We start from the raw sequence: 53,616 nt of genomic DNA on the forward strand, positions 1-53,616 counted from the left end.
GGGATTCTCCTGCCTCAGCCTCCCGAGTAGCTGAGGCTACAAGCGTGCCTTGGCCTCCTAAGTGCTGGGATTACAGGCGTGAGCCACTGTGCCCAGCCAAAAGGAATGTATTATTTTTTAATAGCTAACATTTATTGAACATCCGACACGTGCAAGGTACTATTTTTAATATTCTATAGATAATAACCAATACTTTCAACAACGCTACCTAGGTGCTGTGATTTTTCAAACAGCTTTATTAAGATACAATGCATATGCCATGGAACTCACCCCTTAAAGCATACAATTTGATGTCTTTTAGTGTATTCAAAGTCATGCAACCATCACCACAGTCAACTTTAGACCACTTTCATCACCCCAAAAAAGAAACCCTGCAGGCTTTAGCTATCACTCCCCAGTGCCCTCCCTCCCAGCACCTGGTGGCCACTCCCCTCTGTTCTGTCTCTGTGGATTTGCCTACTCTGGGCATTTCACATATAGAATTCTATAGATGTGGTCTTTCAAACTTAGCATCTGGGCCAGGCGCGGTGCCTCATGCCTGTAATCCCAGCACTTCGGAAGGCTGAGGTGGGAGAATCATCTGAGGTCAGGAGTTCAAGACCAGCCTGGCCAACATGGCAAAACCCCATCTCTACTAAACTACAAAATTTAGTAGGGCACAGTGGTGGGTGCCTATAATCCCAGCTACTCCGGAGGCTGAGGCAGGAGAATTGCTTGAACCAGGAAGGCAGAGGTTGCAATGAGCCAAGATCACGCCACAGCACTCCAGCCTGGGTAACAGAGCGAGACTCCATCTCAAAATAAATAAATAAATAAAAATAAGAAAACAAACTTAGTATCTAATATTTTCAGGGTCCATCCATGTTGCAGGCTATGTTGGACCCCAGTCTGTTTCATAGTTGAATAATATTCCATTGTGGCTACACCGCCTTCTGTTTACCCAACCATCCATTGATGAATATCAGGGCAGTTTCCACTTTTTGACTATTACAAGCAATGCCACTGTGGCAATTCACACACAAGTTCTTGTGTGGACACATGTCACCATTTCTCTTGGGTATACACCCAGGAGTGGAATTGCTGGGTCACATGATAAGTCTATATTTAAGCATATGAGCTGCCTGGTTTTTAATTTTGAGACAGGGTCTCACTCTGTCACCCAGGCTGAAGTGTAGTGGCATGATCTCGGCTCACTTTAGCCTCGATCTCCTGGGCTCAAGCGATCCTTCTGCCTCAGCTTCCTAAGTACTGGGAATGCAGGAGTGCACCACTACATCTGGCTAACTTTTTGTATTTTACAGACAGATTATTGCTCTGTCACCCAGGCTGGAGTGCAGTGGCATGATCTCAGCTCACTGCAACCTCTGCCTCCCGGGTTCAAGCGATTCTCCTGTCTCAGCCTCCTGAGTAGCTGGGATTACAGGTTCGTGCCACCACGCCCAGCTAATTTTTGTATTTTTAGTAGAGACTCGATTTCACCATATGGGCCAGGCTGGTCTTGAACTCCTGACCTCAGGTGATCTGCCTGCTTCTGCCTCCCTAAGTGCTGGGCTTACAGGCATGAGCCACCACACCCAGCCAAACTGCCTGTTTTAAAAGGAATTTATTTTAAAGATAAAAGAAAGGAGACGTAGAAACAGAAAAGAGAAATAAGAAGTTCTGTTTTCTTCCTGTCTTGAAGGCAAGCGCTGGCTTGGACTGGGACCCTGTGACTTGCCTGAGCAAGGGGGCTTCCAGAGGAGACCCCCAGCCGTGGCTATGGGCTCCCCCTGGCCCCTGGGCCGGGACTTCCCTCTCGCCCAGCTCAGGGCCTCAGTTCTGCCCAGGGAGGTGGAAACTCAGCACTTCAGCCTTTGCCACTAAGTCATGCTTTTCCAATCTCTCTGTAACAATGTCTCCCAAAAAGTGTAATTTTTTCCTCCACGCTGTCTAAGACAGCAGTAACAGCCCGTTAAACAGAATAATGGGAGGAATAAAACCCGCTGAGATGCGGGAACTCCAGACCCACCTGGCACACAAATCTTGAGATTAGAGAGCCTGGAGTCGAGAGGTTTTTGGTGGATCAAAGTGCCAGGCGGGAGACATCGGGCTGGGAGAGCGGGTGGCCCAGGGTGGCCCCGTCCCTACAGCCTGGAGCTTCCAGCACTGCCCGTGGCACCTGCTGCCACCATTTCGGGGGTCGTCTTCCATCTCTCTGATCGGTAGGAGCCTCCTGGCAGCCTCCCAGGCTGCACTATTGTGCTCTTGGGGTCTGAGCCCCGTGCACCTGCTCTGAAGGGTTACAGAAATGGCCCCAGTCACGCCTGGGATTCTCTCCAGCCCAGGCTGGGCTTCCTGAACTCCTCAGCCCACCGCAGAGGCTCAGCTGCCTCTCTGGCATCCCTTGCCTGTGTCCTGAAGACCTAGGCCTGCCTAAAGCCCCCAGCCCTGCTCCCCACCCCTCTCCCAGCCCGAATCCCAACTGAGAGCTCACCCTCTCCCTTCCGGTTGGGGCACTCTTGGTCTCTACGGGAGCTGCGTGGCAGGGGCAGCCAACAAACCACTGCCACGACGTCCCTGTACACCGCTCTCTCGACACCTTCCCCACCAGGACCAGGGGCTTCTGTGGCCCCTCCTCAACCCGGACACGCCTCTGTGAGGTCTCAATGGAGAGAGTAAGGCCAAAGAGAGGTCATACCAGCTTCCCAGGATTACCAGAACAAACCCCACAGACCAGGCGGCATGGCCACAGCCGTTCATTAATTTCCCACGTCCTGGAGGCTGAAGTCTGAGATCAAGGCGTGGGCAGGGCTGGCTCCTCCTGAGGCCCCTCCTCTTAATTTGCAGACATGTCTTCCCCTGGGTCCTCACAGAAGACCTGTATGCGTGTCTGTGTCCTGATCTCTTCTTCATATAAGACCACCTGTCAGACTGGATTAGGGTCCACCCATATGACTTCACTTTATTTATTTATTTATTTTAGACAGGGTCTTCCTCTGTCACCCAGGCTGGAGTGTAGTGTCACCATCACAGCTCCCTGCAGGCTTAAGAATTCCTAGGCTCAAGCCATCCTCCCACCTCAGCCCCCAAGTAACTGGGACCACAGGTGCAAAACCATGCCCAGCTAATTTTTTTTTTCGGTGGAGACAAGGTCTTGCTATGCCGCCCAGGCTGGTCTCAAACTCCTGGGCTCCAGCGATTCTCCTGGCTTGGGCTCCCAAAGGTCTGGGATTACAAGTGGGAGCCACTTTGTCCAGCATTTTTTGTGTCTTTCTCTTCTTGTAGAGATGGGGTCTTTCTCTGTTCAGCGTAGGATGGTCTCGAGCTCCTGGACTCAAGTGATCCTCCCACCTTGGCCTCTCAAAGTGTTTGGACCACAGGCATGAGTTGCCGCTCCCTGTCTTTAAACTTCACCCTCTCCTTCAAAGCCTTGGCTCCAAATACAGTCTCATTCTGAGGTCCTGTGGGTTAAGACTTCACCATTATGAATTTAAGGGTGACAAAATTAAACCTATAACGGATGCTATCTGACCTCCAACGCTGGGTCCTAAAAGCCAACACACTTGCCCTCGGAGCCCAGGTGCAGGGCTGAGGGGTCCCAGGCCATGTGGACAGGAACCAGGGCCTTTGGTCCTCGGTGCTGGCTGAAATCTCAGCCAAGAACCAGCCCTATTTCCAGCAGCCCCCTGAGGTAGGGACACCATGATCCCCATTCCACAGAGGAAAAAACAGAGGCCCAGAGAGGGCAGGTCACTGACTCCTTCCAGGAGAAGGCACGTGGGGGATTTGGACACACACATGCCTTAACCACCCTTGGGCCAAGCTCTTCATCATGATGCTTCAGCCTGGGCTGTCCTGCCTGATCCGAGGCTGCACCTGGAATGATCAAGGCACAGCGCCAGCAGCCAGTAAGCATCCTCTAGGAGCAGCCAGAAGCAAGGACAAAAGGCACTGAAGTGATACAGACAACAAGAGCCCCGGGCGACGGGTTCAGTCCTGCCTGGTCTGCTGATCTGCCCGACTGGTGGTGAGGAGGCTGAGACCCAGACAGAGGCCAGGGCATCCAGGCTGGCTCAGATAGCCCCACAGCGCCAAGGTGCATCCAGAGGACTTTAAAGAATCTTGGCGCCAGGAGGGCTGAGGCTGGAGGGGGAGCTAAGTCCCAGGACCCCCACCCCCATGGGAACTTCCAGGGTCTAGTGGGTGGCAGCCGGTGGTGACACTGTGTGGGTCTGGGTGTGTGTTCACCCAGCTTCTCTCTGTGTCTGCTTCTTACTTCACTCTTCCCTCCCGACTGCCTCCCTGATCCCTTCTCTCCTTCTTTTTTTTTTTGAGACAGAGTCTTGCTCTGTTGCCCAGGCTGGAGTGCAGCGGTGCAATCTTGGCTCACTGCAACCTCTGCCTCCTGGATTCAAGCGACTCTCCTGTCTCAGCCTCCTGAGTAGCTGGGATTACAGGCTTGCACCACTACTACCCAGCTAATTTTTGTATATTTAGTAGAGACGCAATTTCACCATATTGACCAGGCTGGTCTTGAACTCCTGACCTCAGGTGATCTGCCCACCTTGCCTCCCAAAGTGGTGGGATTACAGGCGTGAGCGACTGCACCTGGCCTCTTCTCTCCTTTCTCTGAAAACCAGACTTTAGACCTCCCACACAATGGGAAATAAAGCTACCCCACGGCCAACTGCAGGGACAACCACTGTCCCCAACTCCCCCAAATAACTGAGAAAGATGATCTGACTGTTTCTGCTTTGGCCCTGGTATATGGGGCAGGGTTCCCCTGGATAGCAGCAGAACCCCAGAACCCTACTCTGGACTGGTAGGTTCATCCTAAAACTGCCAGCCCCCATCACTGCCAATTCCATTGCGCCCACCAGATTTAACCTCCTGCTGGCTGCTTCTCCTGCCCTGTCCCCCACAGTCCTGGCCATAGCACTCCTCAAACAGAGGCTACTCCCAGAGACACCCAGGTGGGCTGACAGGTACCTTGGAACCTCTGCATGAACGTGACCTTCACCGCCTTGCTGGGTACAGCATCCAGAAGTGGGAAAGTAATAGGAATCCCGGCTGGTCTGCTGGAAAAAGGAGCATCGTGCTGGTGCCAAATCCTCCACTTTAGGGACACTGGAAAACCAGACTATTCCCAGGGACCAAGGTGGGCTGGACCCAGACATCAGCACACGCATGCGTGCTTAAAGAATCAGAGGTGGTCAGCAGCAGATGAGACAGCCACTTCCATGAGGACAAGGACCAGAGATTATTTTGTGTGTCTTCAGAGGGCAGAAAAGAATCAGCAAAAGCAGATTTGACCTAACCCCAGAAAGACCTTCTCACAGTCAAACCCAACCAACATCAGACTTGGCCACTCCTAGAGGTAGTGAGCTCTCCGTCACTGGAGGCATTCAAACAGAGACAGGACAGCTATGGGTCAGGGACATCATGCAAGGTGAGCACTTCGCCTTCAGGCTCCCTCGGGTTCTCTGGTTGCTGCCATCCTGGGCTGGCTCTAGGGAGAGAGCATGGTCCTCTCTGTCTAAACATGAATGCTTGCTTCTCTTCATTTCTGTCATGTTCCCCCTACAGTAACAGCTGTTAAGAAATCACATTTGTACCTTTTCAGGAGCTCTCTTGAACTTGGAGTGCAAATTAACTTCATGTGATCTGAAATATAAAAGGTCGCCTCTGCCACAAATTAAAAATCTGGGAGATGCTTGCCAAGCTCATGAGCAGATCAGTTTCTGTGGATATGTCAGCCACGGTCTGATCCAGTCACCATGTCCCCGGTAGCGGCCTCTTCACCCCCCTCCACCAGCATTGAGAGGGCATCCATCCTCCTCTGGGCTCTCCAGGCTTCCAAATGCCCTGAACACCCAGGACTCTGAGGAGCTCGCCTTCTTGGCTTCCAGCCAGAAACCCTCATGTCAGAAGCAGGTGGGCATTGCCCAGGGCCTCACCAGGGGAGGCCCTGCCAGGCCCTGTTCTACCCACTCACAGGTGTCCCAGCACCCAGCCCCTCGGATCACAGTCCTGAAGTTCGGGGGAAACCCTGGCTTCTTCCAGCTACCAGAGCCGGGCTCCCCTCTCCTGTACCCCCTCCCGGTTCTCTCAGGCCCACACCAGTCACAAGTCCCACACCAGTCACAAGTCCCACACATCTGGGATGTCATCAGCTGGGCCCAGCCCTGGGGAAGCTAAATGGGAGCTGAAGGGGTTGACAAGGACACAGCCCAGAGAGGCCAAGCGACTTCTGTGTGGCTGCTCAGCCCCTCTGAAGCCTTGCCTGTTGGGAGCCAGCTCTCCTGGGCCCCGCACCCTGAGCGCCACTGTAGCTGAGCCTCTGAATCCCAGTTCCAGAGCAGCCTCTGACCACATCTACTTTTCCACAATCCTCCCAGTGTCGCTCCAGGGACAGGCCACCCCTCCTCCCCGCCGATGAGCATTTTCGGAAGCCCACCCCCACAGACGCTGCCTCCCACCATAAACTGTGGCCGTCACAGGCAGGCTGGGGTCCACCAGAACCCCTCTCTGGGGTTCCACATCACTGCAGCCCCACCCTCGTATCCTATGCAACACCCATGGCCTGGGACTTCCGCTCAGCTGGGTACACTCCTATCTTGCTGCAGACCAGAAGTCTGACCCACCTGGCAGGGCAGCCCACCCCTGCACACCTGCCAGGTCAGGCTTAGCCTGGAGGGCTCCAACCTGGCCCGGTCCAGCTCCCAGGGGTCTTCGAAACACTGGCCTTCTGTGTCTGTGGAGGCTCCACACCTGTGCACACACATACATCTATTGAGATGGTTTGGCTGTGTCCCCACCCAAATATCATTTTGAGCTGTAGTTTCCATAACTACGTATCATGGGAGGGACCCAATGGGAGGTAATTGAATCATGGGGCGGTTACTCCATGCTGTTCTCGTGATAGTGCGTGAGGTCTCACATAATCTGAGAGTCTGATAGTTTCCCTGCTCCACACTGCACTTCCCCTTGCTGCCGCCATGTGAAGAAGAATGTGTTTGGTTCCTTTTCCACCACGACTGTAAGTTTCCTGAGGCCTCCCCAGCCATGCTGAACTGTGAGCCAGTTAAACTTTTTTTTTTGGTTCACAGCCAAATAAACTTCTTTCCTGTAAAAATTACCCAGTCTTGAGCATGTCTATTAGCAGCATGAGAACAGACTAACACACCTGTCCCCATATACACACCTGTCCACGTACACACACCTGTGCACATATACCTCTGCACATACATGTCTACATACACACACCTGTGCACATACACACACCTGTCCACATACACCTGTGCACATACACACACCTGTGCACACACACACCTGTCCACATACACACACCTATGCACATACACCTGTCCACATACACCTCTGCACATACACACATCCGTGCACATACACCTGCCCACATACACACACCTGTGCACATACACACACCTGTGTGCACACACACACACCTGTGCACAACCTGTGCACACATCTGCCAACATATTGGTCCCCACACCTGCGCACCTAATGCCTCCCTCTGACACATCTTCCCTTTGCAGCTGACGGGAACTGAGCCTATTCTGGCCAATCCCAAGGAAGGCCAACAGCCCGGCCCCCACTTTCCAAAAGCTGCTTATCTGACATCACAGCTCCCACGGGGGAAGAGAAGCCCAGCGAACATAATGAATCCAGAGAAGCTTCATCATTATTTCAACCTTTTAGCTGAGGCCGTGTTTACACCAGAGAGCAGGCCTGGAAGGCAATCGTGGGTGGGAAGCTTCTCAGATTTTAGGAAAAATCACAGGCACAAAGGCGCACCAGACCGCGTAATTGATGCAGAAAGGCATCCCAGAGGGAGCAGGGGCTGGCTCAGCGTCACACAGCGCATGCCTTGCACTGGCCCCTGAACTGGCCTCGGCCTTCTCAACCCCCCCATGCCCCTCTCCCTGCCCAGGAGGTATCAGAATCCAGCTGGTGCAGCCCCTCAAGAATGATGAATACTTTTATGTTTTTAACAAGTGTAATTTAAAACCTTAATGTGACATCCTGTCCAGCCACAGGCCTCGGGATGCACTTAACCCTCCTGCTGGCCCTTCTGCCCAGCCAGGACTGGGATCCCATGCACAAGCCGGGGCTGTCACGACCCACACATCCCACAGCCCCCCACCCCATTTCCCCTTCTTCCTCTATCACTGCTCCATTTTCCCAAAGGCCTCAGGAGTTCTGGTTTCTCCATTTTCCCCTCAACGAAGTGGGAGAGGCCCTGTCCCCCGCAGAATCCCTGGAAGCTCTGAGAACCATCCTGTCTTCCCTGTGCCCGCATCCAGGCCCCTGCAAACCCCACAGCAGCCGCCAGCTGGGCCCTTAACACAGCCAACCTCGTACCGGGGCCAACGGGCCTTATGGAGCCTGGCCCCGTTATGCCTCCTTCATCATCTCTCACTGTGAGCCTCACGGGTCACCATTGAGACCACATGCTGTCCTCCCTGGGGTGAATGGGGACCCCAAAAAGATATGCCTGAGCGCTGACCCCTGAAATCTGTGAATGGGACCCTTCACCCTGTGATGGTCTTAGGGGATGTAATTAATGAAAGATATCAAGATGAGGTCATCCTGGATTCAGGATGGGCCCTAACTCCAATGACAGATGTCCTTGTAGGAACAGAGAAGGACACAAAGACTCAGAGCCCATGTGACGAGACTATTAGGTGAACAGCGACAGAGATCGGAGCGTCGGAGTGATGTGTTGTTGGCAACAGATGCTTGGTGAGCAAAGAAAAATCAGCACTGAGACAAAGGATCTTTCAGCAATGCAACTTTTACTTCCTGGACTGCAGGAAGGGTACTCTCACTAGCCATCTTGTCATGAGCGTACAGTGAACAAAGGAAAGCAGGCATATTTATCCCTTACACATTTGGGGTTGTCCTTGCTGCTGCATCTGATCTCTGTTGGCTGGAGCCAGACCTCACAATCTAAACTAAAACCCAATTGGCTAACAACTTAAAACTTTTCTAAATAGGTAAAAGCAGTGGAGAGCTGGGACATGCCTGTGAGCATGTCCAGCACAAAGGACATAGAATGTACTAAGTGCCTGTAAGCATGGCATGTCTAACAGCTACATAGGATAGGGCTTAACAAAGAGTTATTAGCACACTTATTCTTTAACAAAAAAGGAATCTTTAAAAAGGAACTTTTCTACTTTTCATGTGTCTACAAGCCAAGGGCCACTATGAGCTGCCGGCGGCTGCCACAAGCAGGGGAGGGGCCTGGAATCCATTCCCCAGCAGGACCCTCAAGAAGGAACCAGCCCTACTGACTCTGACTTCCTTGTTCCCTCCTGACCTATGGGACAGTAACTTTCTGTTGTTTTAAGCCCCACAGTTTGCAACACCTCATCACTGTCGTCAAAGGAAGCTGCCTCCCTTTGAGTCCCCAAAACATTTGGGTCCTTCTCTGCCTCTGAGCCATTTTAGGTGCTGTTCCCTCTACCCAAAATGCTTTTCCCTCTACCTCCACCTGCCTGCCTTCTGCTCAGCATCCAAACCTCAACCAAAACATCACCTCCTCAGGTGCTCTTCCTCAGACCACCCCGCAGCATGATCGCGCCCCTCCAAGTTGGTGTCCTCATGGCACTTATCCCTGGAAATGGCCTCATGAACCGATAAGCCTATTCCTTTTCCTGTCTGTCCAACCTCCTGGACGTGGCAATCAGCTCTTTTGACCCCTGAGATGACCCAGGGTCAGCACAGCTTATGTAGGTTGACCTGAATGGATCATCCATCCCTCCATCCATCCTCCCATCAATCCATCCTCCTTCCATTCACCCTCCCATTCAACCTCCCTCCATCCATTCTCCCTCCATCCACCCTCCATCCATCCTCCCTCCATCCATCCTCCCATCCATCCACCCTCAATCCATCCTCCCTCCATGCATCCTCCCTCCACCCATCCTACCTCCATCCATCCTCTCATCCATCCTCCCTCCATCCATCCGCCCATCCATCCTCCTATCCATTCTCCCTCCATCCACCTTCCCATCCATCCTCCCTCCATCCATCCTCCCTCCACCCATCCTCCCTCCGCCTATCCTCCCTCTGCCCATCCTCCCTCCGCCCATCCTCCCTCCACCCATCCTCCCATTCATCCTCCCATTTATCCTCCCTCCATCCATCCTCCCTTCATCCATCCTCTCATCCATCCACCCTCCCACCCATCCAAGCAGTCTCTGCTTGTCCAGAACAGTAGGAGCTGTGTCAGGCTCCCAGCACAGGGTTGGTAAACGAGCATGGAGTCAGTGGCTCCAGCAGAAGGACCATGGGGAGAATAATCGGCCGACCTGGGGGGAGAAAAAGCAGCAAGTACCTTGGGAACCATGTGTTTTACCTGCGTGCACTGTTGCCACCCTCTGCAATGGCAGGAGAGAGACTATTGGGTTTTAAATCTCCAGGAAGCTGATAAATGCATTTGGCTCCTCATGGCCAGGGTGCACCCCCCACCACCCACACATAGCCATTAGAGCCCTGGGAACAGGGCATGGAGCCTGGAACATATCGGACCCCATGAGTGCCAGGCCATCACTCCATCTCCCCAAATATCTCATTTCTGTCATGCAGGATTGTAAACTGTCCCCACGCACAGGGCATCTAAGATAGTATCAGGGGCTGAGTGGCTTCTGCTCCTCCAAGATCTCATAGATAAACATGGCTGGTTTTCTCTTGGCTGACACCAGAGGGGAATATTGCAGCGTGAGGCACTGAGAGAGTAAAATGTTTAATTAATTTTTAATAATCAGTCTTTGCAGGGCCCCTGTGCAGATGAAAGGCATTGTCGCCACCAAGGTGTGGTTTCACTAATGAAATCATAATCCGTACAGTGGGTTAAAAAGACACAAATAAAGCCCCAGTCCCTAAGCGTTTGCCTGGGAAACTAAGGAGATGGCTCCCTGTCGAGTAATGAGGGGAGATAGCTTGAGGAATTGGAAAATGATTTGGGGAGAAGGGTTTATCAAGTCAGGGGAGGGAGGGTGCAAAGATAACATAGAGGAGAGAGGGATGGAGGGAGGAGGGAAAAAAGGAGGAGGAAGGAAAGGGGAGAGAAAAGGGGAAGGGAGGAGGGAAGGAGGGAGGAAGGAGGACAGACTAGCGCCCTTGGCCTGGGGCTGTGACCCTTTCTAGGGAGTGACCCTGGGACCATCTCAGAAAGGCAGGGAACCTGAGGCACCATCAGCAGAGGAGCTTCTGGGATCGGGGGTCTCCTCTGGGGCCTCCAGTCTGCCCTGCCTGGACAGCAGCTTCCCAAAGGCCCAAGGTGCCAGGGCTGGGCTCTAGCGTCTCTTCCCATCTCCAGAGGCCTCCTTTCTCCCCCTTGGCAGAAGGGGCCTCACAGGGAGATCCTGTGGGTGTCCTACTAACTCCCTGCACAGCCTCTGTGAGCACTGTCTTGAGCCAAGGTGGGTCAGGCTGTCCTGAGGCCTGGGAGCCTCCTGGCCTGGTCACATACAGGCATCCTGTACTCAGTCTGCCCCAGGCCTCCCTCCCCCAAGCCTTTGTCCATGCCATGCCCCTGGCCAGGATGCCATCCCCAATGCCACCATCCACCTGGACTCCCAGAGAGCGTGCCTCCTCTGTACCCACAGCAAAGCTCGGGAATAGAGCCTGACCGAGCCTGGCTTGTTCTAGCTTGTGTGATAGCTTCCTACTCACACAGTTTATCTTTCAAGCCTAATTGAAATCCCAGAGTCGGGTTGTCATCTCACGGCACTCTTGCCCCATCCGGGTGCCCTGGGGCCCACCGCGTGCCTTCTGAGCCTTGGTTTTTTGGGGTTATGATGGGGAGCACAGGGGTGTGCAAAGCTTCAGAGTGCAGATTGTCACAGAGGTGCAGAAATCATGGGACATGATGAGATAGGCTGGTTGCCGTCTCCTTCCTGGGAAAAAGCTCTGAGCCTCAGACTCCAGAGCCCTGGCAAGGACAGATGGTCGGATGGGTGGATAGCAGTGAGCCCTGCCTTCCCTTCAGGTGAGAACGCAGCCACCTCGGCCCTGCTGTTTCCAGGTAAACAGTTCTGTGAATTCGATGGAGGAGCCTGGCCCCCCCGCCCACCCACACATGGTGTCGGACAGCGTTCGGGACAGCGCACTCCCCAGCCGCCCTGCCTGCTACGTCCTGTCCTCCGAACAACAGAGGCAGTGGAGGACGAGGTATTTGAGGAGTTCGGGGAGTTGCAAGAGAGTTAGCAGATTTCTGAGAACCCCAGGTGCAGCTTAACCTACAAATGGAAAATTATGATGATGAGAAAGAGGATATTTGATGAGGCAGAGTCTTGAGGGAATCGGATTTTGGCTGATGAGCAAGGGAAAGGCAGGCTGGGCAGGGAGGCAGGAAGAGGCAGGTGGCCCTGCTGGGAGAGGGGGTGGTGGAGGTGGGAAGTGAGTCCTGAGCAGATATGGGTGGGGGCGAACCATGGGAAGTAACCCCCAAGGCCTCAAGGACCACAGGATCTTCACTGCCAGCCGCCAGCCATGGGGACCACTGAAGAGAGCTCGGACCCTCCTGGCTGACCATTTACATCTCACCCATCATGCAATAAGCATGCACCTTCTGGGCACCCCAGCAACTCCTGGTGCCACCAAGGCACATCCACTGAGTGCGTGTCTGTCCCCACACCCCCGGCAGACTGGGCTGCTCCTGCCCACCCAGCCCCACCACCCACTCCCACTGTCGCCCAGCCTCATGTAGCTAGATGCCAGCTGGCCCGTCTCTCGGTGGCCACCATGGCTCTTCCCATCCTTCGCACCTCATTTTTCCTCCCAGTCATGAGTAAAGTGGATTTCCTCTTCCCTGACGGGGATGTATCAACTTTGGAAGCATGATCTCAGGAAGCCCCCAGCCTCTGCTCAGACCCTGAGATGGCCAAGGAGGAAACCAGCTTCCCAAGAGCCTGAGGAGCCAGAGTTGGGCTCTAGCTTCTCTCCCCATCTCCAGAGGCCTCCTTCCTTCCCCTTGGCCATCCTCCCCAGACCCAGCCTCATTTCTCCAGACCCCAGGCCCCTATCTCCCCTTTCCTCTGCCATTTGGCAGATTTGCTATGTGGCTCTGGGAAGAGAGTCTTCAGCAACCTGTGTCTAGCACAATGCAGGGGGTTAAAGGTGACTCATGCCTGTAATCCCAACAACTTTGGGAGGACTAGATGGGAGGATCACTTGAGCCCAGGAGTTTAAGACCAGCCTGGGCAACAACTCCAGACCCCAATCGCAGTCCAGCCTCCAGCAGCCCTGTGAGGAAAGCAAGGGACCCCGGCACCTGGGACCACCAAGCCGGATGCTGGAGAGAAGGGAGCCCCCCAGCCCCCACCAGCCCACAGCCTCGAAATGGAGGTGGGCTGCCGACAGGGGACGCTGAGGCCTCCCAGACAGCTCTGGTTCAGGCTGGGCCCCTGGGAAGTGCACACAGATTAGTCAGGGTTCTCCAGAGAAACAGAGTCAGAGGAAAAACGAGTGTGACTATATGTGCGTGTGTGTACATGGAGGCAGAAAGAGAGACAGACAGAGAGATTCATACGGGAATCAGCTCACAGAATCATAGAGGCTGAGCAGTCCCACCATCTGCTGTCTGTAAGCTGGAGGCCCATGGAAGTCAGTGGTGTGATTCAGTCTGAGTTTGAAGGCCTGAGAACAGGGGCTCGACTGACACCCACGGGCAGGAGGAGATGGACGCCCCCGAATAGGAAGAGAGATAATTCTCTCCTCCCCTGCCTTTGTCCCAGGGGGCCCTCAGTGGTTTGCGTGACACCTGCTCACACTGGGGAGGATGGACTTGTCCACTTGGTGTACTGATTCAAATGCTGATCCCCTCTGGAAATGGGAGAATCAGATTTTGGCTGACGTGCAAGGAAAATGCAGGCTGGGCTGGGAGGCAGGAAGAGGCAGGTGGTCCTGCAGGGAGAGGGGGCGGTGGAGGTGGGAAGCTCGTCCTGAGCAGATTCGGGTGGGGGGGAATAACAGGAGGTGCCCCCAAGGCCTCGGGGACCACAGGATCTGCACTGCCAGCCCCCAGCCGTGGCGACCACCGAAGAGAGCTCAGACCCGCCTAGCTGGCCATCACGGCCTTACAGGCATGCCCAGAAGTGATGTTTCACCAGCCCTCTGGGCATCCCTTACCCAGTCAAGCTGACTCCTAAAATTAACATCACAGCCAGGTCAGAGGTACCTGCAGACTTTCCCACTGAATTCCCTCAATGACCTTTGAAGGAGGTCCTATTATTATTCTCATTTTATAAGAGAGAATGTTTGAGAGTTTTAGTGATGGCTCCTGGCCACACAGCTCAGGGGCAGTGAAGCCCAGATGCACACCCAAGGCTTCAGCCTTCATTCCTGGGCTCTCAAATTCTCCCCAGCCCAGTTTACTTTAAACCCAACCCAAGCCTCTCCAGACCTGAGGGATGATATATGCCCACCCCTGACTGGAAGCCTCCACCCCCACCCTCTCCTTCCACTTCTCCCAGCTGTGTCTCCCGGCCATGCTGCCTCTGACTCATCCTCCCTAGACCCAGCCTTATTTCTCCAGACCCCAGGCCCCATCTCCCCTTTCCTGTGCCACTCAGCAGATTTGCTACGTGGCCCTGGGAAGAGAGTCTTCAGCAACTTTTGTTTACCCCAGTGCGGGGGATTAAAGGTGACTCACACCTGTAATCCCAACAACTTTGGGAGGCTGAGGTGGGAGGATCACTTGAGCCCAGGAGTTTGAGACCAGCCTGGGCAACACCTCCAGACCCCATTGCTACAAAAAATGAAAATTAGCCAGGCTTGATGGCACGCACCTGTAGTCCCAACTACTCTGGAGGCTAAAGTGGGAGGGTTGCTTGAACCCAGGAGGTTGAGGCTGCAGTGAGCTATGATGGTGCCACTGTACTAGTCTGGGTGACAGAGCAAGATCTTGTCTACAAACAAACAAACAAACACACAGAAAAAGACTGCAAATTCTTTGCCCTCCTCCCATTGAGAGGAGGCCATTCCCCCTCCCATCGAATCTGTGGGCTCCAGTCTCCATCAAGAGCACATAGGGCTCAGTCACTTGCTCACTGTGTTCACAGCAGCACTGTCCCCAACAGCCAAAAGAAGAAAGCAGCCCAAGTGTCATGGACTGATGAATGGATACACAAAATGTGGTCCTTCCACACAGCAGAGCATTACTCAGCCTTAAAAGGGAATGAAGGCTGGGTGTGGTGGCTCACGCCTGTAATCACACCCAGCATGTCAGGAGGCCAAAGCAGGTGGATCACCTGAGGACAGGAGTTCAATACCAGCCTGGCCAACATGGTGAAAGCTTGTCTCTACTGAAAATACAAAAATTAGTCAGGCGTGGTGGTGGGCACCTGTATTCTCAGCTATTCGGGAGGTTAAGGCAGAAGAATTGCTTGAACCCGGGAGGCGGAGGTTACAGTGGGCTGAGATCATGCCACTGCACTCCAGCCTGTGTGACAGAGCAAGACTCCATCTCGGAAAGGAAAAAAAGAGAGATAGAGACAGAGAGAGAACGAAGCCTGGGTGTGGTGGCTCATCCCTGCAATCCCACACTTTGGGAGGCCTAGGCAGATGGATTGCCTGAGGTCAGCAGTTCCAGACCAGCTGGCCAACATGGTGAAACACTGTCTCTACTAAGAATACAAAAGTCAGCCAGGCATGATGGTGGGCGCCTGTAATCCCAGCTACTCAGGAGGCTGAGGCAGGAGAATTGCTTGAACCTGGGAGGCGGACGTTGCAGTGAGCAGAGACTGTACCACTGTACTCCAGCCTGGGCGACAGAGTGAGACTCTGTCTCAAAAATAAATAAATAAATAAATAAATTTTAAAAAGGGAATGAAGTCCTGTCATGTGCTACAGTGTGAAAAAAACTAAAGGACATTATGTAAAGTGAAATAAGCCAGTCACCAAAAAACTGATACTGTATGATTCTGCTTATGTGAAGTGTCCAGAATAGCCTTGTCCATAGAAGTAGAAAGCAAAATGGTGGGTACCAGGGGCGGGAGGAACAGAAGGATGGGGAGTTATAATTTAATGCATACAGAGTTTTTATTGCAGATGATGAAAAAGTTTTAGGTATCGACACTGGCAATGGTTATAAACATTATCAATGTATTTAATGCCACTTACAAAGGATTAAAATGATAAATGTTATGTTTATTTCATCACTACCAAAAGGTTGTGGGTGCAGCAGTGCTGGTTTCTGGTCCTAGCCTGAGAGACTGGCAGCTTCCACCTCCTGTCTCTTGGGACAGTGTCTCTGGGAGTTTTGAGCTGTCATGCAAGAAGTCCAGCTACTTTGAAAGGCCACAGGGAGGAGCTCCATGGACAGTCCTAGCTGAATCTTGCCTTCCAGCTGTCCCTGCCAAGATGTCAGGCATGTGAGTAAAGCCATCATGGACCCTCTAGACCAGACTTCCCACCAGCACAGGACCATCTGGCAGCCACATGGAGCAGAAGAACCATCCAGCTGAGCTACTTCCAAATTCTTGACCTACTAAGTCATAATCCACAATGAGCCCATCATAGGGATGGTTTGCTTTGCAGTGTGGATAACAAGGACATCATGTGAGGGACAGCTGAGGTACTGACCCAGAATGTGACTGATGCTCCCCATGTACCCAGAGCTCACTGGGAGCTGGCGACCTTCAGGTGCATCAGAAACATGCCCTACCTCTGTGAAGCTCACAACCCAGTGGGGGCACATCAAGTCACCAGGGAGTTATCACCACAAGGTCATTGGGGCATCGATGGTAGAGACATGGGGCAGCACAGCAGCTTCGGGGTGGGGAGGGGGGCTGATACAACTGGAAAAAAACAGGGAGGGCTTCCTGGCATGGAGGCTCTTGGCTCTAACCCCATCAAGACTCTCAGGATCCCAGTTTCTCCATTTATGAAATGAGGACCATAGGACATCATGAGGATGAGTGGCTGTGATCCAGGAGTGTGGACATTCAGCAATGCCCAATAGAACTGGAGTATAAATACCCCAGCTCCCTCTCCCTCAGGGATGACTTTGAGGTATGTGCTACAGCAGCTGCCCACAGCAGTGGCAGGCATGGAGACACATCCATTTTGAAACATCTTCCCTTCCCTACCTCACTCCCTGGGATGGTTAATTTTATGTGTCACTTAAGTGCACTGTGGGGTGTCTAGATTACACCTTGTGTCTGTGAAAGTGTTTCTGAATTAGATTTGCATTTGAATTGTGGACTCAGGAAGGTGGTCTGCCGTCCCCAAGTGGGTAGGCAACTTCCAGTTCCTCAAGGGGCTGAACAGATGGCAGAGGGAGGAGGACTCACCCCTCATTTCCTGCCTAGCCGCTGGAGCTGGGACATCTCATCCTCTCTTGCTCTGGGACTGGATGTCCGCCATCGGCTGCCCTGGTTCTCAGGCCTTTGGACTTGAGTTGAGTTTCAATCACACCTCAGGCTTCCCTGGGTTTCCAGCTTGCAACGCAGATGGTGGGACTTCTCAGCCCCAAGAGTCACAGAAACCAAATTCCTCACCCTAAATCTCTGTGTATTGGTTCTGTTTCTCCGGAGAGCCTTACTAATATGCTCCCTCACTGTCCCTTGCAATTCCTGAGACTGCCTCCCAAAGAGCGCATGCATTCTCACTCCTTCCTTCAGGATCTGCTTCTAGGAAACCCAATCCAAGACAGCTGGGATTGACTAGCCCCAAGGCTTCTGAAGGCCACTACCCTGCTTTCACTTGGAGGGCCAGGGCTCTGGGTAGGAGGGTAGGAGCAGATGGCTCAGGAGGGGAGAGCACAGGGGCACCTCGAACTGTAGATCCACAAAGGAGCAGCAGTGTGGCCTGGGAGAAGTCGATTAACCTCTCTGAGTCTCCATTTCCTCACCCTTGAAAAGGGGCAATGGGCCAGGCACAGTGCCTCACACCTATAACCCCAGCACTTTGGGAGGCTGAGTTGGGCAGATCATGAGGTCAGGAGTTCAAGCCTGGCCAACATGGTGAAACCCTGCCTCTACTGAAAATACGAAAAATTATCCAGGTGTGGTGGCACACGCCTGTAGTCCCAGCTACCTGGGAGGCTGAGGCCAGAGAATCACTTGAACCCAGGAGGCAGAGGTTGCAGTGAGCTGAGACTGCACCATTGCACTCCAGCCTGGGTGACGGAAGGAAGGGAGGAAGGAAGGAAGGAGGGAGGGAGGGAGGGAGGGAGGGAGGGAAGGAGGGAAGGCGGGAAGAGGGAAGGAGGGAGGGAGGGAGGGAAGGATGGAGGCAGGGAGGGAAGGAGGGAGTGAGTGAGGGAGGGAAGGAGGGAGGGAGGGAAGGAGGCCTCCGGGGCGCCTGGGCTACTCCTTGGGGGCACTTGCCATCCCTCCCTTGTCTCCCACAGTCTTGGTTGCTACGGCCTCCAGCCTGGGACCTCTGTGTCACCCCAGGACTCCTGAGTCTCCGCAGCCCGTTCCGCCCATTGATGGTCAGAGTGGACAGGGACAGGCAGGTAGCTGAGGACAGGGACACAGGGGCAAGCTTCCCCGCTCCAGACGCCACCACAGGATAGGAGGACATGGGACCTGGAAAGGGATACCCACCAGGGCGTCTGATCCCAAGGCAGGAAAGGGGCAGGCTGCCAAGTCACACGCATCCCAGGTGGCGTCAACATGCAATCCATCATCTGCGGCTGCCAGAGAAGGATCCCGGCTCCTCACAGGAGCTCTGCCCACCTGGCCAACCCAGCTGCCCACTCTTCGATCTCCATGTCCTTCTGCACCAGTCACCGCGCAGGGTGGGGGCTGGAGCTCACCCACCCAGCTACAAAGCCCAGCCTAGGAGGCTGCAGGAGGTCAGGGTGTCGTTCCCAATGTGTGGATGGGAACACTGAGGTGGGATGGAGGAAACATCCTTAGGTCCCGTTGAGAGAGGGGACGGGTCCCAGGAAGCAGATAATTCAGCCTGGGTTAGGATGGGTCACGTGACAGAGGGAACTGCCCGGTGTCAGCGCCAGAGTGCTGTGCTCTGGCATCAGTGCTCAGGCATCCCCCTGCATCCCGCCTCCCAGGGCTCCAGCCTCCCAAGGCTGCCTCGTACTCCCTCAGCCTGGAGCAGACAGGAGGGGGCGGATCCGGCAGGAGTGGCAGTGGCCCTCACCCTAAGGAAGCCATCTCGCCACCATAATAAAGACCTCATGTACCTCCAATGACACTTAGCAAATCCGGGCACAAATAAATAACCCAAGTCCAATTGAATTAACCTTCAGCTGATCAGCACAGCTAAACAAATTACCCTGCGGCCCGAACGAGATTAAAAGACCCAGCACAGACTGGGATCATTCGGCAGGAGGGTTCACTGGGTTTAATGAGTTTAAGCCAAATCCCCCAGCGTTCTTTTCTCTGGTTTCAGGCCACTCCGCTCCCAGAGTGCAGCCTTTCTGGGGGCCACAGCTCCCCCAGGGAGTGGCAGGGAGAAGTCAGACGTGTGGCAGAGAGGGTGAGGCCAAGGGAGTGGTGGTGGAGGAGGGAGACCCCTGCCTGTGCAGGGGAGGAGAACCGCAGGCCACGGCAGACGGTGTCCCCAGGGGCACAGCCAAAGCTGGTTTCCAAGAAACAGTGGGTGCTGGTCCTCCTAGCTCACCCCTTGACACCCGATGGCACCCCCTTCACGCCCAGCTGCATTTAGACCTAAGCTGACCCCCAGGAGGAACCTGCTTTGTAAGGTCTGATCCCAGAGTCATGCTTCTCCCACCCTGACCCCAGGCTCTCCCAGAGCCCATGCAGAGGGTAGGGGCTGGAAGCTCCTTGTGGTTGGACAGAGACGTCCCCTGAGTGGGAGACCGCAGTGATGCAAGGCCATAATGACAGATCAAATCACCACCCCGCCAGCTGCCGGAGATACATGGGTCAACATGACTTTTAGAAGAACTAAGACTGCTGGGCAAGGTGGCTCACGACTATAATCCCAACACTTTGGGAGGCTGAGGTGGGTGGATCACGAAGTCGGGAGTTCAGGATCAGCCTGACCAACATGGTGAAACCCTGTCTCTACTAAAAATACAAAAATTAGCCAGGCGTGGTGGTACGCACCTGTAATCCCAGCTACTCAGAAGGCTGAGGCAGGAGAATCTCTTCGACCCGGGAGGCGGAGGTTGCAGTGAGCTGATATTCCACCACTGCACTCCAGCCTGGGCAACAGAGTGGGACTGTGTATCAAAAAAAAAAAAAAAAAAAGAAGAAGAAGAAGAAGGAGAAGAACAGAGACCATTCAGGAGGGTTTCTCTGCCCTCTAGGGCTGCCAGCCTTTCTTGGCAAAAGGGCCTGCGCTCAGCTGGGATGCTGCAGCCAGGGATGCTGGGCCCCAGAGGGAAGCAGAAACCTCACAGTGCCTGAGGAACCATTGCCCAGAGCATTCAGTCTTCTTCCTGCTCCAGGGTGGAGCACTCAGGCAGCCTGGAGAGGCCACACGCCTGAGGGCTGCTCCCAACCGAGTGACCCAACTAGAAACACGAGAGCTGTCTACCCAGGCTGCAGTGGATCCACTGAGACAAGGCCCTAGAACTTACACAGAGAGAGAGGACTCAGAAGACAGTGCTCCCCGAAAGTTCTAGAGCCAAGTGAGGTGTGGCTTCCCAAAGCAGGGGTACAGGAGGCTGTGGACTTCTCCCCTAAGGGATTTTCTTGTAGCCCAGGAGACTCAAAGGGAACCTTAACCTCATGGACGTCAAAAAACCCTGTTGCATGAGTCAGCCCAGGAGCTGGTGGCTGGGGAGGGCTTCCTAGCAGGTCTGATTTTCGTGGTCGTGCCATCCACAGTGGAACTCTGGAGCTCTGAGTCGGGAGGGAGGTTGGGGCAGCTGTGCTCACGGGGGGAGCCGTGCAGACACCATGGAGGGGGCGCCACTCTGGGGGAGGTTCGGGTCCCAGTGCCACAGATGAATTTCCAGGTGTCACTCTGTGGGTCTTTTTTTTTTTTTTTTTTTATGAAATGGAGTTTCACTGTCACCAGGCTGGAGTGCAGAGGCACAATCTCAGCTCACTGCAGCCTCCACCTCCCAGGTTCAAGCAATAATCCTGCCTCAGCCTCCCGAGTAGCTGGGACTACAGGTGCGAACCACCATGCCCAGCTAATATTTTTTGTATTTTTAATAGAGATGGGGTTTCACTGTGTTGGCCAAGATGGTCTCCATCTCCTGACCCAGGTGATCTGCCTGCCTTCACCTCCCAAAGTGCTGGGATTAAGGCGTGAGCCATGGCACCCAGCCCTCCTCTGTGGGTCTTTAGAGAAGTCATGACAGCAGCACCCAGAGTGGTGCTAGGGGGCAGCCTGTGCCCTTGTTTTGGGGTTCACTATTAGGTTATGTTGGTAGGAGCCACCTGAGAATAGGATGGGGATGGGAGAGAGAGACTGCATAAGCCTTTAACTCCCAAGGGAGCTCAGCCCTGCAGTGGGGGCATGCAGAATGGGATGACGGATACAGGAGGTGCGATGGCCACCAGCAGATACTGTGAGTCAGCAACACAAGAGCAGCACAGCCCCAAATTATCCAGGCTTCGCCAGCACAGACCCCGGCCTGGGTGCTGTGGGGGTGCATGGATGCTCCCCACCTTGTCCCTGAACACAAGAAGGCACCGTCCAGCTGGGACCAAAAGCCAGAGAACAGTAAAACCAAAACACAGCAGTTCAGAATGGGAGATGTTCTGGGCCCCAGGTGATAAAGGCCCAGCTGGTTATAGATGCCCAGAGCTGGGAAGGCTTCCTGAAGGAAGAGGCTTGAGTGGGGCCTAGAGCCAGCCAGGGAGCACCTCGGAGGTCCTTCCAGGGGTGGAACGGAACCCAAGGCAGAAGGGAAAAGCAAACCCTATCAGCCGCTGTGCTTCCTCCCTCTGGGCTGTGTGCTGGGGTCACTCCAACACTGCAGCTCCATGTTTACCCAGTGAGTGTCTCTTTCAGGAGGTGGAGGTTCTGGTCCCAATGCCACAGCTGGAAGGGGTGCACACCCCTCTCTTGCCTACTGGTGGGTCCCAGCATCCAGTAGCTGGGAATGATCTGTCTCTACTAAAAATACAAAAACAAAAAAAAATTAGCTACTCAGGAGGCTGAGGCAGGAAAATCACTTGAACCCGGGAGGCAGAGGTTGCAGTGAGCTAAGATTGCACCATTGCACTCCAGCCTGGGCAACAAGAGGGACTCCATCTAAAAAAAAAAAAAAAAAAAAAAAAAAAAAAGGAATAACTTCTTCTTCTTGTTTTTGAGACAGAGCCTCACTCTGTCTCCCCAGCTAGAGTGCAATGGTGTGATATTGGCTCACTGCCTCCTGGGTTCAAGAGATCCTCCTGCCTCAGCCTCCCTAGCAGCTGGGATGACAGGCGCCCGCCACCATGCCCGGCTAATTTTTTTTTTTTTTTTTTTTTGTATTTTTAGTAGAGACAGGGTTTCGCCATGTTGGCCAGGCTAGTCTCAAACTCCTGGCCTCAAGTGATCCTCACACCCTTGGCCTCTCAATGTGCTGGGATTACAGGCATGAGCCACCATGCCTGGCCCCCACCCAAAAGGATTGAAAGCAGGATCTGAGAGAGGCAGGTGCCCTCCCACATTCCCAGAGGCGTTACTCACAGAGTTGAGATGAGAGCTGCCCACGTGTCCACTGACAGGCGAGTGAATGGGCACCAAGCGCTCCATCCATACATCCAGAAACTGTTCAGCCAAACAGAGGAAGGGGCGTCTGACACCTGCCACAGCGTGGATGGACCCCGATGGCGTCAGGTTCCGTGAAATCAGCCAGTCATGAAAGGGCCAGTACCGTATGCCTCCACACACATGGGGTCCCTACAGCACTCAAATCTGCAGAGGCAGAAAACAGAACAATGCGTGCCGGGGGGGTGCAGGGTGGGGGGGATGGAGAGTGAGGGTTTCGTGAGACATGAGAGAGTTCTGGAGACAGGTGCAGAGGGGCGCACAACAACATGACTGTGTTTAATGCCACTGGCCTCTGCATTGGAACGTGGTTATCATGGTGATTTTCTAGGATGTGCATTTTACTACAATCAAAAATTAAAATAGGACAGGCGTGGTGGCTCATGCCTGTAATCCCAGCACTTTGAGAGACCAAGGCAGGCAGATCACTTGAGGTCAGGAGTTCAAGACTAGCCTGGTCTCGAACATAGCAAAATGCTGTCTCTACTAAAAATACAAAAATTAGCCAGGCATGGTGGTGCATGCCTGTAATCCCAGCTACTCAGGAGGCTGATTGAGGCAAGAGAATCACTTGAACCTGAGAAGCGGAGGTTGCAGTGAGCCGAGATCGAGCCACTGTACCCCAGCCTGGGAGACAGAGAATCTGTCTTTAAGAAAAACTAAGATAAAAAGGGTTTGGCTGTGGACCAAGAGAGACAGTCAGGAAGACGGACAATGGGGTGGGCTTCCCTCGGGAACAGAGGCAGAAGCAGGGAGACTGAGGGAGGAGCTGAGACTGCATGGGTACGTGAACGCAGTGACCAGGTGGGCATGGAGGGGCCAGAGAGAGATGGACAGAGCTGGTCCCAGCCACACAGTGGCGAGTCCTCAGGTCCCACAGCCCTCCACAAACACACAAGCCTCCATGCATGCACAGGTTTTCGTGCTCACATCTGCACATGCTTACACATACGTGCTTGTAATACACATGTACAGCTCACCCTCATCAAAGCGCAGCTGGTACTTGATGTACAATCTCATGTGGGCAACATTCTGGAGACAAGGCAGGGAGTGGGTCAGGGCTTAGTGGGCACAGAGCTGACAGCAAAGGCTGGTGAGGGAATTTGGGGAGGACGGTGTTGGTTTGTGTCTTTTTTTTTTTTGAGATGGAGTCTCGCTCTGTCGCCCAGGCTGGAGTGCAGTGGTACAATCTCGGCTCACTGCAACCTCCACTTCCCAGGTTCAAGCGATTCTCCTGCCTCAGCCTCCCAAGTAGCTGGGATTACAGGCACCTGCCACCACACCCAACTAATTTTTGTATTTTTAGTAGTGACAGGGCTTCACCATGTTGGCCAGGCTGGTCTCGATCATGATCATATCTGTAAGATGGTCAGCATTTGTCAAAACTCATAGAACAAAACACCAAACGGGTGAATTTTACCATATGCAAAATATATCTCCTTTTTTATTTTTATTTTTTCAAGAGACAGAGTCTGGCTCTGTTACCCAGGCTGGAGTGCAGTGGTATTATAATGGCTGACTGCAGCCTCCACTTCCTGGGCCCAAGCAATTCTCATGCCTCAGCCTCCCGAGTAGCTGGGACTACCGGGGCATGCCACCACACCAGGCTAATTTTTTTTTATTTGTTGTAGAGACAGGGTCTTGCTATGCTGCCAGGCGGTCTTGATCTCCTAGGCTCAAACAATCTGCCCACCATGGCCTCCCAAAGCATTGAGATTCCAGTCATGAGTCCCCACACTCAGTGCTTATATCATTTTTTAAGTTAAAAATAGAAGAAAACAAAACACAAGCCCAGCCAGGAGCCCTGTTCTTAGCTCCCTAGACCTGGCCCTGGGGAAGGCGGGGTCCCTGGGCCACCCCCATCCTATGGCCCTGTCCTTTGCAGCTACGTTCCAGGGGAAGAGAGTGAGCCTGTCACATATATGCCAGACAGAGAGTGCCCACACACTGCCCTGACTCTGGGAAGCCCTGGAGAGCACTGCAGGGCTGTGAGCAGCTCAGAGTGTGTAGCTTTTGCTGAGCAGCCAGTAGGTTCCTTGCCCAGGACAGTGAGTCAGGAACCTGGCTGCCCGATCTTGTTCCCCTTTTCTTTAGGGCTACCAGGAAGGTCAGAGCTGAGGCTGAGGCCCAATAACAGCAACTGCAGAGGACCCAGCACCAGCACACACATGCTCTGTGCTTCTGTTACGGCCTTGACAGTCTATTCCAGCATTTCTCTCCCCAGGTCCAATTCTGGAATTCATGCCCTTGTCTGATTTATAACCTTCTACCTGTGTGTGCCCTGCCGTATCCCCAAACGACTGCGGGCTGGGACTGTCTCCTGGCTACCTCTGCAGAGCCAGCACGGGGTCAGGCTCAGCAGGTGCCTGTGACGTCAATTACAGATGCCAACACCTTCCAAAGACAAAGTGCTTTGTCATCAGGTGACTGGATGGGGAGCGAGGGACCCAGATAAGAGAAAGATGGACAGACGGAGAGAGAGAGAAAGGGAGACAGAGACAGAGACAGAGACAGATGGACAGACCAAGGGAGACAGAAAGAAACAGGCAGACAGACAGACAGACAGAGAAACAGATAGAGACAGACCAGGAGAGAAAGAGAGACACACAGACAGACAGGAATGGCAGAGAAAGAGACAGACCAAGAGAGACAGAGATAGACAAAGAGACAGAAGACAGAGACAGACAGACCGTGAGAGACAAAAGGAGACAGGCAGACAGATAGAAAGAGTCAGAGAGAAAGAGACAGAGAGAGACACACAGACAGACAGACAGGCTGATAAAGAGAGAGAGATAGTCAGACAGACAGACCAAGAAAAAGAGAGACTGACACAGACACAGACAGACAGATAGGCTGAGAAAGAGAGACAGATAGACCAAGAGAGACAGAAATGAAAGAGAGAAAGAGACAGAGATAGACCAAGAGAAAGACAGAGACAGACACAGACAGACATGCAGAGACAAACAGATAGACAGACAGACAGAAGACAGTGCCAGACCATGGGAGACAGAAAGAGACAGGCACAGACAGAGAGAGAGGAGAGAGACGGAGACAGAAAGTGGCACACAGACAGAGAGGCAGGTAGAGAAAGAGAAGAGAAAGACCAAGACAGAAACAGACAGACAGAGACAGTCAGACAGACAAAGAGAAACAGACAAAGAGAGACGACCGAGAGAGACAGAGACCAAGAGAGACAGCAACAGAGAGACAGACAGAAAGACAGCGAGGGACAGAGACAGAGAGACAGACAGAGAGAGGGATGCAGTGGCCCTCGGCCTCCCAGGAACATGCAGAATTTCTCAGAAGAGGAGGAGGAGGACCTCCCTCCCCCAAGCAGGGAGTGAGGAGAATAAGAGGAGAATAAGACACCTCCGTCCCTCCACCCACCCTAGACCCAGCCGCAACCCAGTCCCAGCACTGCACCGGAGGGTTCTGTGGCCTCGGCTGTCCCCTAGAGGTGCTTTCTGGCAACACATGCACTCCCAACCCGGCTTCCCAGTGGCTCAGTTTGCTGGAAGCTGGTCCAAGGACCCCCCTACTCCCAGAGGGAGTGGACAGAGGCAGTCCAGGTGTTCATCCTTACCGCCCTCATCCCTGCCAGGCTGGGCTCAAATCCCCTCCCAGGACTCATGTACCTGGGGCTAGTGGGTGCTTCTGTGCCATGCCAGCCTCCCTGGCTACACCTACTGCAAGTATTTTTCCTTCTTTTCCCTTTTGATTTCTTTTGTGGTTGTAAAAGGAAAATGTTAGCTATAGCCGGGTGCAGTGGCTCACACCTATAATACCAACACTTTGGGAATCTGAGGTAGGAAGATTTCTTGAGCCTGAGAGGTCGAGGCTGCAGTGAGCAGAGCTCGTGCCCCTGCACTCCAGACGGCGCAACAGAGCGAGACTGTTGAAAACAAACCAAAATAACAAAACAACAAAAACCTCAACTATAAAAAATTCATATAAAATATGTGTGGACATGGAAGCACAAGTCCCACCTAATTCTGCCCCACCACCCCAGTCAAGCTTGGTGACATGGCATCACTGCTGGCCTTCTCAACCAGGCGGAGGTCCTGTATTTCCAGGAGCTCTTTGCTTATGGGCCCCTCTCATTCTTTTTCACAGCTGTCTTGCTAGGGGAGCATTTTCTCCTTCCTTTCAAATCCCTTTGAAATGACTTCCTGTTCCACTTGTTGGCAGTAGGGTCATTTCTGCTTTTCCTGTCTCTGACTTGACCTGCAGCCCTTTGCCTATTGTTTATCTTATGGAGGGGGTAGGGGGGTCCTTGGACCAGCTTCCAGCAAAAATGCTCATCGAGTGAATGACCAAGCAAATATTTATCTTATGGATGGATGGATCAGCAGATGAATGGGTGGGTGGAGATGCATGAATGAGTGGTTGGATGGATGAGTGAATTCATGTGTGGCTGGGTGGATGAGTGAATTCATGGGTGGGTGGATGGATGAATGGATGGATGGATGGATGGATGGATGGATGGATGGATGAGTGGATGGTTAAGTGAATGGATGGGTGGATGAGTGGGTGGATGAGTGGATGGATGGATGAGTGGATGGATGGGTGGTTGGATGGGTGGATGAGTGGGTGGATGGGTGGGTAGATGGATGGAAGGGTGAATGCATGGATGGATCAATGGATGGATGAGTGAATTCATAGGTGAGTAGATGAGTGAATGCATAAATGGATGAACAGATGGATAGATGAGTGAATGGATGAGTGGGCGGATGAATGGGTTGGTGGATGAATGGATGAATGGATGGGTGGATGGGTGGGTGGATGAATAAGTGGATAGATGGGTGGTTGGATAGATGGATGAATGGGTGGGTGGATGGATGGATGAGTGAATGCATGGATGGATGGATGAGTGAATTTATGAGTGGGTGGATGGATGGGTTAGTGAATGCATGGGTGGGTGAATGGATGAATGAGTGGATTAGTGAATGCATGATTGGGTGGGTGAATGGATGAGTGAATGGAATGGGTGGGTGGATGAGTAGATGGATGGATGGATGGATGGATGGGTGAGTGGGTGGATGGATGGGTGGATAGATAGATGTCTGTTCAGCAGGAATAGAGAGCAACTGAGATGTGCTTGCAATGCTGGAGAAAATGCCACAATGGTGCACACACATTGGAGAGCAGCTTGGAAGCTTTTAGAATTAAACAAGTACCTGCCATGCTACTTAGCAATCCCATTCTCAAGTATTTCCCAAGAGAGGTGAACATTTATGTTCTCACAAACACCTGTATATGCAGGTCAATGGGGGCTTTATTCACAGTGGTCCAAGCTGGATACAACCCAAATGTCTTCAGTAGGAGAATGGATAAAGAAATTGTGGTGCATCCAGACAATGGAATACTACTCAGCAGAGAGAGAGAGAGAGAAATTACTGATGTGGCCAACAACATGGTTGAATCAGTATCCTAAGTGGAAGAAGCAAATCAGGAAAGGCTACACAGCACATGACTCAGTTAGGAGGTCAGCAGGACTGGTTTCAGAAGACACAGGTGACAAAGACCCCAATGATAACACAGAATGCAGTTAAGAAGCCAGCCAAAACCCACCAAATCCAAGATGGTGGGGAAAGCAACCTCTGGCATCCTCACTGCTCATGAAAAGACACTTCCACCAGTGCTGTGACAGCTTACAAATGCCATGGCAATGTCCAAAAGTTACCCTACATGGTCTAAAAAGGGAAGGAAACCTCAGTTCTGGGAATTCCTCCCCTTTCCCAAAGATCTCATGAATAATCCAGCCCTTGTATATCATATGATCAAGAAATAACCCTAAAAATAGCTAGTCAGAAGCACCCAGGGCAGCTCTGCCTACGGGATAGCCACCGTTTTATTCCTTTTTTTTTTATAAGATGGCGTTTCTGTCACCCAGGCTGGAGTGCAGTGGCACGATCTTAGCTTACTGCAACTTCCACCTCCCAGGTTCAAGCAATTTTCCTACCTCAGCCTCCCGAGTAGCTGGGACCACAGGCATGTGCCACCAGGCCCAGCTAATTTTTTGTATTTTTAGTAGAGACAGGGTTTCACCATGTTAGCCAGGATGGTCTCGAACTCCTGACCTCGTGATCTGCCTGCCTTGGCCTATTTCTTTACTTTCTTATCACCCAGGCTGGAGTGCAGTGGCATGATCAAGGCTCACTGCAGCCTCAAACCCCTGGGCTCAAGAAATTCTCCTGCCTCAGCCTCCCTAGTAGCTGGGACTACAGGTGCACCACACCAAGCCCAGGTAATTTACTTATTTTTTGTAGAAATGGGGTCTAGTTTGAGGCCAGGGTGGCCTCAAACTCCTGGCCTCAAGTGGCCCTCCCAACTCGGCCTCCCCAGTAGCTAGGTCTACAGGCGTGGGCCATCATGCCCAGCCTTGTCTTTAGTCTGAATTTGCATTTTGTTTTCTGTTAGATGTCAGAGCTGCCTTTAGCAGTATCCCCTGTGGTTACTAGTTCTACCACTGCTTACAGAATGACAGCCATTTAGATTTGCAAAAGCCTTTCACAGCCTGAGTACAGCCTCCCAAATGCAGAATATCTGATGCAAGCCACACATGCCCAGGGCTCAGTTCGTCTGGGGCAGGGCTCTCCCCACATGCCGTGAGTGGAAGGCCTTGGAAAGTTCCGGTGTTCAGAAAGTCCTTGTCTGTGTCTGGTCTGCCTGCTCTGGCCCGCCATTCAGTCAGGCCTCTACACTCACCCATAGACACAGACAGGACCTTCAGGAAGTGAGGCCCTTCCCACCTTCCCACCCCTCCACACTCCCTCTCTGCTTGTACAAAATCAACTCCAGGTCTGTCTCTACTTCCCACAGGCAGGACCACCAGGCCACCCCTTCCTTCTTGGTCCCTGTCCCACCCCAGTTTGAGAGTCTTAGGAACAGATAGAAACCCCCCAGGAAACACAACAATCACAGAAGCACAGACCTGGAGGCCACATTGCCAATCTTCCCATTTTAGAGATGAAAAAACAGAGGCCCAAGACCAGAAGGGAATCATCCAAGGTTGTCGGCAAGTTAGAGGTGGGGCCGAGGTAGGGCTTGGGCTGTGTCCTGCCTCCTGGGTCTTTCCCCATCCTTACAACCCCACACCACCTCACGAACCACTTGCTTTGCACGCCTTGTTTAATTCAATCAGTTCTACAAACATTCACCCAGAGACCATGACACACAGCACGCTGGTTCTCCGTTCTCCCCTGGAAGAGCAAAAACGCAGTAATAATGAATGAGCTTCCACTCAGGCTAATGAGCTTTGTCATCAGGCTCCTCACCCGGTCACCGGGTGGCTTCTTTGCCAGGGGAAATAACTTCTTAAAATATTGAAATAAAGGCTTTTAGAAATTGTACATGGATTAAGGTTTCATTTCTTAAAGAACTAAGCAAATAGTGCAAGAGGTGAGGTGGCAGTTTTCAATATTTGCAACAAAGACAGAAAGCCTCAAGCTAGGGATGAAAAGATTGTAAGACTGGAACTTGACTAAGTTCAGCAGAAAACAAAGTGACGTGCTAAACTCTCAATTCTGCGTCATGATAGAAGGGGGCCCAGCAGCAGTGGGTTTTCTTTGTTTACTGTGTGGTGGTAAATGAAATATTGCAGTTCACATAGAACTCCAAAGCCTGGCTGGCCTCCATGGCTCACGCCTGTAATCCCAGCACTTTGGGAGGCCAAGGCAGGAGGATCACCTGAGATCAGGAGTTCAAGACCAGCCTGGCCAACAAGGTGAAACACCATCTCTATTAAAAATACAAAAATTAGCGGGGCGTGGTCGAGGGTGCCTGCCTGTAATGCCAGCTACTCCAGAGGCTGAGGCAGGAGAATTGCTTGAACCTGGGAGGTAGAGGTTGCAGTGAGCTGAGATCACACCACTGCACTCCAGCCTACACGACAGAGAGAGATTCCATAACAGACAAACAAACAAAAACCTGCAAAGTTCAGAGCATCCCTGGGCAACACAGCAATCACAGCACTGGCGAAACTGAGACTATGCCCAGCAAGAAACGCCACTAGTCTTTAATTCTTTTTTTGAGACAGGGTCTTACCCTGTCATCCAGGCTGGAGTGCAGTGGTACTGTTATAGCTCACTGCAGCCTTGACCTTCTGGGTTCAAGCAATCCTCCCGCCTCAGCCTCCTGAGTAGCTGACACTATAGGTGTGTGCCACCACTCAACTAATTTTTAAATTTTTTTGTAGAGATGGGGTCTTCCTCTATTGCCCAGACTGGTCTCCAACTCGCGGGCTCAAGCGATCCTCCCACCCTGGCCTCCCAAAGTGCTGGGATTACATTCAAGAGCCACCATGCCTGGCTCCAAGCCATCTTTAAATGCTCCCCGAGAAGAGGTTTTATTTCCTTTCTAGATGAATCTCTCCCTGGATCCTTATAAACTGGATTTGTTTTTTTTTTTTAATAGGATTCATTAATTTCCTTTGGGAAAAAATATGAATTTTACATAGACAACCCTGGGTTTTGCTCTTGTGATAAAATATCTGCAATTTTCAATTAGTTGCTTTTAATCTTTTTTTCTCCAAAAACCATAGCAGCAGATGCTTCTTAAATCCTGCCCTGTCCCACCCTTGACTTGGACTATCAAAGTTTAGAAAAAATATGTGGTTATGTTTTTCCAGATAACTGGGTACTAAAGATAATCTGTCTTGTGGAATGCTCCAATTGGAATCATTTCTGTCTGTGCTGCTATTTATCCAAGTGCCTTTGCAACCATAGTGTGCAGGTCACTGCCAACTGCAACCCTACAGGCACACGGCAAGGCCACATGATTCTCACACCCAGCTGGGGGCACAGCAAAGGCAGTGATGAGGCCAGTGTAAAAGCTGGAGTCTCTGGGGCATGGAGTCTCCCAGGCCTCAGCTTCAGGACTGCTAGTGTGGAGGAAGATCTTGGCCGGCTGCTGTGGCTCATGCCTGTAATCCCACTGGGAGTCTAAGGCAGGAGGATCGCTTGAGCCCAGGAGTTTGAGGCCAGCCTGGGTGACATAGCAAGACCTTATCTCTACAAAAATATTTTTTAAATGAGCCAGGTATAGTGGCATGCACCTGTAGTCTCTGCTACCCAGGGGGCTGAGGTGGGAGGGTTGCTTGAGCCTGGGAGGTGGAGGCTGCAGTGAGCTATGATTATGTCACTGTATTCCAGCCTAGGCGATAGAGCAACATCTTGTCTAAAAAAAAAAGGAAAAAGAGACCAGGCACAGTGGCTCACACATATAATCCCAGAACTTTGGGAGGCTAAAGCGGGTGGATCACCTGAGGTCAGGAGTTGGAGACCAGCCTGGCCAACATGGCGAAACCCCATCTCTACAAAAAATACAAAAATTACCAGGGCGTGGTGGGATGAGCCTGTAATCCCAGCTACTCGGGAGGTTGAGACAGAATTGCTTGAGCCCAGGGGGTGGAGGTTGCAGTGAGCCAAGATTGTGCCATTGCACTCCAGCCTGGGCAGCAGTAGCAAAACTCCTTCTAGAAAAAAAAAGAGAAAGATCTATATCCCAGCAGTGAAGCCTGCCCACAGTCCACAGTCCCCCTCCTGGCCCCGGCCTCATCTCTGCAGGGGCAGTGTGTGTCTGCTTCTCTGAGTCAATGTCCAGCTTCTTTTTGTTTTTTGAGATAGGGTCTAGCTGTGTCACCCAGGCTGGAGTGCAATGGTGCAATCACGGCTCACAGCAGCCTTGACTCTGGGCTCAAGTGATCCTCCCATTTCAGCCTCCCAAGTAGCTGAGACCACACATGCACATTACCATGCCCATTAATTTTATGTTTATGTTCAATAGAGATGGAGTAGCTGGAATTACAGGCACCCACCACCATGCCTAGCTAATTTTTGTAGATACGGGGTTTTGCCATGTTGGCTAGGCTAGTCTTGAATTCCTGATCTCAGGTGATCTGCCCTCGTAGGCCTACCACGTGCTGGGATTACAGGCGTGAGCCACCGTGCCCGGCCTGAGTCTGCTTCTTGACCCTGTGGATTTGTCTGTTCTGGAAACTGTCTATAAATGAACCATGCATTGTGTGGCCATTTGTGCCTGGCTTCCTTCACGGAGCGTAACATTGTTGAGATTTGTTTGTGCTGTGGCCTGTGTCAAGTGCTTTATTCCTTTTGGAGAAACTGATTCCTGCTTGCTGAAAAGTTGGGGAGAGTGCATGACATCACCTTTGCAGAAGGGCCCGGTGCAGGACATGATATGTAAGAGGTGCTCAGTAAAGCTTCCTTCCCTTCATGGATGATGGGGACCCACTGATCATGACAGACTCATAAAACACCCACCGTAATCAGTGGTTCTGAGCACTCCTAGGCTTTTGCAAGAAGCAGAAAGACTACACATAGCAATGAAGCCAACCTACACATCCTGAATTCCCCTTGATGGGCCTGGTAATTGTCAAAACAGCCTCAATGCCACAGTTCTGGCTACTGAGGTGGGCTGTGATGGTGCAGAGGCTGAATATTGCCGGGTGTGGTGGTTTACACTTAATCCCAGCGCTTCGGGAGGCTGAGGCGAGAGGATTGCTTGAGGCCGGGAGTTCGAGACCAGCCTGGGCAACATGGTGAGACCCTGTCTCTACTACAAATACAAAAATTACCCAGGCATGGTGACGCATGCCTGTAATCCCAACTACTCAGAAGGCTGAGGCAGGAGAATTGCTTGAACCTGCGAGGGTGAAGGTTGCAGTGAGCTGAGATCACATCACTGCGCTCCAGTCTGGGCAAAAGAGCAAGACTGTTTCAAAAAAAAAAAGCAGCCATTTAGGCAGCCCCTGGGGGCCCTGTGCAGGGCCTGATGGTCACCACTCCAGCAGCTTGTAGAGAACCCTGCCAGTCCCAGGATGTCCTGGCCATATGGTCCATTTGCACTCAAGCTGCTCTTCATCAGGTGTAGAGCAGCAAGGTCTATTTATCCAAGGACAGGGAGAACAGCTGGGTAATCATAAACCTAACAGCTAAATTTATGATATTCCAAGCCTGGGTAATATGCCAAAACCTCGTATCTACTAAAAACACAAAAATTAGCTGGGCATGGTAGTGCGTGCCTGTAGTCTCAGCTACTCAGGAGGCTGAGGTGGAGGGGATTGCTTGAGCCCGGGAGGCTGAGGCTACAGGGAGCCATGATCATGCCACCACACTCCAGCCTGGGTGACAGAGTGAGACCCTGTCTCCCAAATAAATAATAGATAAAGTAATGAACGTATGATGTTCCAGTGAACTGCTGCGTGTGAGCTGCCTCTCTCTTTTGATTGATTGATTGATTTTAAAGACGGGGTTTCACCATGTTGGTCAGGCTGGTCTTGAACTCCCGACCTCAGGTGATCTGCCTGCCTTGGCCTCCAAAGTGCTTGAATTACAGGCGTGAGAAACCACGCCCGGCCTCTTTTTTTTATTATTATTAATTAATTTTGGGGGGGGCTGCCTCTCTCAATCCCACAAGACAGGCACCCTCCTTTTCCATCTTCATTTTTAAGCTGAGAAACTGAGACAAGTTGCCCAAAATTACAGAGTCACTCAAAATTAATAGCCGAGGAGGTTGATTCTGATGCCTAAAGCTCTACCCAGTCTAAGATTTGTTGTACCTGGAAGTCCTCTGGGTCTAAAGGCCAGACTATCTGAGTCCCTGTCCTTACAGGGCTGCAGAGGAAAACAGAAATCATCGTGAACACAGAACCTGTTATGTCACTGGTCTCCACTCACACACCCCACCCGGTGGAGCTCCGGAATCTTTCCTGCTGAGCAGACTGGAGAGCGTGTTGTGAGGCTGTGTACATACAAAGCATGTCAGTTGCAAAGCCAAACTGTCTATCTTTCAAGAGGTGTAAGGTTTCAGGAAGCCCACGAATGGGACGCCAGGGATGCTCAGACGGAGACCAATGCCATGGGTCAGCATAGGAGGCTCTGGCAAAGCCACACAGGCAGGCAACTGAGAGTAAGGCCACCGCCATGGCTAACCACTGGATGCCCCTTCAACAAGATACGGTGTGAATATCAAATGATGAAGAGAGCCTTCTGGGAAAACTGATGGCACCCTTGCACGTTTTTGTAAAACAATCCTCTTCATCCTGGAGCTGGGAGAATCACATACAGTGGGAAGGATAATGTGTGGAACCATCATACAGTTTGTCAGAAAAATTACAACCCTATCAAATCGGCACTTGACTAATTCTTCGTTGGTTTCACAGATTAACACACCATGGCATTTTTACCTACAATTTAGTGAATATAAGACAAATGAAAGATACTTTCCTTTTTAAGATAACTCCTCAAACTCTTTGCGCCATGATTGGCATCATTACTATTAGATTCCCATTTTATGTGAATCCACTTGAGAGTCTTTCTTTCCAGTTCATTTACCCTTCAGTACTGGAGTCAATGATGTGTAATGAGATCCTCTTCCATTCTTCTAGATATGTAACTTCTGTCCTTTAGGCTGCCAGAATGTTCCTGGACCACCACCTCAGCCTAGGACAACCTTCCACCTCTCATTTTTTTCCTACTGTCTTTATCTTAGATCTAGACCCAAATTGACCAAACAATCCCTCACATATGTAATTAACAGTGTCATCAAAAACAATATCCAGGCTGGGCGCAGTGGCTCACACCTATAATCCAGCACTTTGGGAGGCTGAAGCGGGCAGATCACCTGAGGTCAGGAGATTGAGACCAGCCTGGCCAACATGGTGAAACCCCGTCTCTACTAAAAATATAAAAATTAGCCAGGTGTGGTGGCAGGTACCTGTAATCTCAGCTACTCGGAAGGCTGAGGCAGAAGAATCCCTTGAACCCAGGAGGTAGAGGTTGCAGTAAGCCGAGATCGTGCCACTGCACTCCAGCCTGGGTGACAGAGCAAGACTGTGCCTTAAAAAATGACAACAGCAAAAACCCAGCATCCATCTTGTTCTTCAACATCCATTTGTAAAGGTGATAAGTTTATTTCAGAGGGTTTTTTTTTTTCAGGGGACAGGATCAGATTTCTTGTGTCTATTTGCCTACACAGAGGGAGAATGCACACACAGGTGAATAAAAATGAGTAAACCTCTTGAAGATTTTAGATGACAAAGCAATACACTGGCAATTTGCTTGTGGGGTATGTGTGGGTAGATGTGTGTTTAAATTTAGAACCGGCAGCAACTTAAGACTTTCCTGGGAAATTGAGATGCTTCCGGCTTTTTGAGTAGTAGAACCATGAAACTCATCATCCTTCCTTTTGTGTACTGGCTGCAAGAATGTTCAAAAATGAATTTCCTCTTGATTTATGTCTATTTTGAACATGTTCTGTATGCATGCCTTTTATTTCAGGCCTCCAGAAATCATCACTGGAGGAGCATGCTTCATTTGACTTGACCTGGATTGGATATGAAGTCATCAAGTCATGACAAGAGGGAGTCAAGCTCTTCCTAAGGGCTGTAGTGGCATAGATGTCAGAGATGTGTGAACCATAGCAGCTGCAGCTTGAATAGGGGCTGGGTTAAATGAGGCTGAGACCTACTGGGCTGCATTCCCAGACGGTTAAGGCATTCTAAGTCACAGCATGAGATAGGAGGTCAGCACAGATACAGGTCATAAGCAGTCTGCTGATAAAACAGTTTGCAGTAAAGAAGCTGCCCAAAACACACCAAAACCAAGATGGCGATGAGAGTGGCCTCTGGTCATTCTCACTGTTACACTCCCACCAGCACCATGCCAGTTTACAAATGCCATGGCAACATCAGGAAGTTATCCTAAAGGGTTTAAAAAGCAGAGGCAGAAATAATCCACCCCTTGTTTGGCATATAATCAAGAAATAACCACAAAAATGGGCAACCCGCAGCCCGTGCAGCCGCTTTGCCTATGGAGCAGCCATTCTTTATTCTACTACTGGTGGAGGGTGTCCAGGTTCTTGACGTCTTGAACAAAGAAATGGACAAAACGTGCAAAGCAGGCTGGGCGAGGTGGCTCATGCCTGTAATCCCAGCACTCTGGGAGGCTGAGGCGGGCAGATCCCCTGAGGTCGCAAGTTCGAGACCAGCCTGACCAACATGGAGAAACCCCATCTCTACTAATAATACAAAATTAACCAGGTGTGGTGGTGCATGTCTGTAATCCCAGCTACTCTGGAGGCTGAAGCAGGAGAATCACTTGAACCCAGGAGATGGAGGTTGCAGTGAGTGGAGATTGCACCAATGCACTCCAGCCTCGGCAACAAGAACAAAAATCCATCTCAAACAAACAAACAAACAAACAAAACACACACACACACACACACACACACACACACACACACACATAAAGCAGGCCAGGCCAGGTGTGGTGGCTCACATCTGTAATCCCAGCACTTTGGGAGGCTGAGGTGGGCAGATCACCTGATGTCAGGAGTTCAAGACCAGGCTGGCCAACATGGCAAAACCCCGTCTCTACTAAAAATACAAAAGTTAGCCAGGCGTGGTGGTGCACATCTGTAATCCCAGCTACTTAGGAGGCTGAGGCAGGATAATCACTTGAACTCGGGAGGCAGAGGTTGCAGTGACCTGAGATCATGCCACTGCATTCCAGCCTGGGCAACTCTGTCTCAAAAAACAAAAAGTACAAAGCAAGAAAAGAAGGAAGCAACAAAAGCAGAGATTTTTTGAAACTGAAAGTATACTCTGCAGTGTGGGAGCAGCAGAAGCATAGGGGCTCAAGTGCCCTGTTACAGAATTTGTGGGGTTTAAATACCCTCTAGGGGTTTCCACTGGTTACCTGGCGTCCCCCCTTTGTAAATGAAGAGGATGAAGCAAAGTTACAGAATCATTTACTCAGTGTACAAGCTATGGAGAGGATGTTTTTTTTTTTTTTTTGAGACAGAGTCTCACTCTGTCACCCAGGCTGGAGTGCAGTGGTGCAATCTCGGCTCACTGCAACCTCCACCTCCCCAGTTCAAGTAATTCTCCTGCCTCAGCCTCCTGAGTAGCTGGGATTACAGGCGCACGCCACCACGCCCAGTTTATTTTTGTATTTTTAGTAAAGGCGGGCTTTCACCATGTTGGTCAGCCTGGTCTCGAACTCCTGACCTCATGATCCACCCGCCTCGGCCTCCCAAAGTGCTGGGATTACAGATGTGAGCCACTGTGCTCGGACTGGAGAGGATATTTCCTGTCATAGCTGAAGTGTTCATTGGCCTTATGTACCCTGCCTCCAGACCCTATTATTCTACCTCAGTTCCTTTACTTTTCTATTAAACTTGCTTTCACTTTATGGACTCGTCCTGAATTCTTTCTTGCATGAGATCCAAGAACCCCCTCATAGGGTCTGGATCAGAACCCCTTTCCGGTAATATAACAGAAAATACAGCCTTGACATGGAAACAACAGAGAGGTCTCTGAGGGTGGGGTTCTGAAGGGGTGTTGACCCCGTGAGGAAGGCTTTGGAGGCTCCAATCACTCTCAGCCACTGTGAAAGATGCCCAACCCTGCCAATAAAACTTCCAGCTTGGAGAAACTGAGGCTGAGCAGTAGAGGGTATGGGGGCCCCTGGAGGAACCAGAACCCATCCTGCTTCAGGGTGGGGCTGGTCCCTCTCTTGGCCTTTGCCGGGGCTTCGTGTCACGGAGCAGTTCGAAGCCCACCCCAGCCCGCCAGCTGCCCAAGCGTGGCCAAGCTCTCTGCACCTGCACACGTCTGTAAAATGTATGAAACGCTTCTACTGAACCGGGTGGCTGAAATCAAACAAGTATGAGTATAAAGCGCTTAGAACCATGTCTGGTACACACTCGGTGCCAAATAAGCGTTCGCTGTGGTGACTACAATGCCTCCAGCCCAAAGCGGAAGGTCGAACAGGGCCGGGTTCCCAGCGCAGGGGGTTCCCTAGCGCTACGCTTCGGGGGGTCCTGGACACAGAACGGAGGACAGAGCTCTCACCAGCGAGGGCCCCGAAGGTCTGCAGCTGAGGGGCTGAGGCCCGGGGACGGAGGTGGTCGCAACGCCCTTTCCCGAAAAGAACGGGGTCCGGCTCCAAGGCGCCCCCAAGCCCTCCCGGCAGCGCGGAACCCGAGCAGCTCAGGAGCCCGGGAGCCCCAAGTCTCGGGGACCGGAAGCACCGAGGCCCTGACTTCCGGAAGGTGGACGGAACCTGCGAATGGGGGCGGGCCCGCGTCTCTAGCGCAGAGCCATTTCCGAGCGCGGCGCCTGCTTAGTGAAAGCAGGTACTGGCGAGTCTACCCGGGCGGTTGCATCTTGCAGTAGCCCTGCTGGTCTTGGCCCCGTGTGTCGTGGGGGTCCCCGGCCCGCGGCTGTAGGGCCAGGGCTGCGGTGGCGGGGCCTAGGGGCAGGAAGCCACTGCCCGGCCTGGCAGTGTGAACGTGCAAGTCGATCTGCTAACCCAGGAAGCCCCTGGCACGGTCTATATCGGCGGTCCCTCTCCAGCCTGGGTTTTATTTTTTAGTGACAGATTCTCGCTCTGTCGCCCAGGTTGGAGTGCAGTGGTGTGATCACGGCTCACTGCAGCCTCGAGCTCCCGGGCTGAAGCGATCCTCCCGCCTCAGCCTCCTGATTAACTGGGACCACAGGCGCGCAGGGCTAATTTTTAATTTTTTTTGTAATATTTTTTGGTAGAGATGGGGGTCTCGCCATGTTGGCCAGGCTGGTCTCTAACTCCTGGCCTCAAGCTGTCCTCCCGCCCCTGCCTCCTAAAGTGCTGGGATGACAGGCATGAGCCACCACACCTTGCCCCTCCTTTTGAATGGACCTCCTTGCATTTCTGTTTCAACGTCCGGTGCTTCATATCAGTACATAATCCGTTTGATAAACTCTTTTTTTTTCTTTTTTCTTTTTAACCTAAATCAAACCTGCCATTGAAGAGCCCCGCAATGGAAGATACGCCGTTGGTGATATCGAAACAGAAGACGGAGATAGTGTGTGGAGTCCCCACCCAGGTGGTGTGCACAGCCTTCAGCAGTCACATCCTGGTGGTGGTGACCCAGTTCGGGAAGATGGGTACCCTGGTCTCCCTGGAGCCCAGCAGCGTGGCCAACGACATCAGCAAGCCTGTGCTCACCACAAAAGTCCTTTTGGGGCAGGATGAGGTAAAGTGGATTGGCCGGGAACCGTGGCTCACGCGTGTAACCCTAGCACTTTCAGAGGCCTTGGTGGGTGGATCGCTTTAGGCCAGGAGTTTGAGACCAGCCTGGGCAACACAACAATGCACACAGAAGTCTACAAAAAAACAAGTGCCTATAAAAAATGAGAGAGAGAGGTCGGGCGCAGTGACTCAATCCGAGCACTTTGGGAGTCTGAGGTGGGCGGATCACTGGAGATCAGGAGTTCTAAACCAACCTGGCCAACATGATGAAATCTCATTTCTACTAAAAATTAGCTGGGTGTGGTGGCGCATGCCTGTAATCTCAGCTACTTGGGAGGCTAAGGCTCAAGAATCGCTTGAACCCAAGAGGCAGAGGTTGCAGTGAGCCAAGATCATGCCACTGCATCCCAGCCTGGGAAACAGATTAAGACTCTGTCTCAAAAAAAAAAGAAAAAGAAAAGAAAAAAATTAGTTGGGCATAGTGGTGAGTGCCTGTGGTCCCAGCTACTTGGGAGGCTGAGGAGGGAGAATCGCTTGAGCCGTGGTTGGGGCTGTAGTGAGCCATGATTGTGCCACTGCACTCCAGCCTGGATGACAGAGCAAGAGTCTGTCTCTGAAAATAATAATAATACTAGGCCAGGCATAATGGCTCAAGCCTATAATCCCAGCAGTTTGGGAGGCCGAGACAGGTGGATCATGAGGTCAAGAGATCAAGACCATCCTGGTCAACATGGTGAAACCCTGTCTCTACTAAAAATACAAAAATTAGCTGGGCATGGTGGCGCCCACCTATAGTCCCAGCTACTCAGGAGGCTGAGGCAGGAGAATTGCTTGAACCCAGGAGGCGGAGGTTGCAGTGAGCCGAGATCATGCCATTGCACTCCAGCCTGGGTAACAAGAGCGAAACTCCATCTCAAAATAATAATAATAATAATAATAATAATAATATTAAAGTAGTCAGGAAGGGACCCCCAGGGAGGAGGAAAAAGCCCTTCATTGGCTGCAATTTGTTGTTAAGGATATGGGGCATCTGACGGACAAATCCCTGTATAGCAACAGCATTTTCCAGGCACTCGTGGGTCTCAAGGCGCCCTGCTTGCCCTCGGTGGATGCTTTGTTCAGCCCGCAGGCATTTTATCCAGCAGACAAGCAGAGGTACCAATTTTGTCATTCAGGCCACCTCCCTGCCATGATTCATTATGTGAGCAGGTGGCTGGCTGTGCCCTGCTCTGCTCTGCAAAGATCACATGTGAGATTCGGCAGCACTTGCCTCCACAGGCTTGTCTTTCCCAGGTTCTTTTAGATGAGAGTCAGCCAGAAGAGATGGGGCTGCAAAGGTGCTGAGAGAATGAACAGAATGATGTGTCTTTAGCAGTGTGTTCCTGACTGGAGTGTTCTGAGTGCTGCTTGAACTCTGAGTCACTGTGGCATGGACTTAACATGGTGGTGGTTAGAAGTGGTGGTTAATGGTGGAATGGGAGGCCCATCTGGGTTCCTAAGGGATACTTTATGAAAGCATTGAGGAAAAGACCAGGTTTCTTGCAGTTAATGGTTTCTTCTTCCTTCTTTCACAGCCTCTCATCCATGTCTTTGCAAAGAACCTGGTAGCATTTGTGTCTCAAGAAGCTGGAAACAAAGCAGTCCTCCTCGCTGTGGCCATGAAGGACAAAAGCATGGAGGGGGTGAAGGCACTGAGGGAGGTGATCCGGGTGTGCCAGGTGTGGTGACCCGGAGGCAGCAGCCCCTCACTGCTCAGCAGGACACATGAGGACCCAGACACCCACTCAGGGACTCAAGTCTTGCGTCCCTCCCCGGTGGAGGGAGGAACTTTGTCTGGCACTAGCCCTTGGAGCCAGGAAAAATATTTGCATCTCAGGCAGACTCTTACTCTGGTTACTAAGATTATCTGTGCATGGGGGGAGAGGTGGAGCGTGGAGCGTGTCCCGAGGGAGTTGTGAATGGATCTCACTGGGACCTGAGTCATTGCTTGTGTTTGAGAATTGGAAGAATGAGTCAGCAGGCCTGGCTCATGGCTCCTCGTGTGCAGGATCAATTTTAGGAGAAAATTTCTTTTTTATTAAAAGCATATGTGTATCCCAAAATACTTCACCGTCCTCCTTAACAATGGCGAGACCCCTCAGTGGCACAGCATGAATTCAGTTTCACGTTCTTCATGGGGAAGGAAAACTTGTTGGGTGAAAACACAGAGGGATGTCATTCCCATCCACTGCCTGGATCTCAGGCGTGGGCCTGTGCATGCTGTCACCCTGCTCCTCCTCCTTTGACTTCTCTGAGCCTGCTGGGAAGCTAGTGGCTTTCTGTGTGTGCCCATTACTGTGCGGCAGCTGGGGACAGATGCTGGCCTCTGAATCCTGAATGGCAAGGGTGGACGGACGCTTCTGTCAAATGAGGCTCGTGTGCAGAGATCAGGAGGGAGGAGTGAAGCAGGGCAGGGCAGGGCACTGGGGTGGGTCACCAGGTGTAGGCAGCTGGGGTGTGGATGAACATGACCTCCCTGTGGGGGAGGTAGGGGTCCTGCTATGCTGAGGCCACAGGACTTAGTCTTTCGGGGAGCAGTGTTCACAAGGGTTGGCAGAGCCAAGGGCCAGGAATTGGCTTCAGGATGGCATTTACACCTCTGACAAGTGGCAGCCTGGGCTCTCCCTCTAGCTGCTTCGAGGGAAGCTTCACCGATCATGCCCAAGTTGGAATTTCTGAAGCTGGAAGTCGAAGCTTTGGACCACTGGACTGGCAGTCTTGTAAGAAACAGGCAACTGGAGAGTTGGGGTGGGTGACAGGATCCAGAAGCAGAAACCAGGCAAGGCTCCAGAGCGGAGTGAGCACCCTGCGTGGCCTTCCAGGGAATCGGGGGTTTACTGTCTTAGCTACCTGTGAAGAAACACCTTAGGGGCATAGGGTGTTTGTGGAATTAGAAAGGAATATTTTCTTTCTGTTTTTTTTTCAATAGAGGCTGTTCTCACTGTTGCCCAGGCTGGTTTCAGAACTCTTGGCCTCAAGTGATCCTGTTGCCTCAGACTCCAAAAGTGCTGGGATCACAGGCATGTGCCCTATTTTTTTCCTTTTTTTTTTCTTTTTTAATTATTATGCCTATTATCCCATTCTAAACCCCTGCTTCTTCTTCTTTTTTTTTTTTTTTTTCTTTTTTTGAGACAAAGTCTCTTTCTGTTGCCCAGGCTGGAGTGCAGTGGTGCAATCTCGGCTCACTGCAACTTCCGCCTCCCAGGTTCAAGTAAGTCTAAGCTTCCCAAGTGGCTGGGATTACAGGCGTGCGCCACCACCTTTGGCTAACTTTTTGTATTTTTTAGAAGAGAGGGGGTTTTACCATGTTGGTCAGGCTGGTCTTGAACTCCTGACCTCAAATGATCTGCCCGCCACGGCCTCCCAAAGTGCTGGGATTACAGGTGTGAGCCACTGTGCCCAGCTTAACTCCTGCTCATTTCTAATAGTGTCTGAAGTCCTGTGATTTTCTTTTTTTTCTTCTTTTTTTTTTTTTTTTGAGATAGGGTCTCATTCTGTCAACCTGACTGGAGCACAGTGGAGCAATCTCAGCTCACTGCAGCCTTGACTTCCAGGTTCAAGTGATCCTCCCACGCTCAGCCGAGCAACCTGAGCAGCTGGGACTATAGGTGCATGCCTCATTCCTGAAGTGCCTAATTTTTCTATTTTTACTAGAGATGAGGGTCTTGCTATGTTGCCCAGGCTGGTCTCAAACTCCTAGACTCAAGTGATCCTCCCACCTCAGCTTCCCAAAGTGCTGGGATTACAGGCATGAGCCATGACACCTGGCCAATTTTCTCGATATTAGAAACCCTCCAGGACAGGTCATGGGAAGGACCGTTTCAGACTGCTGGTCTGATTTAAAAGGAGTTTGGAAGGTGAGTTTGCTAAAGATGGGACAGAAGGAAATTGACTCTTCAGGGGCTCACTTCCTCAGCAAGGACCTGCAGAGTGCCCAGTGCCATGTTGCCTGCTGGGTCACCCACAGCCGTGGTCCCTGCCCCTGTGGGTTCACAGTCCGGTTGGCTATCAGACAACCTTAGCATGAGAAGAAGAGAGCAGCAGAGTCCCATGTGAGGATCCTGGCAGACTTCCTGGAGGAGGTGCTGCCCCCATCGTCTACATGCAGCAGGGACACGGGATACTGAGGCAAACCCAGCCCCGGCAGATAGGACTCTAGGGCAGGCATGCATCAAGGTCTGCCAGCCCCTCATGAAATCCTACGTTGAATCCCACTTGGTGTCTGTCTCCTGGGGGGCCTGAACCCACAATTTTAAGGGCCATAAAAGAGTGGATGGAAGGAAAAAGGAAGGGCCATCTGCACATGAGTAAGGCCCCAGCGGGTAGCAGGTGTATCAGGACAGCAGGGACTCAGGATCACTGCCAAAGTAAGGGAACCTGGGGTGGGGGTGAGGGGGGTGGGTCCCAGCTCACCGAGGGCTCAGCCTTGAACCAGAGGCCAGGGCATGGTGTCAGCAGATAATAGAGTGGGTGACCGGGCAGAAGCCTTGCCGTTTGGTATTAGCCTGTAATTACTCACACTTGTCTAAAAGTCAGATGTTTTTGCTGGGTGTGGTGGCTCATGCCCCAAATCTCAGCTACTTGGAAGGCTGAGACAGGGAGGACAGCTTGAGCTTGGGAGTTTGAGCCCAGCCTGGGCAATGAAGCAAGACCCCATCTAAATACATACTTGCCTCTCTCTACAAATAAAAACCCGACAGTTTTGTTGAAGAGCCGCAGCTTCACTCATTTAACCAGTGGGGACACGGCATAGACGGCGCTCCGATATGAGTCCGGTTGTGGCTCTGCAGCTTGCACCTCCTGACCTGTCCCTTAGCGGTAATGGTGGACTGCTAGCTGTGGGATCGCCCTTCCCACCAGGGCCATCCATTCAGGGTTCACCCTGTGAGTGGCCCCCTGCATTTTCCATACACGGAAATATGGAGAGGCCGCACCCCAAGGTGGAGAAGCCGGAATTGCCCCTGCAGGGTACCCTGAAGCCCCTGTACCCCAGTCACAGGCCCCATGGTTCTCCTTCATGGTTTCCTTTTTTATTTTTGAAATAGAGTCTCACTCTGTCGCCCAGGCTGGAGTTCAGTGGCTCAATCTCAGCTCACTGCAACCTCTGCTTCCCTGGTTCAAGCAATTCTCCTGCCTCAGCCTCTCAAGTAGCTGAGATTACAGGCACACATCCCGACACATGGGTTTTAGTGGAGACGGGGTTTCACCACGTTGTTCAGGCTGGTCTCGAACTCCTGACCTCAGGTGATCTGCCCACCTCAGCCTCCCAAAGGGCTGGGATCACAGACGTGAGCCACTGCACTGGCAATGGCTTCCTTTTCTTTCATGCCACAACTGCACCAGGAAAATCGTTCTCACCAAAGCCGAGGTCAACTTTGCCTCCATGAGTGCCCAGTCTGATGCGGCACTCTGTTTTCTGGAGAGCATTGGCTCCTGAGAGCCAGGCCCGGGAGGCCTGTCCCATGTAATTGAGTCCTTGTGACCACCCTTCAAAGGTAATCTGTGGAGGACAGGTGTGGTGGCTCACACCTATAATCCCAGAACTTTGGGAGGCTGAGGCAGTCGGATTACCTGAGGTCAGGAGTTTGAGATCAGCCTGGCCAACATGGAGAAACCCCATCTCTACTAAAAATACAAAAAGTTAGCCAGGCGTTGAGGCAGGTGCCTGTAATCCCAGTACTTTGGAAGTCCAAGGCAGGCAGATTGCTTGAGCCCAGCAGCTCAAGACCAACCTGGGCAACATGGGGAAACCCCATCTCTATATTTTAAAAAGTATATAAAGACAAAAATGAATTTCATAAAAAATAATAAAGTAGGCTGTGGAGAAACTAAGGCTCTGGAGGGGTGGGCACATTGCCTGGAGGCTCCTGGGATGTCCACACGGCTCTGCCCCATGTCCTGTGCAGGGTCCCGAAGCCACCCGCCTTGAAGGCAGTGCTGAAACTGGCATGTGATTGAGAGTGGGCTCCCAGCACCCTCCTGAGATCCTTCACAGCTGCCTGGCAGCCATTAGCAACACAGACCGAGGCTAAGCGCTTCCGCCATCCCGCCAACTTCTCTGCTGTAAATCAGATGGCAGCAACTGTGGAAGGGCCCTGGCCCTCTGCTTTCTGGGGCCAGCTCCCAGCCTCATAACTCAGGAGCCACCCCTGCTCCAGTGAGGAGCTCTGTGGAGCCGGCCGTGATCACAAGCAGGGCCATCTGCTGTGGGGCTTGCTGTTCCTTTAGGAGTACAAGCTGCCTGTGGCACTTACCCGCAATCCAGCTGTAATCACAGCTCCCAAAAACTCACGGCCGGCTGTAAGTAATGAACACGGCCTGTGGCAGCCACTGCAGCCGAGACAGCGGACAGTGTTCACTCTTGAAAGCAATGCCCTTGCGCCAGCATGGTGCAACTTCCAGCACTGTTTTCTGCTCGGCTGCAAGGGAACCTCCCCAAGTCTCCCCCCCACCTCCTTTTCCGAAGTGGATGTGGTGACCTTGGAGGCCAAAAAGAGCCAGTGAGAGGACTGTTCTTGGCTCTTGTTTCACGTAGCTTCTCCAGGGTGTTGACGAGCCCTGGCCCATGTGGACTGATGATGACAAATGACCCGTGAAGGGGGACAGCAGCACTCAGGGACCAGCGGAGTGAACTGGCCTCAGTTATCTTGTTGAGCATCTGGGGATGCAATTGGAACAGGAGCCCTGGGTAAGTGACTGGAATGCGGGCCTGACTGAAGGGAATGAAACCAGAGAGACCGGAATGGTGGGGAAAAGAACTGCACAGGGTCACTCTGCCACTTTGGTTTTCTACTTTGGCATCACAGTGAGAAAATCCACCAACCCTGCCTTGGGTGTGGTGAAGGGTGACTGGAGCAGCGAGGATGTGTAGATTCCATAACAATTGTGAGAAGACTGAAGGCGCTGGAGCTCTGGGGATTCAGTCGATTTCAGAAATAAGGCCAAGCACATGGCTCACGGCTGTTACCCAACACTTTGGGAGGCTGAGGTGGGAGGACGGCATGAGCCAGAGAGGCAGAGGTTGCAGTGAACTCAGATCACGTTGTTAATAGCTGTGGCCAGGCAGCTGTGAAGGACCTTGGGAGAGTGCTAGGAGCCCACTCTCAAGTACACACTAGTTTCAGCACCGCCTTCAAGGCAGATGGCCTGGGACCCTGCATATGACATGGAGCAGAGCCACGTGAACACCCCAGCCTGGGCAACAAAGCGAGACCCTGTCTCCAAAAGAGAAAGCAAATAAGAAAGAAGCACACATTTAGGGATGTTTTGATGAAGACTCTGCTCTCATGGGCCCCAGAACACCCCAAGGTAGGCAGCATGAAGCCACCAGCCCCGGGACCTGCAGACGTGAAGCTGGGCTCTGTGTTGCTGGCTGGGGAGGTGGCTACCAGCCAAACCCATGCCAGCTGAGGAGGGCAGAGGTCAGCTGCCCCTGGCTGGGCACGATTTGTGACACAGGAGGGAGAGGGCACTGAAGGAAGCCTGGGGTCTGGAAGGAAAGGCGGGGGAGGGAGGGAGGGGTATCCAAGGAAAGGGAAGCCAGCAGCGCTGTTTCTAAGCAGAATTCTATGGAACTCGCAGCCAGGACTCACCTGCTCTGCCCGTCCAACTTCACCCTGACCACCCAGGAGGGGAAGCATCATGGAGGCTACTTTGCAGGTGGGAAGATCGAGGCCCAGGGCCATGCCGCAATGACCCCCCGCCACCCAAGGTTCAGCCCAAGAAGGTGGAACAAACCCCAATCCCAGCCCCATACCCCACTAGCCAGGGGCCTGCAGCTCCTGACTCAGCTTCCCCATCAAACAGGGGTTCATCCTGCCCCACCAGGTGGGAGACCCGAGCTGCCAGGCCCACGGGAGCTCATGCATGCATCTCATGTTCCAGTCCCCCCGGTAGCAGGCGTGCATGGGGAGGGGCAGAGCTTGACGGTGATCTGTGTCCCGATACCCTCAGGCTCCCGGATGGGGATTTTCAGGGGTGAGGTAGCCAAAGAAGGGAGTGGAGAGGCAGGGCCTTCATCATGTGTGAAGGGGCATCAGGACCCCAGCCCATGTGTGGTCCCACTTCTGAAATCCACCGGACAGGGAAATTGGTCCAGGCTCTCACACCTGCTGGGACAACGGGAGGCAGGGGCGGCACGTGGACAGACGTGGGTCCCAGAATCCGGGCAGAAAGGAAGGTGGAGGGTGTGGTCCATGCCAGCTGCACCCAGGCAGGTAGAGCCAGCTGGGTGGGGTGGGGGTGGGGCCGGGAGGAGTACCTGGGTCTGGGGAGAGGCCAGAGCTCAGGAGCAATCGTCTCGCAGGGACCCAGGCTGCCCTGCTGCTGTGAGGAGGGGGCAGTGGAGGCCGGGAGGCCAGGGACCTTGCTTCAGGGCCATAACCCCAGAGACCTGCAGCCAACCTGCCTGACAGGCTGAGCACCACCGAAGGTAAGCTGGGTGGGTGTGGAAGTGCAAGAGTGTGGGTGTGTACATGGGGTGTGGGGTCCAGGCTGAGCCCCTGCACTTCAATGGGGTGGGGGGGCTCCTGAAAAAAACCCCATACCTTGAAATTTTGAGAATCACAGTCTCCCTACCCCTGAGCCCCACCTCTGCCCCAGAGGCTTGCCCCAGGATGGCACCTGGCCACCAAATGGGGTCTCAGATCAACCTGGCAAGTCCAGGCCAGAGCAGCATCCCCAACCCTGACTCCAGATGAAAGGGTGCCCCCAACTGTCTACACCCAGCACTGGCAGCTCCCCTAGGCAAAGGCAAGTACAGGCAGGCCCTGGTGACTCTCTGGGGAAGGGGCAACAGGGACAGGAACAGGGAGGTGGGGGCTGGGCCTGGGAGGACAGGGCGGGAGACCTACTGCAGGAAGAAAGCAGAGTCCTCAGGATGGGGTCCTCAGGGTCTGGGGCTGACGGGCTCAGGCAGGCGAAATTGCTTGAGGGTCAGAAGCTGAGGCAGGGGCCCTCCACACTGCACCTGGCTGCCAGATCACCAGGCCAGCTGAGACAGTGGAGCTGAGTCCCAGGGCCTGGCCAGGCTGGCTCTCCCATGCAGCAGCCTGCATCCCTAGAAGAGCAGATGACAGGAGACCAACCTGAGGCCCCAGCCCAGCTGCCCTGACCTGCCGCACAGCTTTTGCTAGTGGAGACAGGCACAGGCTGGCACAGGCTCTGCCTGAGGTCACAGACACCGTGCATAGCCAGAGCCGGCCCCAGCTCTTGGTGTTGCCCAGGGCCTGCTCTCAGCTGTAGGGGCCGTTCCCCAGCCCTAGTGAGAAGGGGTATGTGGACCCCAGGAGGCCACACTGCCTGCCCACCCCACTCGGTTCTCCGGAGGGCATGCTTGTGGACAGGAGCCAGGGGAATCCCAAAACCAAAGGAGGAGGCAGACATGGCACCCAGGTCCCTGGCATGGCGGGTGGCTGGGCTGGACTCCTCCAGGCCTTCCATGATCATGCTGGAGGGAAGAGAGGCCTCTCTTTGTGACTCCATGTCCTGAGCACCAGGGCCTGGCCGACAGGGAGACCTGTCCCTGTCACCCCCTGCTCTCACCCCAGGGCTGCTGCCTTAGTGAAGTGCCGGCCAGGGCCCCCAGGGGAGTGCTGCAGGACGGGGTGGGGTGGGACTGGGAAGTTAGGTGTCAGGGATGCATGCCCACTGGTCACCTCACCCTCCTGGGGTGTAGCTTGGCCTGGGACACTGAATGAGCCAATTCTGAGGATATGACTCCTGGGCACCCCAAGTTCCACCCAGCAGCAAAGGAGGCAGGGGTATAGCGCACCCTGTGTCTGCAGAGAGGTGGGTGGGCAGGGGGTTGGGGTGAGCACCAGCAGGGCAGCCAGCCTGGAACCGGGCAGCGGTGCATGGGCCTGAAGCCAGGCTTCTCACGAGGGTAGGAGGTGGCTGTGCCAGGACCAGGATGTGGGACTGGCTGGGTGGCTTCTCAGCTCCAGGCACCTGGACACAGTGAACAGGGGTCAGAGGGCCCTGACGCCCGGATCTGGGCAGCTAGGTCTGTCCTTCGATGGGCTTGGTCAGCGTCCGGCCCCCGCCAAGAAAATTAGGCCCAGCCAACTCTGCCGCCTCTTGTGACTGGGCACAGGCTGTGACACCAGCGCTGGATGAGGCCTCCATCAGCCTTTGAGTCCCAGGAGCAGGTGACAGACTGCCCCACCCTGGGGACGAGGTCCCCCACAAACTCCCTGTGGGACTTAGAGCCAGATCCTCCCTGGGGAGGAGGGAGGAGACTGGCTGCTCCGTCAGATCCTTTCCCACCCAGGGTGTCCCTCAGCGTGCCCAGAATGGGCTGGGCCTGGGCGGGGCAGTGCAGCGCTCACAGAGCCTTGGAACCCGCTGGGGAGACTCTGGAGCTGCTCACAGACACTGGCAGGGCCAGAACCAGCTGAGAGCCAGAGAGGTGAGGGCAGTTCAGGAATGGGGGAACTCACATGGCCAGGCAGGCAGTCACTGGGTAGGTGAGAGAGGGAAGCCAGTGGCCATTCAGCATGGTATGCACAAGTCGTGGGTCTCACTGCGTCCACTCAGCACCCTCTCAGGGCAGGCATCCCTGCTCCCATGTTCCAGGTAGAGACATGGAGGCTAAGATGTGCACACGGGGGAATGGCAGGGCTGGAGTTCACACTTAAGAGCCCTGAGTGTTCACTTTGCTGAATGATCGGGCACCTTGGGCAGGGATTTGGTAGAAAACCTGGTAGTCCCTGGGTCTGCCTGGATATGGGGACAAAAGAGGCAGATGTGATGGAGACAGAGCCAGGTGGGAGAGACAGCAGGGGTGGGGACAAAGGCAGGCTGGGTGGGGAGGGCGGGCAGGTGATGGAGACAGAGCTGGGGTGGGGACAGCCAGGGTGGGTCCAGAGGCTGGCCAGGTGGGGAGGGTGGCCCAGAAGATGGACGGGCAGGCCAGCAGTGATCAAATCCTGCTTTGGCCAGGACTTGGAGCAAATCCAGAGAGGCAAAGGTGCCTGCCAAGGTTGCCAAGGCCATGGGCAAGACAAAGGGCCAAGGGCTGAGGCTGCTTCTGAGACTGGCATGGTCAGAAAGCTGTGAAGGAAGCCTGGGTGGAGATGGCAGAGGCCTCCTCTCTTTTCAGAGCCTTAGGTTTATTAAAGGCCTGCAAGGCCCAGTGTTGGGGAGAGGGGATACAGCCAAAGCTGCCTGATGAGGCAAAGTTATTGCCTCGAATGTGCAAGAGGACCTTGAGTTCTGGGCTTAGGGGCCAGAGCCAAGGCTCTTGGGACAGTTTCCTAAAGGCACTGGCTGAACAAGAACATGCCAGGGTAGGACAACTATGAGAACAACTCAGAGGCAATGCTGGACCTGCCCCCCACCATCAGGGCAGGGGGCATCCCTGACTGAAGGGGGCTTCTAAGGGTCAGGGACTCTCAGGGGCCACGAACCAGCTCAGGCTGACACCAAAGACCCTTCACCCACACTCCCCCCTGGCACAGCTGTGGGCTGAGGAGATCAGCAGACATCCCTGCCCTATAAAGGGACCAGCTGGCCCTCTGAGAATGCCCCACCTCTTCCCACCGAAGATCTACCTCTGGCAGAAGGCAGAGCTTTGGACTTCCCTCAATCTGTGTCCGGGGCCCAGACCCTGAGCCTCCCCGAAGCCGGAGCCCTTCTGGAAGCCTGGCCCTGGTGGCTCCAGCCAGAGATGTCCTGCTGACATCTAACCACAGTGCTTCCTGCCATCCACTCAGCCATTCCCACTGCCAGCCGAGGGAGGGGCCTGAAGCTTCATCTTGTGCTTGGGGCTGGAAGCAAATCAAGCAGGGACTGGGGCCTCAGTTTCCCTGCCTGTAGCATGAGCCACCTGGATGAGGTGAATCCTGGTCCCTTCCAGCGCTGTGCAAGCCCAGGCAACAAAGTTTTCACCCTTCAAAGCCCCCAGCCATCATCACTTTGTAATTGTGATGTGATCCCAACACTCACAGCCAGAGGGCGACATCTGCACGAGCTGAGCCGTCTGCCTAGGACTCTAGGGGGCAGGTAGAGAGGCAGGGGGAAGAGTACCTGCAGCTGCAGCTGAAATGCAGCCGAATGGAAGTTGGTGACTGCCTTCCAGCACCCCTGCCTGGCCAAAGGGAGACCTTAGGCCAGGGCCACCGTGTCAGCAGGACAGACACCCCCTACCCCCGTGTCCCAAGCATGGACAGGACACAGCTCCAGGCTCTGGTAGCTCCTGCCAAGAGAGGGCCAGCAGCAAACACAGACAGGTGCACAGGGATAGCACATGAGTGAGGAGGGTGCTGGGACAGCGGGGACTTTCTCTCTAAAAGTGATACCCGAGGCTACAGGACAGAGTCACCCGGGAGCAGGGTTGGCTGTTCCAGAAGGTCCTGGCCTGGGGAGCAGGCACGCTCTGGGAGGGCTGAGCCAGGGTGTGCACTTGGTGGCTTTGGGCCGGGCAGGCGCTGATGGGGAGGTTCAGCAAGGCAGGGCTGAGAGCTGGGCACGACTTCCTGAGCTTGTCCCCCACCTGGGAGGCTCCCTGGAAGGACAGTGTGGGTGGAGGGGTTGGGGAGAACAGCCAGGGTGTCCCCTGTGATGTGTCCCTCATTCCCATCTCTAAAAGGGGAACAGGCCGGGCACAGTGGCTCACGCCTGTAATTCCAGCACTTTGGGAGGCCATGGCAGGGGGATCACCTGAGGTCGGTAGTTCGAGACCAGCCTGGCCAACATGGTGAAACTCCGTCTCTATTAAAAATTCAAAAATTAGCCAGGTGTGGTAGTGGCTGTGTGTAGTCCCAGCTACTCGGGAGGCTGAGGCAGGAGAATCACTTGAGCCCAGTTGGCAGAGGTTGTAGTGAGCCGGGATTGTGCCACTGCCCAGTGACAGAGCAAGACTCCATCTCAAAATAAATAAATAAATAAAGATAAAAGAGGAACAGTGGCTCCAGTCATTCCAGCCTCGACCCCCATTACCCAGGGCTGTGGGAGGGTTGGAGGCATGAAGGACAAGGAATGTGTGGACCCGCTACCAGCACAGAGTGGGACTTGGTAATGGTGGCCCCGGTGGCATGAGCCCAAGCGTAACCAGAACAGGCCAAGAGGTGGGCTGAGGGACCATGTCCCTCTCGCAGGAGCCAGGGTGGGTTCTCTGCATGGAGATGACAGGGACCCTCAGGGCCCCCCAACACCTTGCCAGACCTCAAAGGGTCAGGGACCTGGCTGTTACTCCCTGCCTCCTGCCTTGACCCACAAAAACCAGAAATATTTCTTTTTTTTTTTTTGAGACAGAGTCTCCCTCGGTCGCCTAGGCTGGAGTGCAGTGGCTCAATCTCAGCTCACTGCAACCTGTGCCTCCTTAGTTCAAGTAATTCTCCTGCCTCAGCCTCTTAAGTAGCTGGGATTATAGGAGTTGCCACCACCCTGGCTAATTTTTATATTTTTAGTAGAAATGGGGTTTCACCATGTTGACCAGACTGGTCTCAAACTCCTGACGTCAAGTGATCCACCTGCCTTGGCCTCCCCAAGTGCCGGGATGACAGGCGTGAGCCACCACATCCCACCCAGAAAACAAATGTTTCAACACACCTCTTGGGGCATGGATTTATTTTTTATTCAGGTGAAATTCATATAACATCAATGTTTAAGTGAACAGCTCATTGGCAGTGAGTGCATCTGCAGTGCTGTGTGCCTGCTTCTACGTTGTTTCAGGACCCCCGTCATGCCCCAGAGAATCCCTGTACCATTAGCTCTCCAGCCTTCTTCCCACAGCCTGGCCCTCCTCGGCCCACTGCAGACCTCTCCCACCTGCCCCTGCTGGGTGGCAGCTGCCTGGCCATCTGACATAGGCAGGTGAGGGCACCTGGCAGCCATCAGGTTCCTGGGAGCCAGCTGCCACCCAGCAAACAGCCGGGAGGATAGAGTG

General features: G+C 53.1%; 1 protein-coding gene, 1 long non-coding RNA gene and 1 pseudogene across 2 annotated transcripts; 1 reads left to right on the forward strand and 2 right to left on the reverse strand.

Annotated features, from left to right (window-relative positions):
• Nucleotides 1-16,012: 16,012 nt before the first annotated feature.
• LOC144581198 (uncharacterized) lies at nucleotides 16,013-38,694 on the reverse strand. The gene is made up of 3 exons (XR_013531752.1): nucleotides 38,531-38,694; nucleotides 22,576-22,803; nucleotides 16,013-16,360 (listed from the first exon to the last, which is right to left on the reverse strand). It is a non-coding gene; the product is annotated as an uncharacterized LOC144581198 (long non-coding RNA).
• Nucleotides 17,698-18,926, reverse strand: LOC128931420 (uncharacterized; annotated as a pseudogene).
• A 51-nt stretch (nucleotides 38,695-38,745) lies between the features above and the next one.
• PSMG3 (proteasome assembly chaperone 3) lies at nucleotides 38,746-41,791 on the forward strand. Its single transcript, XM_002744440.7, has 3 exons — nucleotides 38,746-38,814; nucleotides 39,469-39,693; nucleotides 41,264-41,791. Exons 2-3 carry the CDS (start codon nucleotides 39,478-39,480, stop codon nucleotides 41,414-41,416), a joined length of 369 nt encoding a protein of 122 aa, XP_002744486.1. The 5' UTR covers nucleotides 38,746-38,814; nucleotides 39,469-39,477; the 3' UTR covers nucleotides 41,417-41,791.
• Nucleotides 41,792-53,616: the final 11,825 nt, after the last annotated feature.

This window comes from Callithrix jacchus, chromosome 2, assembly GCF_049354715.1.
Source record: "Callithrix jacchus isolate 240 chromosome 2, calJac240_pri, whole genome shotgun sequence".
Lineage (NCBI taxonomy): Eukaryota > Metazoa > Chordata > Mammalia > Primates > Cebidae > Callithrix > Callithrix jacchus.

Bases quoted from the DNA above. Each gene is read 5' to 3' on its own strand.
- PSMG3 (XM_002744440.7), top strand. From the start codon at position 39,478: ATGGAAGATACGCCGTTGGTGATATCGAAACAGAAGACGGAGATAGTG. The intron at 39,694-41,263 runs GTAAAGTGGATT...CTTCTTTCACAG, and splicing joins TCCTTTTGGGGCAGGATGAG to CCTCTCATCCATGTCTTTGC.